This window comes from Cygnus olor, chromosome 4 (genome assembly GCF_009769625.2).
Source record: "Cygnus olor isolate bCygOlo1 chromosome 4, bCygOlo1.pri.v2, whole genome shotgun sequence".
Taxonomy (NCBI): Eukaryota; Metazoa; Chordata; class Aves; order Anseriformes; family Anatidae; genus Cygnus; species Cygnus olor.
Genome location: NC_049172.1, coordinates 73,421,518 through 73,493,606, shown reverse-complemented (window position 1 = coordinate 73,493,606; position 72,089 = coordinate 73,421,518). Strand labels below are relative to the sequence as shown.

Sequence of the window (72,089 nt, the reverse complement as noted above, 5' to 3'; positions counted from 1 at the left end):
GGTTTGAAGATCAGTGTGGAGGTCAGGCAGGCATCCCTGAACGAGAGGCAGTTTTCATTCTAGCCTTGTCTTCCATGCTGTGGTCACTCTTCACATTATTCATATGCCAGCAACTGTTTGTTCTCTGTGAGAAACTAGAAACCCAAATTACAAGAGTGACTTAAATGCTTCTCCCAGGAATGGCTGTATCTTTTGATCTGTAGCCGTGAGGAGAAGGCTAGAGAAAGGGCTTTGGCTTACTTCCCACCTTAAAAAGCTGTGGAAAAAGGGTTAGCAGAATATTTCAGTTTTGTAATTTCCTTCTTCAGCAAGAACTACAGCCAATTTCTGAATTAATAAGTCAGAGAAAACAGAAAGTCTGAGAACTTTTAGATAACTTTCAGAATAATTTTCCTAAGATTATTTTTCCATGGTGGTTTATTTATTAAATTAAGAGTTTAAAAATGAAAAGAGTTGAAATGGTTAAATAGCTTTACATCAATTTGCTACTGAACAAAGTGTAGTAATACAAAGTAGTAGAGGTTTTGGATGGGACAAAGAAATGAAACGTGAGTGTGGTAAAGTAACTCAGTGCATTACTCATAGGTAGCATTTCTTATCCTTAATTCCCAGTGATGTCAATTACATCATTAACCATATACATGAATTTAATTGCTTGGCTGCATATAAATGGCAGTATTCATATGCTTAAAGTTGAACAAATGCTTTGATAATAAGGAAGTAGGGCATAAAGCTCAACACAGATTCACTTTGATCCCATATTTTCTTGCTACTGTGTTATTAGAGTGTGAAATACTGATCAATAGTCCAGCTCTTTTGCATTTTAAAAAGAGATGGAGCAAGGTGTGGAAATGCCATACAGGAAACAATCCATGAACAAAATACTGGGTAGATATTTTATAGATATATATATATATGTAGAATTATTTTACATGTCCACATGAAAGCTGGCCAAAACAAGTTTCCTCTGTCTTTATGAAATATATTTAATAAAGAAGATGTATATTTATAGGCTCAAAATGAGCCTGCATATGAAAATGTATATTTCAATGGGATTGTCAAGCAAAAACCAGAATTGCATTGTTTGTTTGTTTTTTAAACCAGCTCTCCAACATCAATCTAAACCAATGGCTTTTAACTGAAATAAGGCAATGTAATGTATCTCATTTCACTCGATATGCCTTCAGAAAAACTTTCACATCAGACTCTGTTCAATTATTTTTGCAAGACAGAGAAAGAATACTTGTGAAGTCAGGAGACTGGAACAGAGAATGTTTTAAACTTCATCAGTAGTTTGTCTGGAAGAAGAGCGTCACAGCTGAAGCTGTTTCCAAGGATGGACAGTTCATCCTATTGCATCTTAGTGATGATAGCAATGAACTTAAGCATTTATTTGGAACATATTGACCTTGCAGTTGAATTGCACCTGCAGAGATCAGGAATAGTCTCAAGGATTTTTCTGGTTTCTCACTGAATGACCAAGTGCAACCTCAGGCAAGGGTTCACACATTTCTCCTGCTGTAAATATTTTTCTCTTTATGACTCAGTTAACACTAAGCTACGGAGAACATGACAGCTTGATAAAAGCTGTGGGAGGTAGAAATGTATTTTCCTGCTCTAGTTATAGTTTTAAAGGAATAAATATTTAATTACTTATGCAATGTTTCTTTCTTTTATTTATGTCAGGTGGGGTGACATAGGTGAGAAGTTGCTACCTAATATTAGCTTCTCTTGGTAAACTTTCAGAGGTCCAGTGTGGTTTAGTAATTCCTGTGTAATATTGGACTTGAAACAGAATGTGAAATTTTTGTACTTACCTGCTTTGTCCATGCTTGCTAAAATTAAATACACGGAAGAAAGAGAAACAAAGTGATATTTCCAAAACCTCCTGTAATATTCAAAGGTAATTACTTTGCTAGAAGGATGTATTCAATCCATTTTTTTTCTTTCTTTCTTCAGAAACTTCTCATGCAGAAATTATTAAAGAAGGGGTTCTCTGGCCTGCATTTCCAGGAGGTCATATTAAATTGCCTTAATGGCTCCATCTCCCCACTGAACCATAGATTTGGCTGCTAGAAGGAAGATAGATTAAAAACAAACAAACAAAAACAAACAAACAATCTTTTCTCTTATCATATTTGGTTATTTTTCTTTAACTTTCTGTGTTTATGTGTACTTTGTGAGAGTCTATGCATGCACACAGGAGCATTCCCAAGATATATGTACATTTATGTGGCCAAAAATCTAGCAAGTAGCAATCTACTCCTCAAGAAACAGTTGCTGCCTTTATTTAGCTTGAATATCTTTAGGGTTTCACAAGGTCTTCTGTGTGGTCTGTACTGAGTTTTTAAGATCCTAATACCCGCTTTTCACCTCCAATACACATATATGTGTATGTATATAAGAATCATAGAACAGCCCAGGTTGGATGTGACCTTGGAAGATCATCAGTTCCAACCTTTAGTGGGAAATGGGGGCCTAGATGAGATTACCTAGCACCCAGTCCAATCACATCGGGTATTTATGTGTGTGTATATATATATAAATATATATTTGGCTATATGGAAGTCATGCCTGGTTCAGACGAACCACAGGCTCCTCATTTTCATTAACCTGCTGCCCAGCATTAGTCACTGTTATGCATCCAAGTGCAGGGAACCTGCAGGAGCTAAGAGACCCTGTTGTCATATACAAGTTTTATTATCAGTTAGACCCTGGTCTACAACTGCGACCTTAAGGAATATACATTATTTGATCTATAATTGTGGAGTAAATTAAGATCACAGGACTATGTGAAAGACTGCGTAACTTGCTTCATTTTCTCCTGAAGTTAGGTTTTTAAATCTGCAGTATGCACAGCTAGCAGGTCACAGAAGGTCTAGGGTATTTCAGTGAGCCATTTGCTTGCTCTGGGAAGAAAAGCTCTGCAATATTCCCCAGTGCCATGATATAAGGCGATTTGTACACTTGTGTCATTGTGTAGTGTGTCTGTGTGTGTTGGCGGGGGGGCAGGGGGGGATCATAATCTCTTTTCCCTTTACAGACGGTGACTACTAGAAATCACGTTACCTTGATCTCAGACACTACGGAAGACTCCTTTCACTGGAAGCAGTTTAAAATACAGATTTATATTAGCGTGGCTTGGTGGAAACGTTCCCAGCATGAGACCATGGGGAGCGCTACATGTATCTTACACGTCAGCTATATTGCATATTGAGTAGTCAACAGAACTCCATAGGAAGAAAATTTAGCTTTTCCCATTATGAACCTTGAGATGCTTCTGTTGTTCACAGAGCTCATCTTTATTTTTCTTTTAGATACAACAGTGACTTGTTAAATGATTAAGTGAAAATAAAAAAATCACAACTTACATCCTAGCACCTATTCTGCATGCACACGCTATGAAAGAAGTACCTATGGGAAGGGGTGATAGAAACTCACAAATCATAGGCATTTTCTTGACTGACAAAAATTGTATTAGGTAAGACCTTGTTGGCAGCTTTTTCTCTTTCTTTATAGCTTTCTTCCCTGCTCTGATTGATCCATCTTAGCTGTTCTTTCTCTTTTACAGGTACTACCCATTTTTAGATAGAAAGCTTTTATTTCAGCATGAAAAAGCTGTAGTGTAAGTGTTATGGACAGGAGAGCTCATCTCAAAGGCTGAAACAGTGGAAAGTCTCATGATTGAAGTGGACTTGTGTAACTGTTTCACCTGGTAACATTTTAGGGCTGATATTTGAGTTTTAGACAATTGAAGCAAACATTTTCCTCACTACTTTACTTCTAAAAATGCCATGAGAAGAGTTTGTATTCTGTTTCTGAAAAATAGTGTTTGTGCAAAAGACATGCTATTTTGTACTTTAATAATGCTTAAGTGAGTAACTTTGTGAGGAGGAGAGTACAAAACACTACATTTCAGTATCCCTGGTAATATGGTCTGGAATGAAACCTGAACCACATGACAAAATGGCACATTTATTAATGTGGTATAGTCATCTCAAAGCCATCACAGGATCTCGTCAACAATGACTATTGTCTTGGAAATCAATGAAGAAAAAAAGGTTGAAATAACAATAAAAAGTGTTTATTTTGATGTAGCTTACTTGAGGTTAAATTTTGAAAAGAAGTAAAGGTATATGGACATCAGCTGGGCACATCATGCTTTCCCCGGCTGATGCAATATTTCTGATTTCACTTTGTGCTAATACCATGGGTCTACAGAACGGTGTTTGGACAGGTCCAGACATCACTGCTGCAAGAGCAAATGTCACCTATAGCATTTTAGATCTGTGCCAGCCTTGTTCAAAGTAAACATCTACAATCTGGCTCCTATAGCTAGAGGGTGGCTGTGCAGGACAGGACACGGTAGGCAGAGGTCAGAGACCCCTGCGGAGACCTGGGCTGCATCATGCTGCTCAGTCTGCGGTCCATTGCTGGTCCACAAGGCAGCAGACAGAGCAAATGTGGCTTGCTGTGCAATCAAGAAAACAGATGAGAAGAAAATACATAAGTAAATAAATAAACAATAGAATAAAGCCTGCTAAGCTTTCTCATAAATTCTCAGATGAAAAAAAAGTCTTGATCCACTAAAACTGCTGAAGTAATGGAGGCTCCTGTTTAAACACCATCATCAAATAAATGCACGGCACGAAAAACAGTACTGAATGTCAAGTATTAATCCAAGTCTACACACACATACACATGCACAAATACTATCTTAGTTTGTTATTGTACTGTTGTGGGCTGCCTTTTCAGACACACATTTTTATTACATTTTAACCATCATTTTCATCACCCAAATTTTATTTAATCATTGGGATTTATAAGAATCTTAAAAAATAAATAAATACAATTCCCACCGTCACCACCACCTTGAGAGATATTTAGGTGTCTCCTAATTCTTCTAGATGTCAAACCTGCCAATGTTACATACACCTCAAACAAACACACTACACTTGCAAATCATCTCCTCAAAATCCTGCTCTATGTGAGCACTAGCTTTCAAATTCAAAACATCTTATATTTCTCCACCTAAGAATTTTGTGGATTAAAGGAATTTTTCAAGTCTAGGTCTGTGACCTGATCACTCCTTAAACTACTTTTTAATAAATAAATAAATAAATAAATAAATAACTTCTCAAATGCTTTTCAGGCATTAAAAATAAATACATAAATAAAATGCTAGGGCAGTTCCAAAGCCTGTTAATTTATGCTGTTCTTACTAACAAAAATGTCTGGCAGAATATGGTTTGTTAACTGACCTTATAATTGACCTGTAGAGCATCATGTGTTAGGCATACTAAGTTGTCTCATGATAATGCCTTCCACATCAAGGCTTATTGCTTTAGTACAGCTCGTTAGGAAATGAGGACATAAATTAAACCTGAAAAGAGAAATGGAAATGTTGATGTGGGAACATCTCAGAGTATCTTGTGTGTTGCAGAGTGTATGTAGGCCTTTTCTTCCTGATGCTTTGGCTAAGGAATGCATTTATTTAGGAGTTACACCTCCCATTAAATTTAATTGCTTCCCCTGAGGCTCCTGTGGTAGAAGCCTAATTCATTCCATGAAAGGTGGCTCTTATCTGAGAGTATGTTGTAAAGATATGGCTAATGCAAGGGAGAATTCACGTTAACACACTATCTTATGTGGGCTTCCATAATCTAAAGGTGATGGTGGGGGTTTCAAAGGCTCATGCTCAGATTGTCAGACATAGCTGAGCAGCATAGCAGAGTACATCTTTTATGGTATTACAAAGGTTATGCATGGTAGGTAACCTATATTCACAACGCTTCTACAGGAAGCATTGAGCTAACCTGCATGAACTAATTCAAAAATGGATTTCCTTCATTATTGATGAGCTATTTTAGATTGCAGAGAAGTTTTTATTTTTCCTTTCAGAACTGGTGTTTCTTATTCAGGAGTTCTTTTCTACATTATTAATTCTATCACGCAGAGCACCTTGCTGCTTAATTTATTGCTTTCAGATTCTTCTCAGTCCAAAGCCATGGGACTTTAGGTTTGCAGCAAAGCTACTGAAAGCTCTATTCTTACTAAAATAAATACTTTATTATTGCTGATTTTATGGCTTTAAGGCTCTAGCATCATGCCTCAAGTACTGCTGCTTTCACCATTTTTTTTTGTTATTGTTTTGTTTGTTTTTATTTGCTTGTTTGGTGGTGGGTTGTTGTTTTTTTTTGGTGTTTTGTTTTGTTTTCCTTCCAAGCACTTTGTGTTCAGGAGGCATCATTATTTATGATACCCTAATTGTGTGGACATCTTATGATACCTCACCATAGTAGCATTGGGAAGACTTTTCTGTAGCCTACAATTCAAGAAACATCATCTCCTAACATCTCTACCCTTTATCACACATTTCTGCAAGAGGAAGCTTTGACCAAGTGCCTCTATAGCACAGAGGTTTTGATGACAGAATATTTTCGTAGTTCTTTCTCTTCTGCCATTCATATCGGTCCAGACTCTAACTTAATTTGTTCTTACTGTATATGTTATTTTCTGAGACTGTATCAATCTTGTGCCACAGAGCATGACTTGAAGATATCCAGAATGATCATGCCTAAGTTGCATGTGAAACTAGAAGCTGCATAACTGCATCACGGCTGTATTCTGTACAGGTAGAGCCCTGACGAGTACCATTATTGTATGGGTTGAGAAAGCTCAAGTTATTCAGAGTTTCAACACAAAAATGCCATATCTTTTCTCTATAGTAATCTTTCCACGGGAGACCAAAATAACTGTAAAAGTCAAGATTTGTTAGGATATATGCAATAATATTTTTCAATGTAAATAAGATAAAGAGGTGTCTTGAGTAAACAGAATAGTAATTAAAAAAAAAAAAGGCAACGTAAGCAACTTTCCACTTGTCTACTGCATTATTGCAGCTGGTTCCTTATGTTCAGGCTTGGTTTCCATCAATTATTGGCTTCCTGATTGGCAGCAAACACAATCCTCAAATAATCTTTCTTTCCATCTCCTGCAATTCTTGGACTGTTCATCTATTACTTGTGTTGTGCAGATATCCTTCTCTGAGCTCCCTGCTCCCCTGTTTTTCTCCTTTCTTCTCCTGGCCCCATTCTGGACCCTGATTTCCCCTTTCTCCAGTGGAATCTGCTTCTTCCCACCACTTCCCAGCACTTCTCAGTCCACTCAGCTGAGATTCTCAGATGACAGGCTTGAGATTCTCTGCCCTGTTTGCTGAATCATGGCTGTCCAAAGCAGTGCTAACCCAAGCCACCTTCAAAGTATTGTTTGTCAGAAGCAAACTGTTCCCTCTGGGTTATATACTTTGTGTTGATTGCAATGAGAGGAGGGATAATAGCTTTCTCTGTATTATCTTGTTTCAATGCACTCAGCAGTGACCCTAGATTAATCTTTGCTGTCACCTCATTCAGTTTGTTCCTCAGGCACCTGAGAACAGCTTGGTTGGTTGGGATTCCCCAGGAAAACACCTAATGGGTTCTCTGCTGTGGGTCAGCAACATAAATGCTGACACAGCCAGAGGAGAGGAGCCTACTATCTGTCTGAAGCAGTTCCATATACTTCCAGGACACTCTTAATTTCCCAGCTGGTTCAAGCTTGAAACCAGGCTGTTTTCGAACTTTGTAGGGTTTTTTTGTTTGTTTGTTTTTGTTTTATATGGTTGATTTCCTGCCAAGATGCAGTTCCTCCATGTGGCCATTGAAGAGAGAGATTAGTTTCTGTCTTCTGTGACAGGTTTGTGAGTGTGTCCTACTAAACTGGAATTTTCCTTTGCATGGCAGGACTCTGATTGTGTGTACTGTCTATTCAGCATTGGCCCTATTAGCAGGATCTTTTCCCTTTAAACTTCTTTTTCTAGGCTTTTAATCTACCAAAAGTGCAGGTAAACCCTGAAGTGCTTGTACATTTGTTGTGGTTAGCTCTCTTTCTGGGGAAAAGGCCTTAATTTGTGACACTCACAAAACTTGTTGGCAGTCTGCAGTATAGAAAAGTGAGCAATGAATAACAATTTTTTTTTTTTCCTGTAAGTAAGGCATAAAAGAGTATTGAGGCTCTAAAATGATTATTGGTTTGGGTTGGACTTGGAGGTTCAGCTAAGATTTATTAGGCACTCTCCTAAATGTCAGATTTGTTTTTAAGAGATTTTTAAAAAAAGTAGAAATCTGACAGACCTGGGAACTAGTATTGGTGGGAGGTAAAACCAGACACCCCTGAAAGGTAGGTGAGGGAGTTTTTCTGGTCTCTTCAAAATAATCAAGTTTCTAAACTAAGGGAGCTTTGGGTTGCCTTTTTTGATCAAGGTGAGGTTGAAGTTGGTCTTCCTGACTGGTCTCTGTGTTCAGAATAAAACCATGACTGCACAGACTGTTAGGGCTGGTTGAAGAGGTACCAGAAGCAGCCTGTGTACAATAGCATGAATCTTGATAAGGGTTTGTTTAACCTGTTTGCTTTGCTTTTATTCTCACTTCTGTCTGCCTGGTCTCATTAACCTGCATGATCTTACTGGATGTTTGCATGAGGCTCAAGCTCTGAAGCTCTCTGCTGGAGGAAGCTTCAGAAATCAATTTCAATTTGACAATAAGTGATCAAGAAATTGCTGAAGACCTACTTCTGAAGTGATACAAATATATCAAGGTAAAATAATAACAATAATATATTAATAATAATAAATTAAGTAATATGCTATGTAAAATCTATCCACAATTAATTCTATATAAAAATCCATACATTGGCGGATTAGGTCCCAGTAAAGAATGGACAATATTAAAGCAATCACTCATATCACCAATGCTGCAGCTCCTTATGAAGAATTTTATCAGGAAGTCATATTAATCTTATTTGAAATTGGCACAAACATCCTTTATTCTAGTTATCTTTGCCTGAGGTTCTCTTAAGAAACCACGTACCATTTTATAATATAAATGCTTCACAACTGGGTTCTTGTCCTGTGCAGTAACATTAAAGTGACTTTTTCTCACTTATGTATGAAAATTAAACAGAAGAAAATTCAAAATATGCTCTCTTTAGCATAAAATGCTTATTATTTTGTCACAATAACCCTTCAGTCATGTTAGCTTATAATACACTCATACTGAATAAAGATCTGGTTCTTATAAATCACTACTGATAAAGAAAATAGATATGACTCAGATTTAAATTTTCATTATCAAGGATATCTTTTCCATGAGCGTTTATTTTTAAGAAAAAATAAAGAAGTATTTCTTTTATTATTTTAATCAATTTAATATCAGTGAATGGCAGCTCACTACCTTTTTTCAGTCTCGTTGCAGTTTTAGTGGGTTTTTGGGGTGAAATTTAAAATACTCACCCAGATTTTCCTTTAGTACCCCTAACACACAGCATCAGGAATGCCTGACCACTGGGACTTGGCTGCTTGGCCTTACAGGGATGAGAACTAATTGAAGTAACCTGTGACTAATCCATATTATTGAAGAAGCCAAGGAGGCACCAGAGAAAGTAGGTGGGAAGTTGCTGGGTAGTACCCGAAGGACTGTTTCACCTTTTTTGAACTCAGCGAAGGTAAAACAACTTGAGAAGCGATTTATCCTCTTGTTGAGCCCCTCTCCTTTACCAGAGAAAGAGGCTAATTACTGATATTTAGCTAGACTAATGCAGGGTCTATCTATCTATACAGGTTTGTGCTTCTGTGTACAACGCTTAAATTTGTATATCTCAAAAATTTGTGAGATTCTCTTGATGAAAGCAAGAGCAGAGTGTGGTCCTAAGTAGATTTAGAGAGCTTTGGCTTTACCTGAAGGCTGTTTGAATTAGTGCGTTCAGGTGAGCTGAAAACAACTACCTAAATTTTCCAGTGAACTTCTAAGGTATTCAAAATGCAGGAAACAGTATTTATTTGATGAAGTCTCACCAAGAATTCTAAATAATAGGTTCCTATCAAATAACGGTACTCAAGCACAAGAAGAACATTGCATCAGCTGCATGACAGCTGAAGGTTTACTGTTGACTACAGCTGTCCTCATGCATGTACCTTTTTATTATTGCACTGTAACTCCACAACAATTTCTGTTTTTATTCAGAGGTCTTTCTGAAGGTATTTAAACCTACTCACACAAGCATACCATGACTACAAGGCACAGCACCATTTCAGTTTGATCATAAAACTAAAAACAAAATCCGAAAACCTTGTTACTAATGAGTATGTGTCTGTATTAAAGTTGGGGTATTTAAGATTACCTCCTGAAACACAGGGCACCTTGACACCAAGAGACTTAAATGTCAAGTAGGGGAAACATATAGATGGGTAAGAAAATGATCTTGAAGTTTGGAAACAATAGGGTTTCAGAATTTTATAATGTTTCAGAGCAAAGTGAAGAGCCTTTTGCTATGCTTTGTGACCCCAGGACAGTCAGTGAACCCTTGTGATGCTCCACGTGAGAAACTGTCATTGGCAGCTCTTTACTCTAATAAACTGGCCTGTACTGAGCAGTCTGGCTATTCATTTTCCTGGAGGAGGACAAAAAATAAGACATTAATCAAATGATGTGTGGTATCAATAGCTCTGCCATGGAAAGGAAGTATAATTTTGCAGTAAATTTACAAGAGGTCGATGAAGATTTAAACTTATCAAACACATCCAAAGCTTGGAAGACTTCTGTGCTCCACATCTACCTAGTAGGACATTAGCCAATGCTATAACTAATAGAAAAGCTCTATTTGATACTGTATCCTTAAGCAAAATCCTCCTTCCCTCTTGTCAGTTCTTCCTTAAAATAAGTATAGGAAGACTTTAGATATAACAGACTTGGCTAGGAAACTGTCAATATTTACTTAGAGGGGGGAAAAATATTTATTACATTATTTCATTAATATTTTCTGAGCATTTCATTTAGGGAAAAATAAATCCAATAACTATTGTTTCCCAAAACACCAAATGTATTTCCATTCTCAGTAAGAAAAATCTATACTGAGGCACTGAAGGATTACAGTGAGCAACTGATCTTCCTGCTGTCATTTTTTTTTTTTTTATCCATAAAAAGGTTTCTTTGATTTAAAACTTTTTTTTTCCTGTTGAAGAAAAATTTAGGAATATATTTTCAACTAGTTCTGTTTTGAAGTGAATTGGAGTCTTTCCGACAAAGCAGAGTCTGATCTGATTTAAGCCAGAATGGTCACACTGATATCAGAAGTTAATTTCTTTAAGCTGTTGTAAGTTACTAACAACATGATGGTTTACTGCTTTCTTCACCTGAAATACAGGCAGGATTCATCAGTGTCTGCCTACTGGAACAGTTACCCACTACATCCCTTTAAGAGACCCACTTTTTGAATGCTGTACATTTTGTCAAGCTATAGTCTTTAGGACTGACATTTTCTACACAGTGTGTTTACAAACAGCCTGAAAAAAAATCATCTGGACCACTTCCATCCCTTATGAGAATGGGGAGGCGGCGTGTGTGTGTTGGGGAGAAATACTCTGCTTTGTTCTGAGTGAACAATCAATATTGGTTTTACTGGAGAGTGGGTTTTCTTTCCGTTGTCTGCAGCTGAGCCACCATCCTTGGTCCTGCTTTGCCTGAGACCAGCAGGTATTTCTGAGGACCACTGTCCATCACATCTCTTCAACATATCAATGGAACATTGCAATATGTCATTGGTGTCATTAACTCAAATGGCTTCTAGGGTAAACTTGCATAGCACAAATCAGCTTTCATAGAGATGTACACGATGACTTTGAAGAAACAAGAATGGTTAATAGAAATAAGAGATGTTTTTAATCCATCTTTATACATGGTACATTGTCTCAGAACTGATTCTTCATTTACAGTTGCATTTCAGTAGAGAGGTAATCTGTTGGCTAGATAGTTGTCAACATGTTAAATATTCCTCCTGAGAGTTAGGTATTCTGATTTTTAAACCAAATAGTGTATGATCCCATGAAATAATGCCTTGTACGAATCTTGAGTATTTAAAACTGACACCACAAACTTTTGCAATCAACCAAATGTGTAATTGCATGAAAGAATGTATCAAATTAGTTTGATAGGATTCGCTTTCAGAAGAAAATGTGAATTATATTACCTTCCTTTAGGTCTTTATCTGTTATATCCTGTGTCAACCATTATTCTACTCAGAACCACTGTCAGGCTGATGTGCCTGTAATTACTTTGTTTATCTAAATACTAACACAATCTCCAGCTGAAGAATGTGGATGCAGGGCATATGGGATTGCATGTGTTTTCAGATTTATATTTTCAAAGATTGGAAATTGCAGACATTCATCAGACGTGATGTGGATGCATAAATCTTCCAGTCAAAGATGACACTGCTAGGTACAGCTGAGCTCCACTTCATTACATCCTAGCATCCTAACCATGAAAAACGTGAGATTAACTGAGCCCTCCAGAAATGCTTATTTCCCACTATTGGTTATGAAGGGAGTTTAGGATGATGTGGTGGTTTTATCCAGCTGGGCAGCTGAACTCCACCACAGCCACTCTCACTCTCCCTCCTCAAAGGGAAAGGGGGAGAAAATACAATGAAAAGCGCCCAAGGGTTGAGATAAATACAGGGAGATCACTCAAAAATTACCATCATCATCAAAACAGACTCAGCATAGGGAGATTAATATAATTCATTACCTATTACTAACAAGCTAGAGGAGCGAGAAACTAAAAGCAAGCTAAAAACACCTTACCCCCACCCACCCTCTTCCACCTCGACCCTCTGAGCGGTGCAGGGGAACAGGGAATGGGGGCTGCAGTCAGTCCATGACACTTTGTCTCCGCCGCTTCTTCACGGTCACTCTCTGCCCCTGCTTCTGCATGGGGTCTCTCTCATGGGCAGCAGCTCTTCAAGAATTGCCCCCACATAGGTCTGTACCATCCGTCAGAAGCAAACTGCTCCAGCGCAGGTCCCCCATGGGCGGCAGCTCACCCCAGACCCCCTGCTCCTGCGTGGGCTCCTCTCCATGGGCTGCAGCTCTGGCCCAGGGCCTGCTCCTGTGGGGGCTCTCCATGGGCCGCAGCCTCCTCCAGGCCACATCCACCTGCTCCACCAGGGGCTCCTCCACGGGCTGCAGCATGGAGATCTGCTCCATGTGGGACCCATGAGCTGCAGGGGGACAGCCTGCTCCACCAGGGGCCTCTCCACAGGCCGCAGGGGAACTACTGCTGCGTGCCTGGAGCCCCTCCTGCCCTCCTGCTGCACTGGCCTTGGGGGCTGCAGAGCTGCTTCTCACTTCTTGCACTCCCAGCTGCTGTTGCTCAGGAGTTTTTTTCCCCTTTCTTAAATAAGTTCTGACAGAAGTGCAAACGATGTTGCTCACTGACTCAGCTCTGACCAGCAGTAGGTCCCTTTTGGAGCTGGCTCTGGTCTGACATGGGGCAGCTTCTGGATTCTTGTCACAGAGGCCACCCCTGCAGACCCCTGCTATCAAAACCTCGCCACATAAACCCAATACAGATGATTTGCTCATAGGTATCCACACAGCCCACTTCTCAAATTAAACATTGTTCAAAGAAAGTAAATAGGACAATGGAAGGAAACCAAAGCCTGTCAGTTGAGCAATGTTTCTTACAGAAGTAGAATGTGATTAGTGATTGCCAAGGTGGAAATAGCTGTGTTTAGTATACATACATCTATGCATTGATAAGAGGACATCCTTAACATTGTGAAATTTGATACTAAGAGTTAGGAAATCTTGTTGCCTTCTACCTGCATCTCTCTGTTTTTATTCCATGTTGCATCTACACTATGATCCAATATTTAATTACATAAGTACAGACAACTTTTTTTTTTTTTTTTTTTTCCACAAGATGCTCCTCTCTTATTCCACATGTATGATGGACTTTTGGGGATATATCCTGACTGCGTAGGAGAGGAGCCTGTAGTCTCTGACAAACTTCAGTCTCACTTACTGTCAGAAACTGTACTGACAGAGCCAAAGGATTGCAAAAAGAGGAGATAACTTCATGGTAAGGTAGCTGCATGCTGCTCAAGGAAGTTAATTATATTTTAGCCCCTGTCTTCGACATGTGTGATACCCAGAAAGTCACTTAAACCAAACTTTGCACAAATGGTCATTAGTTGAGTGTCCCTCACTTCCTGGTCTCTTACCTTGAGACCCTGTGCGATGACTGGATGCAGTCTGACCTCCTGTAGTAGCAGCCAAATCACTGGGTACTGTGCTTGTACAAAGTTTGATATACAGGGATAAGTACCCTGAAAAAGTTACATTCCAGGTGTTTCAGTCTGGACATTCCCAATTAGTGTATATATGTGTTTTTAATCTCTTTGTGCTTCTGCTCCCTGTTGGTAGAATGGAGATATTGTTTCCTCCCAACAAGGGTATCTTAATTAATATTTATGAAGTACTTGGTTTCTGTAGAGATGAGCATCCTAGAAGATTCAGGAAGAACTGAATAATTATGTTTTTGAAGCTAGAGTTTACTAGGGCAGCGTAGCTAAAATAAGGGCCAATAAACTAAGAGATGAGAGTATCAAGTGGCTGCTGATTAAGTGGGCATTGTCCTTCTTTTTTCCTGAATGAGCTCTGAAACAAAAACAATTAGCTTTCTGTCTGTCATGAGCAGCAAGTTATTAGATAAGTGCAAAATTGGGTGGCTTTTGCTATACAGCAAAAGCGTCATAAGAAAAAAAAATAAAAGCTTTATCATGAAAGCTTTTTAGAACACTTGCTACCCTGCGAAAATAGCTTTTTTCCCATATTAAAATCATTAGAAAATCATTCAGAATTGCCATCATTCAACTGAAAAAGCTTTTAACTCAAGAAACAGGTTTCAAACTTTTGAGACAATGATCAAATTCCAAGTCTTTCTATTTTTTATTGTGTAGACTTCCATGATGTCTCAAAGCAGAAGATACACATAACTTATGTATTAAGAGTGTACATGTAAAGCTGACCACCTGATTTTCTGTCCCTAAGAAACACAAGTTTCTTTGTCACCTTGTTGTTATGATGTGGGAAGAAACCATGTCAATACAAACAAGATTCACTTGTTCAGTCAGTGGTTAAATGAAAGCTAGAGGTAGAACTACTGGAACTTATGTTGGGGGATATTATGAAAGAAGAAGTACTTCAGATGCCTGACATTTCATGCATTCATTGTGCATGTGAAAATAATCCTGCCCTGCAATAACTGCAAATAATCATTGAGAATGCCTTTTTTTAATCAAGATGCAATTGTACTGAAAGTGTCTCAGGGGTACATGCAACCTCTGGTTACTCCGCAGCCACGCTTGTAAATTCATTCAGCAGCTGCATTTGAGATCTGTATTGGTGGAAAACAGCAGAGAGAACAAATGAATAAAATCTTTGATTCTCATATGACACATCTCATCAGTGGAGTTTTATTAAAAGAAAAAGAAAGAAAGAGAGAGAGTGGAAAAAAAAGGAAGAAGAGGAAGGAAAAAAAAAAGGGGGGGGAGAAGCACAACCCTGTTTTACATGCAGAGAGATTGAGGTCAGCTACATTACAGGCAGCAGAAAGTGAAGTATCATAAAATGCCATTTCCACAGTATTGTATATCCTAAAGGTAGAATAAAAAGATGTTCATTGCTGTATTAAATAAACAAAGAATTGTTATAATATACAGCAGATCAGACAATCTTCTTGTGCTAGATAAGTCATCATCCTTCAGTGCATTACCTATCTGCAAGTGAAAAGACTGAATAGCACTCTGCTATCATATCTAATAGAGCAGTTTGAAAATGTTCTATTGAACATTTTTTTTTAAAGTTAGTTTTCAGCAATCTGAAAAAAAGTCTAAGACTTTTTTAAAGTGAGAATTATCAAGTTTTTTTCAGTTTTCAGATGAAAATCTGCATATGGGAACAATCACATCTAAACTAGTTAAAGAAGAAAAGTAATAATTTATCTCTGTTTCCCTGAAAAAAGCCTTTTTTTTTTTTTTTTTTTCTATCCTGGAATCCTGGATATAAATACAAATGTTTGTTTTGTCTATTAAAATTTAGATCCAGATATAATTTTCCAATTGACTATGGAGAGCATCATGTGCAAGAGTCATCTTTTTTTTTTTTTTGATTGATCCTAAGACTAAATGAATGACTTGTGTACTGCAAAATGATGAGGGCAGATTTTACAGTCTTTACCCTGAGAAACATGAGGCATTTTCTGAAGGGGTAAAAACGTTGCTTGGTAGGAGCAAAGGTGGAAGAATCTGCTCACTAGCAGAGATACCCGTGAAATGTCATGACTAATTGGAAAAGCTACTCTGAAATTAGCATTTGCTGAATGGTTTAATAAAATCAGCGTGGTATGGAAAAAATAACAGCAATTACTGTGTTACATAACTCCCAGGAAACATCTATCAGACATCACAGACTAGCTGAAGATGTATAATTTAGCATTCCCCTTCCTCAGAACTGCTTGTTCTTGCTCAAGATGGTCTCTTTCCACCCTATCCCCCATCTGCTCCACCTCCGCTTCCTATCCTGTCTGATTGCTTGTAATTTTTTTTTTTTTTTCTCCTTTTTAATTATTATTACTGGTCTTCATTTCAAGGAATCAATATCAGTTCTGGGGTTGAATCTTCAAACTGCTGAAGGCCTCTGCCGATTAAAAAGTGATTCCAACTCTCATTAGCTTCAACTCACTGGTTTCAATTTAGTCTACCAATTTATCTATCTGGGTTCTGATATTGCTGTCTACCAGTGCTAGTGGTGTTCTGGTTGCAATTGTGTGTTGACAGGAAAATTTCACAGAGGAATCTCTTCTCAGCAGTGCTGCTTTAAGTTTCCTGTGTGTGAGTTCATGGGAGTTCAGAAACACTGAAGAAGATTGTCTGGGAGACACCAGTGTGCTCTCAGGTTAGATTTACCCCAATGCAGATTAATTCTTATATCTTTTTATTTTTATTTTCTTATTATATATATGATATAACTATCTGAATGTGTTTGGTACAACCTGAAGAGAACTTATGAAAACTTAACTGAGGCTTCAACCCACTGGGTCATAACTCCTTACCAGCGTTTAGGAGGGCATTGAAGACCATTCTGAGGTGCGGTTTGTACAGATGGCATTTTTGTCAGGATAAACAATATAAAACTTCCTGATTCAACACTGTCACAGGTTTGTATGGGCAGGTGATGTGAAGAGATGGGTACAATGGTCAAATCCCTGGTTCCCAGCAGTGTGCCCCTTATCATCAGTAGCCCAAATTGCTCTGACTCCCCTTCCATACTGTTCTTCATTGCACAACTCCTGGCTCTACCTCTGCTTTTTGCAGATCATCTGACTACGCAAACTACCCGAAGGCTTAATTTCAATGAATGGTGCTTATAAAGATGTGTAAATCACCTAAGATAGGACAAAAGTTTAGTAACAGCTTTGCTTGAAGATCAAATGTTTTTTGTTGAAGAAATTTTGATGGTATAATCTGATGAATTTACATACTTTTAGATGTACTCAGATGTTTTTCTAATGGCAACTGATGATCTGTGAACACAGAAAAAGAAAGAAAACCCTCCTTGCATAACCTCAGAGGTCTGCTATCAATGTTTCCAATTTGAAAACATCTCTCCCAGACCACACAGCCTCCTCTTTAAATGTCGGCAACATATGAGTTTCCAGCTCTTACAGAGAACACCTTTTACTGTGCATAGATTCAGCAAGTGATAAAACAGACAGAGGCTTAAAAATGCCTGTTTTTATTTTTATTGACTTTTGATATGTAAAATTACTGTAATATAAGGGGAGTTAACAATAGTCTGTAGTTGAGAGTGCTAAAACCATGTCTGAAAATGAATGGCTCTTTAATAATCACAGGCAATTAAATAAAAAGTAAAAGGGTAAGAATCTTGCCTACCTAATAAATAGGTCACTAGAGAAAAAGTGATAAGAGGAAAAAAAGTCAATGATTCTGACATGAGTGGAAAAGTAAAAACCACTGAAGACTAAATTTTCAGACCTACTCTGACAACATCATTTCCCATGATGATGTCATAATTGTGCAATTTTGTGTGACAACAAAATTCTAGTTATGCTGTAAGAAATTTTATGGCATGCTATTACAGCTTTAAGTTTCCATTAAATGGTCACTCCATGAATTCTTCTGCAATTTGTAACTTATACTTTTGACTGCAGAAAGGACTCTTTTTCTTGTTTTCTCATCTTTTTCTACCCACTCATGAAAATTTACACTTGTCAATAGCAATGAAACAGGATTCAACCTTGAGGACAAATGATTGTTCTGCTCAGCTTTTCACTGGATACAAGGAGTACATAGAAAAACCCAAATTGTCCAGGAAAATCATAGAATAGAATCATAAAATATCTTGAGTTGGAAGAGATACACAAAGATCATCGAGTTCAACTCCTGGCTCCACACAGAACCACCCAACAATCAGCCCATGTGTCTGAGAGCGTTGGTCCAAATGCTTCTTGAACTCTGGCAGCTCGGTGCCATGACCACTGCCCTGGGGAGCCTGTCGCAGTGCCTGACCACCCTCTCAGTGCAGAACCTTTCCCTAACACCCAGCCTGACTCTCCCCTGTCCCAGCTCCATGCCGTTCCCTCGGGTCCTGTCGCTGTCCCCAGAGAGCAGAGCTCAGCGCCTGCCCCTCCACTCCCCTTGTGAGGGACCTGCAGGCTGCCATGAGGCCTCCCCTCATCCTTGAAAGAAATTTAAAGAAAAACCCTTACTCTTACAGATGGGTTTTCAGATGAGCCAAGTGAGCACTTGTTTTTGTGGAAGGAAATTAAAAGAGATTACATGTTTATGTAAAACATTTTGGTGAAACTACATCCTATCACAAAGTTGCTATACAATGAGTTGTAGCAAATATCATGCTGGAGAAAAAAAAAAAAAAAAAAAAAGAGGCTCTAAAAAAAGTAGCCTCACTATGCTCTTTTAATAGGCAGCACTATAAAAAAGCTTTTCATTTGTCCTCTTGTGAAAAGTCTTGGCTATTGTTGTGTACTGTGTGAACACAGTGGGTGCTGTTATCTCAGGTTCCATGTGGTGATAAATAATTATTGTCATCACTTGGAATAATTCTACAGAGAGCTTATGTCCTTTCACATAATAAGTCATATAGTATTACCCGGACATTTCTCTACAATTACCTTAAAGGAGGCTATAGCGAGGTGGGGATTGGTCTCTTCTTCCAAGCACCAAGTGATAAGACAAGGAAATGGCCGTAAGTTGCACTGGGGAGGTTTAAGTTGGATACTAGGAAAAATTTCTTCACTGAAAGGGTTGTGAAGTATTGGAACAGCCCATCCAGACAAGTAGCTGAGTCACCATCCCTGGAGGTTTTCCAAAAACATGTAGATGTGGAGTTTAGTGACATGGTTTAATGGTGGAATTGGCAGTGCTAGGTTAAAGGTTGGACCAGATGATCTTAGAGGTCCTTTCCAGCCTAAATGATTCCATGATTCTATGGTTCCATTTCAGCAAAAACAATTGAAATTAAAAAGATTCTGGTATAAAAATTATTGTACAGTATGGATCTGTCTGATTTGTGTCTAACAGAGTAAGACGATGTTCCTAGAGGAAGCCTAAATGATCAGAGATTAGATGTTCAGAGTTTCACTGGCTAAAATTGCATTGTATGAATCTAATATCAATGGTAAGATTTTTCTGAACAGAGATAGATTCTACAGTGCAGCTATTCAAGTTATGGCTATTCACTAAAGACCTTTTAAAATAAAAGAACACAAGCAAGAAATGTTAGGGCTTTGTTAATTGCTTGTTAAAGTACATATCTACCTTTGGTCAAACAAATCACACTCTGAGATATTTATTTTTTTCCTTTGACTAAAAGAGAACCTGAGATGACTTGATTAAGTGTGGAGGTATCAAAAGTCAATCTACATCCTCTAGAAGAGACAGCATTAGTGAGTGTATTGGCAGGTGGGGGACTTGTATTATTTTGTTAATAAAAATGAAGAAAAAATCAAAATGCCTTATCTTAAATAAAAACTATAAAAAATCAAAAATTACTGTGATTCTTACTGACTGTCAAGTTTTCTCTGAGATGGAAATGAATTTTATCTTTCAGTTGGAGAGTTGACAAATTAAGCGTGATGAGGGCATAGATCGGTACAGTATGTGCCATCTTGTGAGAAGAGTTTAGTTTTTTCAAGCCTTTCCACAGCTAAGGATTAACACAACTACTATGTTTTTTAAGGAAGTTCAGCATTTCCTAATGTAATATTTTCTAAATTAAAAAGAAGAGTGCTCTGTGACAGCATTTAAAGGGCTGCTTATTTTACCCCTTGGAAGCAAGTTATGGTTCCTAGCATGTTGCTTTTTTTTATAGGACAAATATGTCTCAGTGTGTAGTCTAAGATTATAATAGTTTTTCTCTTCCTGATTGTATCTATTCTTCTTTAAACATTAGGAAGATCAAAGATTTCATGTCATATATAACAAATATATAAAAAATATTTTCCTGTTCATGACATTATCCATAAGAAGGGTTAGTTGGAAGTCAGATAATACTCGGATGTCTTGTGAAGGTGGGTTGTTACAGTTGTTGTTACTGGAATATTTTTGTGGTCATGTGGAAAAGAAGCAGGTGGTGTGCTAACAAATTATCCTGTATTGGAATATAGATAGGAAGATATTCTAAATGAGAGATAACAGGAGGTACAGAGTTTTGTTTTATTGATATAATATATTGAAGGTTGAAGTTCCACAAGTCACACACACACACACCAAAAAAAAAAAAAAAAAGAGAGAAATTATGTGAAGACAGACTAGATATATACATTTTTCTTTTATTCTTATTATATAATGTATTCTTCATAAGGAGGTGGTGGAGGAATAGTTAACTGGTAAGGGTATTAATGTCAGTCTAGAAAGAAGGGTTCAAATTTGCCAAACACTTCCTATGTAGCCTTAGGCAAGATCCGTCTACCAGTGTTCAATCCGTAAAGGATTCCAGGGCTTTACTATCTGCCACCTAACATCTAACTGTCCAAGCCCTTGCAGGAGACACAAATTCCTTCTCCCACATTGTATGAAGACACAGATGAAATCATCCTGCAATTAGCTCTCTTCATATCTCAAGGTCTAACCAAGTCACAGTAACCACCATTGTTTTCACTGGAGCAGAGAGGATGAGGTGAAATCCTTGCACTTAACTTGGAAGAAGAAAGGGTGTTACCTCCTCTCTGTTCATTTTCATTACTCCATGAACTAAGCATAAGGTTAAAGGCTTATTGAACCTCTTCCATATGTTATAGAGAAAACAATGATTTTTTTGAAGTATAGAGGGCGAAAGAAAGAGGGGAAAAAAATTGTGGATTAGACTATTGTTTATAACTTAGTTTCCTGTTCTTGTCAGTACTGAAACACCAAAGACTGCTTATATTTTCTCAGTGAAACAGTTACTGGATAAAATACTGTAAAAGTCCTTGGAGCAGAAAGCACATACCAGAACTTCACGTGATGAAAACATCAACCAGTAGGATAGAGATTTAAACTCTCTCTCCCTGTCTAAACTAATGAATCTTTAATTGTATTATATGAAACGAATTAGACTCAAAAGAATCATAGAATCATAGAATCATAGAATATCCCAAGTTGGAAGGGACCCATAAGGATCATCTAGTCCAACTCTTGGCACCGCACAGGTCTGCCCAAAGTTTAGACCATGTGACTAAGTGCACAGTCCAATCGCTTTTTAAATTCAGACAGGCTTGGTGCAGTGACTATGTCCCTGGGGAGCCTGTTCCAGTGTGCGACCACCCTCTTGGTGAAGAACCTCTTCCCGATGTCCAGCCTAAACTTCCCCGGATCAGCTTAACACCATTCCCGTGGGTCCTATCACTGGTGTTTACAGTGAATAGGTCACCTGCCTCTCCAAGAGAGGAAAAAAAAGGATAGAGGTCAAGAATTTCCTTCCCTCTTTTCACCCTAGAATAGTTGTTGTCTGGTGGTTAGTGCATTCTCCTAAAAATAAAATAAAATAAAATAAAATTGTTTTGAATCCTCTCAGGGAAAGAGTAAGTCAGGCATGTGTTCCACATCCTGGATGAGTGCACTAACTTCTGAGCTGCTGAGGAAAATGGAGACAACTATCATTTTTTGGGGTAAGCACAAGAGCTGAAGAATAAATCAGAATCCATTTGAGTCATGCAGGCTAGAAGGGACCTCTGGAGGTCAGTGAGACTTCCCTTCTGCTTAGACCAGGCCATTGAAGTTGGATCTAACAGTTAAGTTAGAACAACTGCTCAGGACATCGTCCTGGGATTTCTTCAGGGGCAGAGATTCCACAACTTCTCTGTGCAACTTGTTTCAGTGTTTGAATAGCCTTGTGGTGATTTTTATTATTATTATTTATTATTATTGAACTGAATTTCCCTTGCCATAATTTATGATCATCACCCTACAGTCTGTAGTTTCGAATATGCTTGTACTGATACACAGGATAATTTCTAATTTGCAGGTTTAGAAACAAAATCAGATTCAAGCTTCCCAATCTATTCTCCAAACAAGTCTCCTGGAGGTTGTGAGCTGATGAGGAGATATCCAATTTGTTCCTAAGGAAAAATAAGCAATCATTACCTGAAAATGTCATGTAATGAGGGTGTGCTTACCTATAGACTCTTTCTTGTTCAAGAATACAAGGCGTGCTTGGTTGAACACAGTCTGGATCCACAGTGCCTGTGATTCTTACTTACATGAATTCAGATACCTTTTAATGTTATCTGTATGTCTACCTCCTGGAGAGTCACAGAATTTTTCAGTACTTCCTGATTCTGGGCAGTACTATCATAATGCCAGATTAGAACTGAACATAATATAAACTTGGTTTACACATAATGCACCCTTTATTTTGGGGAGAATCTGGGTCCAGAGGAGACCCTTACAAAGAAAAACAAACAAACAAACCAAAAAAAACAAACAAACATCATAAAACAGAATAGAACAGACTCACCACAAGCCACCTCCTTTGAACATAGTAGAGGTTGAAGACTGCCCTTGAAGTATAAAGTTGTATGAAAGAGCCAGGTAAGACTTCATTTAATTGGATAAGATTAAATAAATGTCCAGGATTTTGAACTTCACCTGTACTATATATAGTCATAAAAACTGGTATAAATTGATATGTTGCTTACCTTTAATCTCACTTGATGAATTTTGAAGAGTCATTATTATTCATACTATCCCCCCAGGATCCACTTTTTTTTAAAACAACATTGTTGAGATTGCTTCAGAAATTCAGCCTTCCAGTGACTTAATCATCAGTGTATTTTTCAGGTCATGCATTATCATGGTATCCAGCATGTCGCTTTTCTAGAACATATTGTAAATACTTTAAGTTTTAGTACATAAAAGAGGAGAGGCAAAAAAACAAACCAAAACCAATCCTTGAACAATGTACTTCAGTACACAGGATAACAAATGAATAAAACTGTATTTTCTGTTGACCGTGCATGATACTGATATAAGAGCTAGATCCAATTATATTTGCTCTTTGACGTGGTTCACTTATTCATTTTCTCATTCACTTTCTCTCCTGTACTAAAGTTCTGTCCTCACAAGATAACGAAAATACTTTGAAATCTGAAGAAACACTGAGTATGTGAATATAACATCTAACACATTTAATATTCTTCTATTCTGAAAAAATAATCTGTGAAGAAAACCTTCAAAATCTTGTTTGTGATTTAAATGCTTTGGACTAGTTTTATAAAGTTAGTTAGAAGAAAGGAGTAAATATTTTCTTATGATATTAAGTCGCCATAGTTATTGAACTTTACAAGCAATGAATTATATTCCTGTGATGACTTCTAAGCATTCAAAACTAGGTTTTACCATCACCAATAAAATCTTGGTCTGTAGAAGACAATTGCAAATCTGCACATATCCAATAGTATAAAAGAAGATATAAACTGAACATGGGCAGGAAATTCAGAAGAGGTAAGACGTTCTTAGAGCTGATGTCTAATCGTAAGAAATGTATTTTGTCCCTCTGCTCCACCTTCTATGCCTTTGTTTATGTATTTAGAAAGCTGTTTGAATAGTAATGGTCTTCACAATCTGTGCAGTACGTATCATCACTGCTTCTCTGGTATTGACTGAGGACTCCAGATGTGACTACAACATAACTAATAACATAAAAACAACATAAGAAGGTGGTACAAGAACAGAAACTGATTATATATTGTCCCCAAGGGCCATGTTTCAGAGTGAAAAGGAAGAGAAAAATAAAAGAAAAAAAGAAAAAGATGCAGCAAAAATGCTTCTTGGAAAGAAATACAATAATCTTGTTTAATCCTGAATCATTGTTGCAATCAATTCAATTTTGTAGGTAGGTTCCCATGACACATCTATTCCAAGAGTTAACAAGAAACAGAACTGAAATACCAACAACTGCAACAGGAGACCAAATTTTCTCTTATGATGAAAATATCTGCTTGGAGAGGTTTCAGATCTGCATGATCAGTGTGAAATTGAAATTACTCCAAGTGATTTTGATGAGTGACTGTCTTCACAGATGAACTGTTTGATGTTAATGCAAGAAAGAAAACAGAGTGATATGAGAGTAAATGAAAGCTTTGGGGGAAAAAAAGCAAGAAAAAGCCTGGTGTGGTTTTTTTTTTGTTTGTTTTTTTTTTTTTTTGTCTAATCATAAATATGTTTGATGGAGTAAAAAAATATTGAAATAGGACTAGAAAGGTGAGCAGGGTTAGACAGATATGTGGGCTTCATTCTATACACAACAAAAGAAGAAATGAACAGCAGCAAAAGATAGTGTTAAACAGCACATAAATAGCTGAAATATGCACATATCAACTGTATACCTCACGTTGAATTAAAGGAGAACTATGTTAAAATAAAAGGGTTCTCATGCAATTTGTGTAACTTAAAATAAAGATTCTGCCCTTAGCAGCAATAAGACCTTTTGATCTTAAGAGGCATTCATAATGGCAAATAAGCCCAACTTGTTCACCTCATTTGTGTTACCAGCAGCTCTGACAGAAATTGGGCCATTCTGAATTCAGAAGCTGGTGCTGTGCAGGGTGACATGTACTACTACTTTCCTTTCACTGTGGATAACACTTATTACTCTGCAATTAACTCTTCAGTCTCTTCCATAAATAATCTGACCTCTCACTAGGGAGACTGATATTTCAACATAAAACCTGATACGTTTGATGTGTAAGGAAACTTTAGTCTCAGTCTCTGAATGTAGGTGCAAGTATATACTAGGTAGTTTTTTAGGGATCAGTCTTGAGCTTCCCCAGAACTGAAGCATTTCAGTTTTCAAAACTATTGTTTATCAACGTAGCACATTGTATTGTCTCTAGCCTTTACAATGTAAGGTCACAAAGTATTGGAAATGTGCAATAAATCTCCTGGTGTTTATGTGTCTTTTTCATTTTGATTTGACAATATAATATATATCCTTTCCCTAAGACAGAATTGCCTGCTGTGTTGTAAAAGTACAAAATACCTTTAAATACTGCTAATCAAACTCTGGGGGCAGCTAATGGAAGTAATCTTAGCCCTTACTAAGGGGCTATGAACAGTTTTGCTGTCTACCAAGCAGAGCTGCATCCAAATTGTGAACTTCAGGAGTTCAAAAACTTGGTCCTTGCTTAATCCTTACTCTGGAGGACAGGAAACTATGCCAACTCTCTATTTGGCATGGCTTAGTTCCTCTTACATGCTCACTCAGGTTGGCTCAGCTCCACTAGCCAATGTACCGGCAAGATGGAATCAACACTTAGTGCTTTTTTTTTTTTTTTTTAAATGAGTTTTTTGTTGTCCATCCTCTGTAAAAGCTATCCTTCCTTAAGCAGAGAATGCTAACATATCTATGCATCTATCTATATCTAAAAGCAGTACAAGGCTACCTAATGCCTTTTTTCCTTTACTATGTGCAAGTGACTTAGAAAAAAAAAAAAAAAAAAAAAAAGAAAAAAGTTTTGTATTCTTATGGGGCCAACAAGATTTAAAATTGTATTTTATTTTTCATTTTTGAAAATGGATGGCTAGGACAAATCTGAAAAAAAAAAAAAAGATATAGTTTTGTTTGCAGGAAAATCTCTAGGTCTAATTCTTAATGTCATGGGTCTTGACTGACTTGTTCAAAAAAAATTTCATTCTTCAACATTGCTTGCATTTAATATGACATATTATACAATTATTAAAAATTATTTCTTTTTCTACTTTGAAGAGATTTTTCTCTTCTCTTTAAACCAGAAGGCTATGTAATTGTCAGTTCTACATCTCAGATTAAGCATGACTGTTTATGTCATGCAATTCATGCCCTGCTTGGTCTGGTTGAACTGAAAATCAAACTGAATAGAAATTAGGTCTGTAGACAATATTGCTATAGTTTCAACATGCAGTGATATCATCTATCATATTATTTTCTAGTTGCAATAGCAAAAGACCTGAATTTTCAGCATGCTTGGGTGCCCAAAGATGCCAATAAAGATCTAGAAAGATGCCCAAAAGCAAGAAGGTACCTATGTTAGTCAAGTACTTCCACGTCTTTCCTTCATTCAAGTCATACAGAAAGATGGAGGTGAAATATCTCTTTAGGTATGTTTGCATCTCATTAGAAAGTTGCTTTTAAAAATCTGGTAAAAGCTCACAACAGTGAGCTTCATGCCTCTCAAAGGTAAACAAATAAAGAATGAAGGGAATATTATGAAACTGGTGGTATGGAACAAGTATAAACTGATGAAGAGCTCTGTGAAGTACATTACAATACAATTAATTTTTAGGTGTGCTCAGCACACACAGCTCTTCTCCAGCCTGAAGATGCTGTTGTTCCTCTTTGCTTTGTGATGTCCTTATGATATTTGTTTGTGTTAAGGCCACAACAGACTGATACTGTTCTCTTCCAGTAAGGCATGTTAGGGACTATAAACATTTTCTAGAGTTTTCTCTAGTACCAGGTTATTTACCAAGTAGATTTTGGATATTAAAGGAATTTAGAAGAGAGCAAACCAAAGGAACAGATGTGTGAAAAGGATGAGTATTTGCACTCTAGACCCTCTGCGTCCTGTGGCTGAATACTGAATAATCCAAGTCTGACTAGTCCTATTATTTATATTTTTTTAGGGAAAAAAAAAGAAAAAAATAGCAGTTTTCTTTAAAAGTTAAGCTTGTCTTTTTTTTTTTTTTTTTTTTTTTAATTTTAATGGATGACAAATTGTTTACCAAATCATCTATGTACAGAAATTATTTACATAAGATTGACACAAAGCATCCAAATGTTAAGATTGCCCCATCCCTGGAAGTGTTTAAGGCCAGCCTGTATAGGGCTTTGAGCAACCTGGTTTAGTGGAAGATATCTCTGCCCATGGCAGGGGGTTGGAGTTAGATGGTCTTTAAGGTCTCTTCCAACCCGAGCCTTTCTATGAGTCTATGAAGATAGGAAACCATCCTGCAGATAAACAGGAAACTGAATATGTTTGTCTCTCTTTTACTACATATGCAAAGAAAACCAGCAGTCATTTGATCTTCCTAAAATACGTTGTGTAAACCAGGAAAAATTTGAATAGGTAAATCTATCTTGAAATATTGCCATTGAATCAAGACTTGTTCAATGTGGAGAAACTTTCAGGGGCATGTTATCCCGGATAGTACCCACAATTACTGGTAGATTTTGGAGGAAGGATGAATGACACATTCTGAATGAACATGTTTAATGAATCCCTGGTTTCTACTTAGTGGCCTCTGTAGTGGCAGTAGAATCAAGAGGTTATTGAAATAAATTACTGAATCAGTACACAATGAATCAGTGGCTGGCTTTTTTTACCCAGGGTAATAACCTTTCTGTCTGCTGCAGGGATCACAGTACTTGGAAAAAATGTCACATTATTTTTTTCTTTCAGTTAGAGGTACTTACAGGGCCACCTAGCTAAACATGTGAATGTCAGTGACAGTCTGGGACAGTTTGGCTGTATGCATCTCACCAGCCTCTGTTGGACAATTAGTTTCATCAGAAGACAGTTCTGTTGCTAAAAGCACAATCCAGACCTTTTTGAAATAACTGAAAAAGCTGCCATAGGTTTTGGATCAGACCCCCTTATGCAAGCTGGATGCAAGAAAAGCTGCTAAATTCAGCTGGTATTCTTTTCATCCAGATAAAAGATAAGCTCTTACTCAAGCTGTGAGCTCCCAGGGGGAGAAAAATGAATAGAAGAGTTGTTCAAACACAACAGGCTTGATTGTGCCTGACCCTGTGTGGGTGTGAGGGAAATGGGAGCCAAGTGCAAATAAGCTTTTCCATCTCTCTCCTGAGAACCTACCCCAGGCTAGACATGGTTGTGCTCCCTGAGATCAGGGAGCCTGGGGGCTAGCCCAGAAAATGATGCCTGTAGCAGGAAAGAAGAAAGGGATGTCAGAAAGTGGAACCATTTAGCCCCATTGGCACATTGTGAATCCTTTAAAGTGGGGCAGCTGCCTCCGCACAGAGGGAGGCACCAGTATCAATAAATCTTTTCAAATAGGCGTGTGCTTGGAGTTGTGCATAAACTAATCTGCTTAAGGATATTTGTTTCTGTGCTCCCAGAAAAACTTGCTGGGATGTTATAACTGTGCTTTCTGCACAAGGTTAGCACAGCAAAGAGATCAATATATATATATATATACTGCTGCTATGTGTGCTGTTGCTCTTTGAGGATGCACCTGGTTCTTCAGTAAAAGACAAAGAGGCTCAAAATACTAAGAAGCGCAGTGTGCAGTTCATATTTACCATAGCAGCAGTTCCCAGCTTGTCGTCCCAGGTAATGGCACACACCAGGACCAATGGGTAAGAGTGGAGATGCAGATGGCAAATCCAGGCAGGAGATGGACACAGGGTGTGAGGACTAAGCATCAGCAACAGACATCTGGACTGGAAACGTGGTGGTTGAAGTGGTGGACAAAATCATGGGATGTATGCAGCTCTGAGGCTGCTTCAAATGCCTGGATGCCAGTGAGTGCTCAGCATCCTCCCAGCTCCAGCGCTGTAGAAAAAAAACATGATCTGTCCCGAAAGTATTCTCTGTTTCTCTTCTAAAGAGGACGATCATTTATGCAAGAAACATGAGACAATCACAGCTGTTCAGAAAGGATTTGGGGAAAATACATGCACACAGTGATAATTTTGGACTGTGCTTTCTGCTGCTGCATTTCTGTACTGATGTATGGAAACAAGTTCTGGATGTTTTCCTGATCCAACAGATCAGATTAAGGCTCTTAAATTTGGAATCATACTTGTAGCAAAAGAGGAGTCAGCATCACTATTGTTACTGTTATGGGGTAAATAAAGCCAAAGAGAAGGTAGCTAGTGACCCTTGCTAAGAGTTGATGTAAACTAAAGCAAAGTATTTAGTGTCAGTGATGGTTCATGGCTCTTTAGCAAAATTTTTGTTTTGCTTTGTTTTGTTACATTTTCTGTATTTTTTGACCTTTATAGTCAACAGGAAAAGGTTGTCAATACTGTCTCCTACTGAAAGAACATTTCCCTTTGTCACTGAAAGAGAGAAGTCAATGGAGCATTTTTTCTGAGCTGTCATAGCTCCACTGACCAATATTTTTCCAGCAAATTCAGGACCAGTGATGACAGACTCACCCATTTAATGACAGAACAGACAAGCACACCAGAGGTGATGGCAGTAAAATCTTATGTGTTCTTCAGGATTGGACCATGATAAAAAGGTTGTTATTTCATTCTCCATTTAAATTCCTTTCTTCTGCTGAGTTTTCCACTCAGTGCCAGCTGAATGTGCAACTCATCTAGAGCTGTGAAAAAAAAAGAAAAAAAAAGTTTTAGACAAAAAATATCTGGTTGGATGTCACCTTTTTAAACTGTTTTATGGTGATTGTGGGTATATTGAAAAGGAGTGTTGTTTCAACAAGCAACATTGAGTAAGTTTGCTTTGACTACATCAAACCAGAATAGTTTGGCCTTCCTGAAATAATTTACCTTATCTTTTTTTTTTTTTTTTTTTTTTTCCTGTTGAAATCATTTGAGAAAAGTGATATAACTTTTCAAACCTTTGGAGTGCAACAAAACCAGCATGTTTTGAATGTCAATACCATTTGACTTTAAAACTTATTTAAGATAAAACATTGAAAAATTCACTGAGCTTACATGAGTTTACACCTATATCTTAATAAGTAGATGAATATTGTTAGTGATTGACACACTGCCTAATACACCATGTTATGAAGTAGTTGCCAATGCAATCAGGTCCTGAACAGGTACTGACATGTTAATCTGGGAATAGTGATATGAAACCTTTATTAGCCCTTTTATCATTTTTTCAGCCTCCTTTTCTCTGCCCTTGCACCTCCCTTTTTCCATAACCTTAAGCCAGGGCTTAGTCAGCAGCGTTAGTCATTTGCCTTCAGTCCTAACATTCAAATACAAGGAAGAAATCTTGGCTCTGTTTAAATACACTGCAGAAGTCCTTCTAACTTCAGCATGGCCAGATTTTCACTCTGAAGTGTTGGATCTTTATAAAAGCAGAAGAGTCAGTGACATTTTGATGCGTCACTAAATCCACGCAAGCAGAAGTTACTTTTGCCAAAGTGAAGAATATGCACAGTTAAGCTTTAAGGGTTATGCCAGAACAATTCCTTGAGTCTTTTTAAATCCAGCTGAAGGTGGCATCAGATTTATTTTCATAAGTCTTATGCAGGAGAAAGAAACTGACATATCAAATCTGTCCCTGAACCAAGTCTCTATTTTGTAACCTATACTTTGGCTATTTATTCAAGGTGTTTATATATATATATGTCAATATATATCAATATATATCACTTAATTGAAGTTAGTGGGAGTTTTGTGATTTATTTCATTGTGTATAGATGCATTATGTGTCACAGATTATTGAATACATTGTTCAGCATACATATTTCATTTCTTATATTTGAATACATAAGCATACATAAAGATTAGGTGTTTGAAATGAATTATTGTATCTTCAGTGGTCACATCTTGACTAATTTAGGCTACAGTGCTATAATTTAATAACAGGAAAACTGTGTTTGCTGCTGTTAATTGTCTATTCTTACAGATAAATACTCTTTTAAAGGTGGTTGGTTTTGTTGTTTTCTTTTTTTTCATCCCCCTTTGGAACATTCTTCCAAAGGAACTTTTAAGCTATTTGAGGCACTCTGGTTGTGTGCTTTATGCCCAATATTTTTACATAAATAGCAAGAGAAATTTGTATTAACTGTATTTCAAAATTTCCACCCATAGCTCTAGTTTTCTGAGTTATTGCACTGTTTGTGTAATCTTTAGAAAACACTTACATGTTTACTTATGCTTAGCTCTCAGTATGCCTTCATTATGTTCACAGTGAATATCATTTTTCTGTGTGGGAATGACATAAAATAGAAGTAGAACAAGTTAACTGAAGCCGTTGCAGAGGAACACAGTCCACTGGGTATTTCTTGTGCTGCACCAGTTGTCTGAGAGAGACACCTTCCTGTTCTTCCCATCCCCTTGAAGCCAAGTCCTATAGATAGTTGCTTGTACTCAGGGTCCTCTGGAAGTGTGCACTCCTCACCTACAAGCCTCCAAGGAATAGTGGCTTTTCATGCGTACTGTAAAAAACCTTTCTGTTCTTTGGCACTGCATAAGACTCAGGAGGTTTTCAATGGTGCCAGATACTGAAATGACCTATCAGCACTACTAAGTACTTAAACAGAGATTCTTTTCAACCCCTCCAAAATGATAGCCTGAATGTGTATTCATATGTGGATAGTGAAGTTATAAAATAACATCCGAGAGGAACAGTTTTCTCGTTCTATTTCCCATTTTCCATGAGGTTAACCTCTAACTGGGTACTCTGAGGACATCCTTGGCTGAAGTAACCACATGGTGAGGGAATTCACTGTCTACGTCAGCTACAATTCGTGCTGTGATTTGTCTTTAGGAGGTACCTACCTCTCCTTGTTGACTGCAGAGAGAGATAACACACCACATTTAATTTAGAAAATTCCCAATTTTTTTATTATTCTTTTTTTTTTTTTTATGAGTATTGCTGACAAGTATTAAGAAACGGAAGTATTTTTGAGTCCAGGCTGAAACTGAGTACTTTAAAACAGAATAAGTTTATAAAAAAAACTGTAAAAATCCCCAGCTACTGGGTTGGTATATGCATTAAAATAAATTGGTAGCAATAAATAATGCTTAATTTTAAGTGGAAGTTTAAAATAAGGTAAGTGGGAGAATTTAATAATTACTAGCTACATGACCACAAGACAATCCTGTCCTATTCGCTCCCAAGTGGTTTAGGCACACTACTAGAGAACTGTTTACCTAGGTCAGGTTAGGTGTCCTTATTTGTTGCATTCCCTTTTCATTCATAATAGATAGCTGTAGTTCTGAGATCTTAAATTTCACTCCATCTTTGCACAATATCTTTTTATGTCAGTTAAGTATTTTTATAGTAGGTAGTTTCCAATTTTGATTAAATTGACATGATTACCATAACTTAATTTGGCAAACTTTGTTTGCCATACGAGATTTGAAAGCTTTTGTTTAGTTCAGGTGGTAGGGGATTCTGGCTGATGTTGTGAAGATGCCAATGCCATTTTTGACTAATTTGTAGTAAATTATTGAGAAGCATGAGGAGTGGTAATATTTAATGAAAAAAAAAATACTGGGAAGATCTCTGAGTCTTTATTGTTCATACATTACTGCTTACTGGTGATTTGTGATCTCCCTTCATCAGATGATGTCAAATGTACACAATCTGGTATGCCATTTTCATCATGGAGGAACAGGTTCTACCTAGTTATACCTCTGGATATCTAAGCTTCTAGTGCTTTAGCAGGGATGGAAATCTAATTCCATAGTTTAATCTCTCACAGAAGTTGTGTGTGTGTTACATGCGACCAAGTAATTAAAATTTGTCACATTTGCTCAGTGGTTTGAAATAGACATTTTCATAAAGTTTACACTTGGGATTGTTTTGCTGGGTTTGACTTATCAATTCCTGATGCAGACTTCTGAATAAATAAAACATGGACTGGTATTACTTAATATCATTTCATACAATTGGTGAAAACTAATTTGATGATCTTGTACAGGGATTTCTTATTTCCCAGAAGAGCCAATAGATGACATCTACCTAATATGCCAGTTAAAATTCGTACATGTAGCTTATACGAGAAAATTGATTGGAACTCATTTGACTATTGAAGATTCACATCAGTAAATATAGGGACTGCATTAGTATTAGCTAACCTTCCGAACCACAAAATACATTTTGTCTCATTTAATTTGTAGAAGAAAGGCACAATTATTTTGTGAATATTTTACTTCTTAATCTCCTCATAATTACATCCTGTTATAATAATTAAAATCACACCCTTTGATTTAGATTATTTGAATGGAATAATGATTTATAAGCTCAAGGTTTAACTAGATCTATTTTTCTCTCCCAGTCTTCAAAAAACAAGATTAGGTAAGATCATCGGTTGGTTGCACACTTCTGTTCAGTCTTCATCTGATTTGACCCACAGTACCAAAATACAGATACTTGAGTACCTGTAATTGAAAGTCAAGAACTGTATTATTTTGGTTGCTTTTGGTGGAGGAGAAATTTTCTTAAGGTTTCCTCCTCATAGGAATATAATTGCCATCAAGCTATGACTGAACTTTAATTTACTTCAGCATCTTGTGCTTTTTGGTGTCTGTCAGATAGTGCAAAATACTGTACAGTATGCAGCTATTTTATGCATGGCATCAAGGAAAGCTTCTTAGAAAACGTGGAGGGTTTATGTATATTCCCTAATCCTTATCTGTATTCACTATTTAAAACTCTTAAGTCTGAAGACTTAAATATTTGCTTTCTGTTTTTAAATGCACTTTAATCCACTTATGACTTTAGATGCCTAACTGCTGTGTTGGTCCTACATCCTACGTTTCAGTAGCAAATGGGGTCTGAGGAATATTTGCTCAGCTGCAGACTTAAGGAAAGATCCTTTCCCTGTGTCCCTAGCCTGAAGGAGGATGGTTTTCCAGGTAATCCCTTTGCTTGATCCACATTTCAGCACCCAAGCAGAGCAAAAGACAGAAACAACATACGCCTTCTCTCTTTCAGTTTTGGTGATTTTCTTCATGAATTGTTTTGCTCTCTGGCAAGCGTCAGAACTGATATTTCACCTAATTATGTTCAAACAAAGAGCAGGCTCCCTGCCAAGCCCAGTCCCTCATAATGCTTTAACAGATCTGACACAGGTGTTGATAGACTTTCTGATGTTTTCTGCCATCACTTTTCACAACAGCAGCAGAACAAGATGATTGCTTCAAACTTCCCAGTTTCGGCTTGCACAACTGTTCAACCAATTACCTACCCCAAAGTAATGTAATGGGTAAACTGATGTTATACAAAGATTTGTTTGGGAATGTTAATGTTTAAGTATATATGAATTAACTTAAAGGGCACATATGAGGTCAGAACCCAACCAAGTCACCTGAATAGTCTCCTATTTGCTTTGGACATAGCTCTGGCTACTGCACAAAGTCCCACATGGGCATAGTCTTACATTACTTGTAACACAGATATGCAGACACTTTGTATAAGAACAAAATATCACTTCAGAAGGGATGAATGCCTACTATTTGGTGAAAGATATATACTGGATTATTTAAACATAAATAGAACTACCTTGAGAATGTTCTGCTTTCTGCATCAGTAATCTCAGTGCCTGTCTAAACACAATCCACAGCTTAGTAATCAGAAAACTGCAGGGTACATTAGCATTCTATGATACTTCAGAGCTCCTTTTTTACATTCATATATATTATATTTCTGCATATATGTTTACACAATTTAAATTATGAAGGCATATTAGGAGAGAAAGAAAATTATCCTTAGCTTTACCAAATGAAACTGTGAGAAGAAGATATAGTAGGTAAGACATTCAATATTCTGAGTTTCTGTATGTCTGGTCATCCATTTTATGAAAGATTTGAAATCTAGCATATAAAGTATCTAAACATCTATACTACATTAAAAGTAGCACCCAGCAGTACTGCATAGTCAATTAGTACTTCATGAAAATGCCTATTGTCTAGCAATTTGTATTTGAAGCACAGCCTTGTGGTTTGAACAGTACTATAGTTTTAATTTTTGACCATGCTTCAAGTTCCGAGTATGATGATAGGCTCAACCCTATCTACTTAATGGGAATAATAATGTAAGTCTGTCTCAAAATGGGGCTTTAAAATGAAGTTATAGAATATACATATAATATCAACACATTTTAAACAATGTCTAACCAGTGTGTTAGCATACATTCAGCTTCCAAGTCATCTCAAAAACTTCCTGTCCTTTTAGAGAAGCTTAGAGTCTCAAGGATGCAAAGCCTCAAGACTGCAGTATTGTTACATATGGAATTCCAGGAAAGCAAACAGGTTTATCTAGACCCTAACTTTCCACAGTAAAAGAACTAGTATTTTTATATGATCATAACTAGTCCAAAAAATAAAAATAATACAGGGTTTTACTTCACACATTTATTGTTGCCACAGATTACATGCTTAATTTCTTTTCAAGAACTAGAAAATCTGAAGGCTTTTCTTCTAGGCCTTTTCTTATTTTCAGTCCTGAAGTAATCTTTTTATGGTTTGCACATTTTGTTATGTTGTGTCATACTTACAACTGCAATTAAAAATATAGCAACCAGTGCTAAATTTTATGCAATCCCAGAGACATTGACTAAACAAGCACTGAAGAGTTAGCACCCTCATAAACAAGATAGGCAGAGAATATTGGACCTAGCACTTTAATGAACAGAGAGAATAGTAAGAGGCAAATCAAAGCTCTGGCCATGGTAAACAGTAAAGGCATAACGTGCAAGAACAATGTTTATGCAAGGGAAATAACTAAGAAAAAGGAAACAACATGGAGTGAACAGGATCCCATGGGGTCTATAAGAAAGACAGGCATGGAGTGACCTTGATGCCAATGTACTGTAAGGCAGCGTAGACAGTCAATTGGTATGACAGACAGAAAATTCAGTCAAGGCTGTAGGTAGAATTCTGCAAAAGAATAAAATTTTGCCTGCTTTTAGCTACTTTTATGCTGATTTTCCTACCAGGTGCAAGCTCTTTTAAGTTCTCTTCAATTTTTTCCCCTGCTGACAATGCAGGAAGAAAAGATGCCATAGATGCTCTGCTGTCAATAACACATGTGTGCCAAGCAGTATAAGGGCCCAGAAGCAGATTTTACTCTATATTTCTCTCCTCCCACTGCAACAATATCTATTTTACTTTGTCCTGCTTCTTAGGCTCTCATCAGAATTTAATTCATCTGCTGGTATTATCACTCAAAACTTTGAGCTTTCCGTCAGCACTTTGAGAAAATATTGATGATCTCATCAGTTTTGAATGCTGTTTCTGCTTCAGTTGCTGAACACTACCAGGTTGTTTGCACAGACATTGCCCATCTGACCTAACTGTATGCTTTATGTGAGGTGTTAAATTTGGTAAAATTGCTCCTCATGTCTCAGTGTGTGGAGGGCTTTGGAAGAGTAATATGGAAGAAAGAGGGTGGTGTTTTTTGTTGTTGTTCATTTCTTTATGTGTTGATTTTGAACTAATAGGATAGCTTCCCTAAATTAAACTTGTTTCTTGAGATGACAGAGAAATAGAGAGTAGATGTATCCCTGCTTGTGAAGAGAAATTCCACACAGGAAAGTCTCCTGATCTCTTAATGCTGAAGCATCATGTGGGAGATGGTGGTGGTTTCTTCATCTTCTTCAGAAGAAATCAGAAAAGTGAAAACTGAACTTGCTGAGAAAGTTAAGAAAGATGTTTGTGAAGTTGATATGTGGGAGAGAACATGTGGTAGGGAATAGGAGTTTCCATTGTGAATATGGGCTTGCTGGGAGATGATGTGGTGACCAGTTTCTGCACCACAGTGGGGCATTGGATAGCAACTTGAAAGCTACTGGAAAGATCTGGAAAGAAAAAGAAAAGAAAATTAATCAGGGAAAAAATAGCTTTGTCTTTTTGTTATAACTGCATATTCAATCTCTCACCAGCATAATTTTGAAAAAAATTATACAAGTGTGGATTTTAGAAGGTAGGCTCCCGAGAACATGATTATTTGGCTATTGTTGTTGCTATAAATAACAAAATTGGAAGTTTGTGATAGTTAATCTCGTGCTGTTTCTGAGGGTTTCCTCCATGATTTGGACTCAGTGGGGCTGATTTGATGAATTAGTTTGCTGCCTGCCAAACGGCTGGAGTTGAGTGGCACTAGGATCCAGCTACCTGCAGAGCATTTTCTAGCTAGAAGGAGCCAGCACAGGATCTTGCTTTATGCAGGGGCTGCTGGATTTGTAACTTTGACTCTAGGCTGAAAGCCTGGCTCTGGCAGGGGTCTGTTAAAGTCCCTGAATGTCTTGGTGTAATCCTGACAGTTTTTATTTCATCTGCGATGTCAGGCAAGACAAAGTTCCTTAGCCACTAAAATTCCACCTCGAGAATCCAAGCTTTAGGCAAAAGCTCATACCCCAAAGCTTCTCTTTTAGCTTTGAGGCTCAGCTGGTACAAAATCCCATCCTAATTTAGAATAGTTGTAAACTAACTGAAGAGCAGATTGCTATGCTGTTACTGTAGCTAAATGCCTGTGAATGAAACTTCTGTCTGTATTGGACCCTAATTTATAGATTCTATATTATAGAGTTTTTTCCTCTTTTTAAAGCTCTTGTGTGTCTTTGGTCTTTTTCTCCTTCACGGTAGCTGAGCGTATGACCTCCACTTCAAATGTGATAGATTGCAATGACAGGTTGAGATTCTGGTGCTCGTATAGTTTGGAAGTAATTGCCACATTTCTTCACCTGGGATCCAAAAGTCTGGGGGGCGGATAGGAGAAGCACAGAAACCTTGTTTTTCTGTAAAACGTATGGTTTTAGCACTGGGTTCCTGTGCTGCAGGCTGAACAAGAAATTTACTTCAATATATAAAGCAAAGACAGAACAGGATAAAAATTGGCTTAGTGAGATGAGTGCATTATAAAACCCTCTTCAAATAAGGTAAATGCATTGTTTGCACCTAAATATGTAACCCACTTACTAATCAAGAAATACAGTTAATAAAAGTAGTATTGAAAAGGTTCAATAATATTGTTTCCTGACTCTTCCTGTCCTAAGGCTGTGTTTTCAGCTGTTAATAACTCTACAAGATTTATCCTTTCTTGGTGACTGCTCTGTGCTGAATATTTTAAGGTAGGATTTTGTGAAGAAAGGACATGTTCAGAAGTCTCAGCCTTTTTTTTTTTTTTTTTTTTTTCCCCTACAGAAAATAGGAAGTGTAGGGGTGCTACTTTAGAGCAGGGAAAAAACTCTCTGATAAAAGCAACTTAATAGGATTATAGCCTGAGGTGTAGGATCAGTAAATGAGGAACAGAATATTGGGAAACAGGAGAGCTGGCAAGAAAAGTAAAAGATCTGGAACTGAACAGGTTTAGGATTGGGGATGGACTACCTGGACTAAGAATGGATATCTGCTGAAGAGTTAAAGCTCTTGGAATCAAGAGTTGGTTGGAGAAAGAGAAGATGACCAGTCAAGGAAGATGAAAACAAAAATGAAAATGGGGAAAATGGGAATGGATGGTCTCATTACTGAATACAGAGTTAAGAAACATGATGGGTTGATACTAAAATTCAATAAAACAGAGATCATAGAAGAAAAACTCAAATCTGGGAATAAAAGTGTGTGTACCCAGGGGCCTCAAGGGCTTGGTTTCAGGTCTCATATGGGAAAAGAGTTCAATGATCAGTAAATATCTAAGAAATGCACTACTTCCTATTCTGCTCTTCTATTTATTCCTGTGAAGGATGATTACCCACTAGGGTTATCAGAAACTTTGTTAGTTTACTTAGCAGAGAACCGTGTGATGGAAATGAGTCACTAAGCCCACTCATGAACCATGTGGTTGTCAGTATATTTTCTTATACTGGGATTGGATGGATTTTTTGTTTACAGTTAGCTGGTCTGAAAAAAACACAACACACACACACATAAAGCTAGAAAAACATAAAAAGTATTTATCATTTTAAATTATATAGCTTGTGTTTGAATTATGTCTTAATTCAAGCACTAAACGTTGAGAAACTGTCAGAACAGAGGTTGCTTCTGCAACTTTCATTTAGTTTCTGTGCATAATATACCACCGTTAAGAGTAAGATACGGTGCACTTCCCTCTACACCTTCTTGGGATTATTATTTTGTTCACTGACTGCATAAAAATATCTTACCTGGAGATGTAAAATTAACCTAAATCTGTTGCTGGACAGATTTACGAAATGAAAAATAGGGCTGACTGTATTGTTTCGTGATTGAAAAAGGTTAGGAACTCCTTGGAGATGGGTTCTCCCCAAGACAATCTTAAGGACTCCTCATGTAAGTTTAGGAAAGTTTACTAGCTGCTGCCACCTCTGTGAGTGCTGGCTTAGCTGTGAGACCCTCAGTTCTTCAGTACTCAAGGAAAAACTGTGTGTCATCTGCAGAAATACTGAACTAAAGATGGTGAGAGCTGTTCTTTAAAGAGAAAAATGCAAATATGCCTAAAATGTTATATTGAGATGTTTTGAAGGGGAGATCCAAAAAGAGTGGTTTTAATCTTCCTCTACCTCAATTCCCTTGTAGCAAAATGAAGGCAATAGTATTTTTCATGCCAGAGAGATGTCTTGAAAATTAATTAGTTTATGGAGCATTTGGTTACTATAGTAATGAGCATCACTGAAGAACTCAGGAGGAAATTGAGCACTATGTACTCTGTGTAACAGTAACAAAAAACAGAATTAGCATGAGATCATGTAATTAGAAAGTATATTAAAATGCACACTGGAGTGCATTGGCTGACTTTTGTAGTTTTGATTGTGTAACCTTACTAACCTTCTGGTCTGTTATTTATTTATATAATGATCTGTTTGTTTGTTTGTTTATTGTATTATAAATGCTATAGTGGTGGTCTGGCCAGCTATTCCTGACTGTAAAATATTTCACTTATTATGTTGGTGCTTAAGGTACCTTCTATTAAGGCTTTGTGAGAATTCTTAGAGTGCCTATGCATAAATAGCAGACATTGATATACTGCTTTCTCTGACATACAATTTGTTATGTGTGTAGCATAAGTATTGGTCAAGTGAATCGATAAACACAGAATACATTAGCTCTTGTATGAAGAAAATGAATCTAGTAACTATTCAAGCCGTATTACTTGTGATTTCAGTCACTTTGACTGATTCCCTTTCTCTTTTGTTTGGCTGTATATTCCCATGACAACAGATGAACTTTGTCCAGAAGATGTGATAGGAAAGTGTTTAAGACCAAAATATACATTGTACCCCACTTTTCTTCGGTTTTCATAGCTTCATGTCAGTCAGTGCAAAAAATTATTCTCTGCTATTTTAACCACGATCTGCGAATGAACATAAGGAAAATAATAACACTTCCTAATCCCCCTTTGTGTTAAAATGAGGACATTAAAACTTGACTTTCTTGCACCTTGTACATTCACACATTGTTCTTGTTTGCTGCTTCTACCCATATATTCTGGATTTTCAGGTGTGGATTTTTACATCCTCACCTCCACTCTATCCCTTTAGGAAACAGATTAGAATTTTGCTTTCTGACCCTGAACTGAGTCCTTTCTCAGCTCTAATGGTTCCTACCTCTAAAAGAGTGTTTTGTCCTTTCTGTCTTGCATTAGACATATATTGGCTTTAGTAGGTCATATAAAGCGTATAAAGGGCATATAAAGTGGTATAGAAGAAAGATTTTTATTTATTTATTTATTTATTTATTTATTTATTTATTTTGTGTGTGTGGCTCATGGGGAACTGAGTGGCAAAGTGGCAATTGCTGGTATGAGAGGAATGACACTTTAATATGTAGGTGACACACTTGATTCCTGTGTGGGAATTTTAAATTTTTTATAGATCAAGAGTATCACTAGATTGCACTTGATGTTGTGACCTCTGTCATTACATCAGGGCAGTGTATTAAGAGGATACATTTTTGTCCCTTTTTAACTAACAGTGTCATGGTAACTAATAGGGTAATGGTTAGTGCAGGTAGATGGTCACTTAAAGGGAATCCCAATTGAGGCAGAAAATTGAAGGTGTTTGGGTTAATTTACAGTCTTTTTCTGGGCACTGAGGCACTCAAAATAGCAGTTGCAGAAACTCAAGGTCACATTTTCTTCATGCAGCTCTACACGCTTTAAGGACCAGAATAATAAATCTCTGTGATACTCTGAAAACTCTGGCTTTAGCTTCCACTCAGCAGCCATCCATCTAGGAGACATACAACTCACATCACCACAATATCTGAATGCCTTGCATCTTTAATGTATTGATCCACACAGAATTCCTGAGAGGCAGAAAAATGCTATTATCCCTATTTTAGAAATGCAGAACTGAGGCATAAGGAGAGATAAGGACTTAAACAAAGTCATAGAACAAGTCTGTTATAAGTTGTGATGTGATGCCCCAACCATCCTTCACCCATCTTAAATGAACTTACAACCTCTAGTATAGAAAAGGCTCTGCTGTACTTTTTAATATTCCCTATTCTTCATGAAGATTTTAGGTCAGAAAAAAAATGAGAATTTAACTTCTAAATCTTTACACCTTTTCCTAGTAGCTGTATAAAGATATACTTCTTTTCCCTGCTGCAAAAACAAATCTGAAAATCTTGCATATTCCTTTTCAGGCTTTTGATTTTTGCTTGTATATATTATTTCGGAGCTACTTCACAAATTAATTTTCACTGATACAGTTTAGCAGTTCACCATTTTCAAAGCAGACAGGATCTTGATAACATAGCATGCAATCAAAAGTTTTTTAATATTAATTTGGTAATCTGCGTTGAGACTGTATTCATTCAAAGCAGTATGTAAGAGTTTTTACGTTGTTCTTGTCTCCCCTTCATTATGCCCCATTATTTGGACACCTGCATAAATTACTGTCAAATTATTGTAGTCTTCGTGTTTAGATTAGCAGTCAGTCAACTGGGTTTATCTTAGAAGGCTTATGATGCAATTCTTCGTGTGACTTGAAGATTGTATGGACTTGCTACAAGTCTTGTTTTATAAGATGGGCCAACCACCCTGTAGAAGGGAGATCCTTCCTGTGGTGATTCTAGTCTGATAATGGTTGACAGTTAATTTGGGGATAAAATTTGATGAATTTTAGAAGAAACACTATTATTTAATAACTAATTTATCTAATAACTAATTAAAACTTGGATTTTTCTTGGGTTATTAGCTTTGCTCTGGATGGCTCAATGCATTTTTTCCAGTGAACTAGTTGAGGTGTTTTAGATTTGAACTGCTGTAAGTGAGAGCTAGATGTAATCTTTTGAAATGAAATATAGAATATACTCTAGACTGTGTAGCCCAGTTTTACTTTTAATGCATAAAAGTTTGTTATAGCTCCAGTGCTTCAATCCGCAGTTTCTAACAACAATCCAAGTTACCAGCTTTGCACCATTATCTTATCTATAAGCTGTTTATTTCTCTGCCTTTTATGTTATGCCTTTTTTTTTTTTTTTTTTGGTAGTCAGATCTGTTCTCAGATATTTGGTGGTAACATTTTTACTTTTGGGGTTACAGCTAATTCAGGCTTTCTTGGAGGAAAGAATACCCTAAACATTAGGTCCAGCTCTAGTTGTGATCATATATGCATACACTTTACAGAGATGAGAACAGAACTTTATTCTCATCAGCATTTTATGGTAGTCCATCTCTCATCTAGCCAATTCATTCATGTCTACACAACACTTAAAGCTTTTAGTTGTGATTTAAGCTGGCCAGCAGCTGAGAACCACATAGCCATTCTCTCACTTCCCCAGCAAGTCGGGGAGAATGGGGGAGAGAAACAGAAAAATGTAAAACTCATGGGTTGAGATAAGGATGAAAATTTCTGTTTAATAGGACAGAGAAGAAAGGGAAAAATATAATAATAAAAACAACAACTATATATATATGTATATATATATATATATATATATATATATAAAGAACGTATAAAGCAAGTGATGCACAATGCAATTGCTCACCACTCACCAACAGATGTCCATCCCAGCCCTGAACAGTGGTTGCCCCTCCCTGGCCAGCTCCCCCTAGTTTTATTGTTCAGCATGACGCCATATGGTATGGGACATCCATTTGGCCAGTTTGGGCCAGCTGTCCTGACTCTGTCTCCTCCCAGCTTCTCAGTTTCTTGTGCACCCCCAGCCTCCTCACTGGCAGGGCAGCATAAGCTGAAAAGTTCTTGGCTCTGTGTAAGCACTGCTCTGCAACAACTAAAACATCAGTATGTTATCAGCATTATTTTTTTCCTTAAATATAAAAGATGGCTTCATACCAGCCATTATGAAGAAAATTAACTCTTTTGAAACAAAATAGGTAACTGGCCTTGTTGCAGTTGAGATAGAGCTAAAGTGTTCAGGACAGTAATTTTCCATTTTTTATCAGTGTTCCTGTGGGCATTTGTACACTGTTCAGTGGAACTCTTCAAGGAATCTTGGGGGGAAAAAAAACAAACAAACCTTCAAGACCAGATGAAATCTGTTTTTTGGATGCCCTGAGTTCTGCTGTATGTCAATAAGATCTTTCAAGACCTGCACTGCTGTATCTGCATGACAGAATACTGCTTAGGGTTAAATTAGTTTGTGTGGTTTTGCATCGTCCAGGATTAAGATGCCTCAGGGATATCCCATGAGGGCCATCAGCCTCCTTGGCCAAGGATGACACTCATCATGTTGAGTCTAATGGGAGAGGCTCTCCAGATCCCCTTACAGACCCAGAGGAGTTACTGCCTATGGGACAAATTATGAGACAGTTTTTATAACTGATGTTCCTAATTAAGAATCTTTATCTTTGACATTGGTTGAGAATTTGGCCATTTTATATAATGGTTCTCTGTTCCTAAGTCCTCTGTAACAGGCACATCAACAGGGTTATTCATGTCAGCTCTTTCTCTCTCTCACCCTCTCTCTTATACCTGAATCATAGGTTACTAAGTCATAAACATATGGTTCTATAATAGGTTAGGTGGGAAGCAGTCAGGCTAAATAGCTTTATATTCTGATCCTTACTCAAAAAGCATTGCTATTCTGGAAAATACTTGGCGCTGGTTAACTTCAGCAGGACTGGCACCAGATAAAAAGCAAACAAATAATGTGCCTTATTGAGTTAGGACCATTATCTGGTTTTCCACTAATGCAATTCCACTGAGTTAAACTGATTTCTGACAAATGAAGGGAGAAGAAAATCAGTGTCAAGGTCCCACACTGCTCTCCACAGCTGGTAATTTATGGGGGAATGTGAGTACTGACATGAAATCTCCAGACACCATTAAGTTCTTTTGAAATCATGTTCTAAAAGTGAAATGGGACTTCCCATGAGTGACTGATGTGTGTAGTTTATGGAATTAAATCTGGTGATGGTGTTAAACTTTGTTCATGAGCAGAAGCTTTTGTTATTTGTTGATTGTCTTTTTAAGATGATTTTTGAAAATGACCTAAGAGCTTAAGCAGCAGTTGTTCCAAAAATAGAGTGAATACAACCTTTTGTTTTTGTGGGAAAGAGGCTAAACCTTTGAGTTCTTTCTATCCTACATCTGTGGGGAAAATGCTGTGAAAGGAGTCCCACAAGGCAAGAAAGAAACCACTAGGCAAGAGAACAGGTGTCTGTCAGCGTATAGAAGGGAGAGCTGGAAGAATTAAGGAGATTTTCTGAAATAAGCTTACACTTACTAAAGGGAAACGATTGGAAAGTAATTTTAGGCAAAGTTTGAACCAGCATATGTGCATATGTGGGTAGCCTGAAGATAATAAGACAGTGACATAATGAAGACTCACAAGTGAAAATATAGTTCCCTGAATATACATATAAAACCTTTGATTTAATTGATTCAGATAAAGAAAAGGTGTTTTGAAGAACAGGAATGGCTAAAGCCCAACGATTTCTCGTCAGTCTTGAAGTGGTTTCTTTTCACTTCCTTTCCCTTAATCAAGTTGAGGAGACTGAACATTTCATGCAATTGGATGGGTTCTGTCCTGGAATTGTTAAAAGGGTCAGCTAAATTTTTTTGAGATTAAAGCAAAGAGTGTAACATGAGGAGCAAAATAGGAGCTGAGATCTCAACTGCTATTCATGACACATCAATTTGAAAATAGCTAATGCCATCACACTGGTCATGATATAAATTACTTTAAAGATTTTTGAAAAAAATATCCTCTTCAACTGTAATACATCCTAAAAATAAAAACAAATTTTAGGTTTTAGGATTTAAGCATTTCTCAAATGTGCTAAAATTGTTTTATATGTTCTTGCCTTGCTGGGTGCTTTCAGCCCTTCTAAATCTGATATATTTCAACTGTATTAAAAAAAAAAAAAAATGCTTTCTTTTTTATTTATTTATTTTTTCTTACTTTGAGATAAAGGAAAAAGAGGGAGAAAATCACACCTATTTTAAAAAAGTTTGCTTAGCCTCTCCCCTTCTGAAATGTGAAAACTTTCTGAGCTCTGTAAGTAGCTAAAAGCAAAACAAGGAAGAAAATTTTACGAAAAATCATCAAATTCTTTCTTGCCTATTGAAAAGACTGATTTTCACAGTGAGGTTTCATTAGTACTTGAAAATCTTAAGTAGCTCTAAGATTCAGGCTAACCCAGGTTGTTAGAGTATTACGTTGAAGGCCAGTGATTCCTTCCTATTTAACATACTCTTCTTATTCTTCTTTTTTTGTCAGCTTACATAGCATGGATATACATGCTAGTATGTAGGTTGTAAACATGAGGTATTAGAACAGACTTTATTTTTGATAAGTCTGATGAGGATGGAAGGTACAAAATACAAAAATATGAATCTGCCACTGTATGTTCATTCAGGGATCATAACTTACCCTTTATTCATTTTTTTATGAATTAAATGTTTCACTAATGATCATTTAGAAAAAAATATAAATAAATTACTCTGAGAGAAGGGAGATTGTAATTATCATTTGTGGCACAGAAGGAGACCAATTGTAGATTTCACTGTGCTAAGTCCTGTGCAAAACCAAAGCAAAAAGATGTTACTTTTTCTGAACTTAAGAGTTAAGTGTAGGAGTCTATAAAATAAACTGTGTTACCAAGTGTTTGAACTCCACTAATTTTGAATGAGAAGACAGCAGTTTCAAGGTAGCTTTTGACAATCAGCCAAGAGCTCTCAAATTTTATTTTTGTTTTGCTTATGTCCTTCTTCAAGAAGCATTTAGAGTAAATTTGTTCTCTGGAGTCTGGTCATTTGTACTGTCTCTGTTACAATGGCTACAATGTGTCACCCTGAAGGTAGGTATTGATGGGAATATAATAAGTTTTTTAAAAGAACTGTCATAGACGTTAAAGAGGGAGAGCCTCGAGACAAATGAGATAAGGACAAAAAGTCACTGCAGAGACTTCATAGGAAAGGAAAAAGAATCCTAAAGTGTTCTGGATAGATTTGCCTTGCTGTAGAAACGGAGAGAAGTAGGTTAAGGATGAGTGTTTGAAGGTGCCTTTTTGCAGACACAGATGTAAGCAAATCAAACTCTATTAGAAGGAGATAGGGAGTGAAGTTACCCCTAACACAGGAAACTAGGAGGAAGCTTAGCTTAGCCCTTGGTGAAACACATACTCTCATCTCTGATTAAAAAACTCTTGGGTTCAGGTTGGAAAATGCTTTATTAAAGTAGTAATTTAAAGATCATTGCCATCAGGGAAAGCTCATTTTGTGCCCCTTGCTTTAGGGCAGCAAAATGGTTGTCTTACCAGTACACAGCCATTGAAGAATTTCTGACTCAGTATTCCTGAGGACCCGACATCTTTTGGTGCTTTCATTTTTGTTGTCTCTTTTATGAGCCTATTGCCCTATAGACAGGAGGCAGAAGAAATTGTGTGAATTTGCCAAAAGGATGGAAATTTGGCTAGGATGTTACAGCAGGTGTGATATATTGCTCATAACTGCAGTATGTAACACCCACTTTGTAGCCAGGAGAAAATGATTACTCAAGCAATCAACATGGACAGAGCTGTAAATAGCCCATTCTGTCTCTTAGTAAAAGGAAGGGGGATGATAAGAAAAATTGGTGGGTGTTATGCTGAGAAAGGCCTATGCAAGGAAAGATAGGAGAGAGGTAGGTTATATTATTCAACTGTTAAATCAAAGATCTAGGCAATTAAGCTTTAATAGTTTTGTTGTTCATTGAACTGCTTGTTGAAATGATGTTCCATGTTTATAGTTAAACTGTAAAATTCACTCCTGTAACCAAGGCTAGAGATGAAACGTTGTATCTCTTAATTTTGAGAAGATGCTTACAGCTTTATTGTCAAAAATAGAATCCTGTATGGTGAGGGGAAAGTCTATTTTCAGAGAAGTCTGAGTTCTTCTTTCCCTTATGTGTCCTTGCATATGGTCAAGTTATTTCTGCTAACTTACTGGATGTGTGCGTTCCTCTGTGGTTGACTCTTTGCACAGGTGCTTCTGTATGCAAAGAACATATATAATATCAAGTATTCTGATTAAAGTCAAATGTCAGATTGGAAAGCTATGTGTGTGACATTGACTTGAAGCAGGGTATGTGATTTCTGAAGTGATGGTTATTAGAGAGTTTTTTTTATCTCAGTGCTGCTCAGTTTGATAGCTCACACTGACACTGCCATGAGCACTTCAATTCTCTGTAATTAGTGTTTTCTGCCTTCGAAGAACACAAAGGGGTATGTGCTGACTGTGTTCCTCTAGCTCTTGTTGACCCAGTGCAGGTGGAAAATATGTAACTTAAATGTATTCTATGAAAGCAAGTGCTTACAAAGTCCTGAAGGTGTTGCTCCCATCAAGACACCACTTACACCATGTGTTTTCGATGTGCACTTTGGCCCTAAAATCCAAATGGAGACTAGTAGCTGAATTTCCTAATTTGAACATTCAGAGTTAAACCTCCCCTAAAGTAAAGGCAAAGGGGACATCCCAATGACCAAGGAATAGTTTAGAAAAGTGTGGGCTTGAATTTGTATCAAGAGTCATGTCGGATCTGGAGAAGGGAGTTGGTGGGATGGATGAGAAAGATGCAGCATTAATATATCACTGTACTGCTTATGATAGAGCCCCATTTCAAAGGCAGTAAGGAAAGCAATATATCATGAGCTGACTCTTGATTTTTTTCTGTGTCTCTTGTGTTATATTGCCTGACCCCCAAAACTGCTGATGTATGCTCTCCTGTGATGCTGTTTTCTTCCCCAGTTGCCCTGCTCTCCACTGGCAGTTTAAAAGTTGAGGAACAGTTCAGCTTTAATCAGAGTTTGAAATTTAAGCACAGAGAGTTTTAGAGGCCTGTGTTAACAGTACTATGGTTTATTCACATTAAGTTTTTTTTTCTGAAGGTCGTTGGGGTACTGATGGCGACAAAGAAAAAAGTCATAAAAGCTGATTTGAATAGACTTGCATTTCAGTCTTAATACTGCAGGTTACAGTTTCCTACTCATCAAGTAAAGCTAAATATAACAATAAATATCGCTATTATTATCTAATTATTAATATATATATATATATATATATATATCCAATGGATTCAAATCCAAAAATGTAATCTTCGAGGGGGGCATTTAAATAAAGAGAATGTAATCATTGTAGTGACACCAAAAGGTAAAAAGAAAAATAATACCAGAAATTAATGGGTAATTTCTAGCAGCAGGACCTGAAATGTTAATGAATATGCCCTTGTATACTAGCCCTTGGAATTTTTGCCATCACCAAATTAAAGGTAGAGAAAGTGAGAGACAGAGACACAGGTCCTGTAACTTTATGCATCTAATATAACCCGGTCATCTAGCTTCTGTCTCTATAGTTCCTGGAGACAGAGCAGTGCTTGCAGTGAGCAATTCAATTTCTTTTAGTTGGCTTTCTGAAGACATTGACAGCTTGACTATAAGTTAGGTTTCGATGAATCTTACTTTAAGTGGTGCTTTCAAGGACATGTAAATCTCCTATGGCCATCTGGGGAATTGAACGCAAATCTTTCTTATGCAACTCAGGAAAGCATATCATTTTTGATAACACTACCACAGATATTAAAAATGACTAGCACCAACTTCTGAGAGCCACTGAGAGCTTTGATGGAAATGAGGTGGAGAGAAACAAAGTGTATGAGTGTCTTTACAGTTTATGGAGGCTCACAAATGCTAGCAGTTGAGTATGGATACTGAAGCTATGTCCACATGGTGAATCAATTTTCCAAAATTGGAAGTAAAAAAAAAAAAAAAAAAGTAATTTTTTTCATCTCAGTGGGGGAGAAGAGTTCCACCTCTGCATTAAAGAAACATATTTAATCTGCTTTATTTTTATTCCAGGGACCAAAACAAAAATCTATTATTTAATTTCTTTAGTTCAGTTCCATCAATTTAAAATATATATATTTTTAAAAATGGCTACTCTTCTAAAATCATGGGCCTGTTTGATCAGAATTAATATTCCTTAGCTTCTACAATCCTGTTAGTGACAGCCTTGTCTCTGGTTTATTGTGGGACTCAAAATGCTGCAAACACTAAACTAAACTACTCATAATCAGTAGCTGTTATTTGACATAGTCATATCTCTGCTTGAAACCTTTACTCTGTATAGTAATTAATCAAAGCTTTCAAAAGTCTAAGTAATTAAGAGCAAGACAGTTCTAATGGAAGAATTGTAAGCTGTCTGTAATACATCTAAATAAGGCAAGCCGTTAGTGTAATTATTTCCTTGGCACAACATAGAGCATCTGACCCTTTCCTTCTCCACCTTGTCTCTAAATTTCGTGTGTGTCCACTTTTTAAATGTTTAGAGAGAAAACGAAATACCGAAGTGCTGAATTGCTGGAGGAAATGACTTTGCTGTAAAGATGAAATCTGAAAACTAACCACCTTGCCACTTGTGAGTGTAGAAAATAAAACCTGCTATTTGCGAACCTCTCAGGATAAGAAGTACTTCAGCAGGAATGCCTTTAGCAGACTGCAGTGTTTCTTAAGAAGAGAGGAGAAATCTGTTCTGTTCTGATCATTTGTTTTTGTGCTGCAGTAGTGTATTCAGCTCAGTGGTCGATCATGCATTAATAAACTTAATGCAAGTGAACTTTTGTGAAGTGTTCTTAAAAGCATGCAAATCCTGTCTGAGGATCAGCAACATGTAGCTGACATAGCTTCCTCTACCTGAAAGCACATCAGTCATTAACCACTTGGTTATCTCTCTTGCTGAATTTGGGGATTGAAGTGAGGAAAAATGAGATATGGAAAAAGAAACCTAATTGAGTAAAAGCTCGTAATTAACCTTCATTGAATTTGGCAGGAAAGCTAGTTAATATGTATGCTTCAAGATGTTTCAATTTCAGTTCTTGATGGTATTTTTGTAATTGGTTTAAATTTCCTTAAGCGTGCTTTAGGTGATCAGCTATACCTTTGATCACTGTCACCTCCGATAAATACCCAGATCCGATTGGGTCTACTTTACCACAGCACAGCACCTATGCACCTGATGACAAGCTCTGTGTTTAAAGGCATGATCCAAAGTTATTAGTCACAGGTAGGATGTGTGATTTTTGTAGGATTCCCCCTATGGTCCTTGACAGTCAGATTAGGTGAGTGCTACAGGGATGCTGTCCAATTTACAGCACTGCACATATTCCATGGCAGGGGGCTCTAGTCAAAGCCAGGTTAGGTAGAGCTGATTCAGCCCAGGGAAATGATGGTGGACTGGGTGGTATTTTATGCCAATCTGAAACATTATTTTTTATATTTCTTTAAATCTGAGCTCTCACAGCAAAGTTAAGCAAAAGAGATCATTCTGAATTGTTCTCAAGTCCAAATGGATTTGGAATCACTTTAAATCAGATCTGTATCTCTTCTGTACTGGAGTTAATTCAATAATCTTCCCATAAGACCATCATAAACTGATTATTTTTTTTTTGGATGCTTTAGTCCTGCTTCTGATTTTGATCTTTTCAACTTGCATAGCTGCACATACTGAAAAGCTGTTCAGTTATATCTTATGTTTCACTATCTTATCAATGCACTCATGCACACAGATGGAAATAATAAAAAACAATCTGAAGTACAAAGTTATATTCTATGCTATAATGGGATCATAGAGATAGGTTTTCAAAGAACAGTACTGGACTATATTTTTAATGCCTTTGGCATTTATTTCCATTATGCTGTATGGTGCAATTCTGATTCAAAACTTCATCAGACATATTCAGGCTTCAAGATATTGCTGTGAAATGTTGGTCTCACTCTGAAATCCAAATGAATCCCACAGTTTTATACTTGTTCTGTATTGGCAATAATAATTAGTAGTAAATATTAATGTGAATGCAGAAGTGTGGGAAACCACTAGATACAATATCAGTGACAGCTTTATGCTCTCTAAAGTTCCAGAACGTGACAATTGTCAGCTGTATATACAGAAATAATTGCAGAGAGATCAGCCTTGATGTGGGTAAGACTTGTATGTTTTTTGGTAGATGAAGATAAATTGCTACCATTTATGTAGCAGTTTTAAAATAAATCTCTTAAGGAGCACGTGACCAACCTGAAACAGGAATAGGATACATTACATCATGCTGTAGTTCAATATTTAATTACTGAATGTTGGAATAACCATGCTGTTTTTTTTTTTTTTTTTTTTTTCCCAATTTTCTTTAAAAATAAACCCAGTAATTATTTATTCATTTAAAATTAAGTGGTTTGGATGCAGAATTTGTTGCCTGGGATTTACTGACGGGTGACATGTAGGACCAGTTATACAATTCTTTTCCCAAACACTACTTGTTCTCCTTTTCCCCACTCTACACTCTCCCCAGCCCCCAAAGCAACCCATGACAGTCTCCATATGCGTGTTGCATGACCCAAAAGATATTAAGAAGCAAAGTTGCTGCTTTTTTAACGATGAAAGTAAAAAAAAAAAAAAAAAAAAAAAAGTCCTAGGCTCTTGGGAAATAAATAAGCAGTGAATGTGGAAGCACACGAAAAATGTGATATTATGGAATCTGTTCTCTTTCTAGCTAACCACTAGAAATAAAGCTTTGATAATAACTATGAATTCCACTTTCTCGGTACAAAGAGACTATTCTAATACCATTGCGGTTATCGGAGAAAAAATTAAAAACTTAAATTTAAAAAGCCAGACCAGAGACCAGTTCTTTTATTCATTAGTACAAGCTCATTAGGTACAGTTCACATTCTCTCTGTTTTCTCTACTTTTCCAGACAATCAGCAGTGACACTCCAATGTTTGAAAGAGAGTATACCTACATGATTAATACTACTGCTGTGCAAACTCTTCACACAACCACACTAGTGATAATTCCTGGTGTCTACCTGCAGTCGCTAAAATATTTTTACTTTTCCCAAGGTAGCTGCAATGGAAGCAGAGGGATTTGCAAACAGCAGTGTGTGAGATGAGGAGGCTGTGCTGACAGCTACGGGTGAGGTTCTGCTCTTTCTGTGTGATCCGAAGGTGCTTATCTGTCAGGGTGGCCATGGATACTGTCAACTGCAAGGTGTGAAACTTCTACAGTCTATAGCTGCAGAGGTAAGTAGATCACAGCATGAAATAATGAGCAATGTGTTGCAAAAGAGGTTTGAAAGTGATCCTGGGAGAAAACTAGGGGGTTCAGAGTAGTACAGGTATATTCTCCAGTAGAGTTCAGTTAGAGAGGGAGCTAGCAGAGAGTTCAGCTAGTGGAGTTCAGCTCTTTAAGAGGGAGAGGTGATTTAAATGGGGAGCAATAATTATTATGGACCCTCTTCTCCATGTAAATTACATAGTCTGCAAGCACAAAGTGTTTGAGGTTATCAGTGAGCACACAGTCAAGATTTCATTTCCATGCAATCTAATTCTGTGTTCCCTAGCTGGAAGACTATTACTTCCAACAATATTGGAATAACTTTGGTAATCTTAATTCCACATTAATGAAGAAGTTTTGTTTGTGTTTTTCACAAGTTGTTGTTTTTCTTAATGGAGAGAGAGGGTGTCTGCTATGCAAGATAAGGGTCAGTTAAACAGCAGTCATTGCCTGGCTACATGGCTGCTAAAGTTAAAGAATATCTCATCTCATACAACACTTGTTAGAAGCAGATCATTTTCCTTTGTAAAGGTGGAGAAGGGAAGGAGTGGGAGGGTGGGAAAGAGGTAAAGTACTTGTCCAAGGCCACTCTGCAGAGCTAAAAAATAAAACTTGAGGCTTTTGAGTCCCAACTCAACAGGCTATTTACTGGCAAAACAGCTATTTTGTGATTGCAGAGTATTATCTTCTTTACCTCTACTGGTCTTATCCAATTACTTATGGCACAGTGTAATCAAAATTTCCACTTTGAAATGCTTGCAGCCTTATTTGACTGCTGGAAGAGACTGAACTTTCAGGAATAGGATAGAGTTCAGTTTGCCTAAATTTAGCCACATATATAGCCAGAAAAATAAATGGAGAAAGTATTATGTCATGGGTACAATAATAATAAGTGCATGAAAGAAGGCATAGTCCCTTTGATATACACACTGGGCTGAGTATCTCCCCAGCAACAACCACTCTTGCAATACTCCTGAGTGCTTTCCCTGTCCTTTTTTTTTTTTTCTCTCCAGTATTTAAATTGCATTGTAGGTTTTAAAATAAAACATTGGTAGCAAATAATTCTCAGAATGTCTGTAAGTCCAAAGCCTACCTTTGGCAGTGTGTCTGACAGATATAATGATTTGAATTTTAAGATTTAATGATTAAAAGCATGCTCCCTTGACACATAGGTCACTGTTCTGGTTAGTCATCTTGATATCTTGACGTGCAATCTGCACTATGCTACCTATATACCAGTCCCTCTTTTTTTTTTTTTTTTAAGAATCTTGTTTCAATATTATTTCTTCATAGAAGCACTGGACATCGTATGCCAGATGAATACTGAGCCACCATAATTCGGAGCATGACCAGTGTCATTATTATATCCTGAAGTGTGAAGGGGAGAAGAAAAAGTAGATCCTCTGTGTAAACTTAATGAAATAGCTTTTGGTTAGGGGCATGCTAGGATGACGTGTAGGAACTAGCTTTTTCCAAATCAAGTTGTCAAGGATGAGCAAGCGGGGACTACATGGTGCTGTCGCTTAACCTGATATAACATGACTGCAGTACTGACAAATTCACTGTTGTATGGACTTTCTCTTGGTTTTGGCTGCTTAGTTTTCACTGTACAGCCTACTCATTTGTACAAAGGCATTTTGCTTCAGGCATAAATCTGAAGCTTTGTGACTCTGTTCAGATCTTGTAGTAACACTGGTTGTTCTTTAAAAGATCATCTGGATTATTTAGGATCATTTGAGGAAAAAGTTCTGTCACTTCCAGAAGACATGGCTCACAGGAAATCAATTCAGGCAGTCATTTAGATCTTCGCATATTTACGGAAGACAACTAAACTGAGATGCTCCTAAACTTTCTGTGGCAGAACTGTTGCTTCTCTCAGTGCTGTTTGCTAGGTGTCAGATATCAGATATTTTTTTAACGTTTGTTCGCAGACCATGAGAGAGGTTTTACATTGTTTCTTGATGCTGTGATGTGGTTAGTTGATTCCTGAGATATAAAATGTTATGCATTAGTTTGTTCTCTTTTAGTAAATGTTGGTGTATCAATTCATGTGATAACATAGCTGAATGTAAATCACTAATCCTTTGTTGATCATCTAGTTCAAATAATCTGAACTTCATCTCTTTTTGTCATGAGGGTTAGAGTCCTGGAATTTTAAATACTAAGTGGTATAGTTTAAAAAATTGAGCACATCAGCTGCCACTAAAATAACCTGACTTCGTATGTTAAAGCTTGGAAAAAAAAAAAAAAAAGGCAAGGAGTAAGACTAATATTTAAGAAATTGAGTAAGGTAATCAATATCCCTCTTGAATTCTTTGAAATTTTAAATAAAGAAAACTTAAGAGTTTGGGTGTCATTTTCTCCTCCATCTCAACACACACAGTTGGAGCATTTTAAAATTGTTTTAATCTGTTGTAACAGCAAAGAAAAAAGTCTCTTGTGTTCAGTCAGTCTTTGAGCCTACAGTCCTTTCTCACTGCAACACAGCTTACAGCTTGCACTCAAATAATTTTTTTTTTTCTCCTCCCTTCTCCTTTTTCTTGCTCCAAAGTGTGAATTGTTTCCTGCCACTCTATATAATTTTTCTCCCTTAATGATATGGAAGGAGGTAACTACTCACAGTACTGACAGAGGTAAGAGTACCAGAACAAGTAATGCTTCAGACACAGGATGATATACTGCTACTGGGAGTAAACTCAACAAAGATTCATATCCCAAAACACTAGTTAGTCTATCAGCACTTCTGCCATTATCTCTTAGACCACAAATCTGAGAGAAAGTTTCAAGGTCAGTTGTAACTATATTGAAAATCTGCAGATCTAAGAAAAGTCCAGTGAATTAGCAACCGCTTCTTTCTTGAATTGTATTTCTAAAGTGAGGACTTGGATGCCTCTGTTTGACTGGATGGGTGTAATAGGATAAGGGTAAATATAAAAGCCTGTACACATAAAAGATATGCTTGGGGAGGGGAAGAAGTAGCATTTGACAGAAGCATTGGGTATTTTAGCCCACAGAAAGTATGAGGTCAGAAAGAGTTTTATGATAAGGTTTAGGTAATTACCTGTGTAAATAAACTTCCGCTAATAACATCGATGGCAGTATGCTAACTTGTCCATCATAACAACGAGGTGAATTGGATGTTTTAAAACTGTCTTTAATTGTTTCAATGACTCTTTAAAAACAAAAATAACAAAAGCCTAAAGTGCAAGTTAAAGTTGCAACTTGTGAGCCACTGACCTCTAAAGGATATTTAGGGTTTTTTGGTTCCTATAAGAATTAATCTGATTTTTTAACTGGAAAAACTGTGTGTTCTACAGTGTTCACTTTTAGTACGTTAATACATTTTTTCACTGACTGATGTGAAAAAAATGTCATTCTAATCCTCAGTGGAAGTCTTTTCCAGCCTTCAGTTTATGACATTGGGCATAAGTATATGCTGCCAAAACAGAGGAAGGACAGATAGCATAGTAGAGTTGAACTTAAAAACAAAAAGCTAAGGAAGAGCTCATATGCATTATTAGGAGGGAAAAAATTAAAAAAAGTGGAAGCTAGTCTTGATTATTCAGGACTGATCATAAGAGTAAATATAGAAAAGTCCAAGACAAAATGAGAGATATCATTTGGTCTTTGGGAATGCTTCCAAGATGATCTTCAGTTTATTACTAGGAAAAGAAAATAAAGTGAAGGTGCTGGTCCACAACATGAAGAAGAGTAAATGTTTCCTACAGATAGGAGACAGGGGAGGAAGGAGAAAGGCTAAAAGCTATAACACTTTTTGCATTAGCTATTCTGGGAACGAAAACTGTACTTAGATCCATTAATATCTGTCACAGACAGTAAGTTCTCTTCCTGCGAGAAGGACATGAAGCAAAAAGTGAAACACATATTTGGATCTACTGGGGTTGATGAACTTAGGCTGCTGAATAACTGTATGTTTCATTGTCAGATATTATTTTCTCTTTTAAAGGAGGTATCAGGAGGAAAAAGAAGCAATATTTCATATAAAAAATTTTCAAAAGCAAGTATGATTCAGGTCACTACCAGAATTGGTGCCAGCCACCACCATTCTTTCTAATAGTACCATTCTCCTCTACTCATATTTGTACCTGGGGGAAATAATAATAATAAAACACCTTGTGAATCCCTGATGAGTATAAAATTATGATTGAGGAGTGCAAAAGATCTGCTTTGGAGAGTATTTAAAATGAGTCACAGACAGAAAAGTAAGCATGAATCAAAGGAGGCTCTTCAGGGACATATCCTAATGTGGTGCTATTAAATATTTTCATTAAGATCCAGATGATGGAATAGAAACTTTACTTATTGAATTTCAGGCTGCACCAAGCTGGGAGAAACTGCAAGTACATGGGAGGACAGGGTGAGAATTCAGAATGATCTTGACAAACTGGAAATATGGCCTCAAAATTGGGTTGAGATTCATCAGGGATAAGTTCAAAATTCTATACTTAGATAGAAATAATCAACTGTAATGTAGACCAACTGAAGACAAAAACAGGAAGAGTGATAAGGAGTCTAGAAATGTTGCCTCTGAGGAAAAATAGAGGAATTTGGGTTATCTCCTTTAGAAAAGAAGAGACAGCATACAATAAAAGTGTTATTACAAAAAAGACAAGGAAAAAGGGGAAGGGACTGGAGGGGAGAACTAAAAGCTTAAACTTCTCCAGCAAAGAACTGGGTTAGACACCGGAAGTAGCAAGTCAGGATATAACAGTTTATTTTCTGAGCTTGTGTTGTACCTGACTTTTAAGTATTGATTACAGAATTATGGTATGTGATACAAGTAAGCCAAGTCATACGGAAGCTAATGGCAAATGCAAGGTTACAGCTACTTTGTTGGCCAGCTATTCATTGTGAGCTTGCTCTTGGACAGTCTTGCAAAGTTAAGGCTTTCACTCCATGGTGTAGACCTGTCTAAAATGAACTTCTCACTGGTATCAAACCTTGAGTCATTCAGGAAAACAGGACATCTTTTGCTCTATTTTGTTATCCTTTATTTTCCTGGAATCTATTAGCATGAGGTTGGAACAAATAATTTAATTTTTTTTCTACACATGAAATCAGGAACAGTAAAGCTGTTGTAGGAGTATTGTAGGAGTTATCTGTTCTCTTCTGTTGTCTGCTTGAAAGAAGAAATATTTGTATCCATCAATGAATTTGAAACTGAAGTGTACATGCTTATAGTAAGCTTTAACCTTCATCTTAACTTTTTGAGTAGCTTTTTACATTAACATTCTGTAGCTCTCTCATAGCCTAATATTGCTATCTGAATTTAAGACTGAAAGTACATCTAACTTCAGCAATTGCTTGTCACTCACCTGTTGAAATCTGCATTTATATTGCTAATTACAGTGAGCAATTTCTTTTCCCTAGCACTATGCCCACTAGACTACCTACCATTTACCTGAATTTTCAGAAACCGTTTTCCATAATAGGTCAAGAGAACTCCAGAATAATATCCACTCTGCTAATGCAAAAAGTATTTTCTTTAACAGCGCAATAGTTTCAGCACTTTCTCCTCTTTGTATTTGTTCATGCTCCCTGGAGCTTAGTTTTAAATGAAACAGAAGCATGTTGGATGGATGCCTTCCTTCTCATGACCTGAAATTGGCTTTAAACAGTCATTTAGGAGCAATTCTTGCTCATCCTTACGAAACTTTAAAGACTGTATGTGATTATGTGGTTGTGTAGCTTCTCAGACTAATCATTTATACCATGTCTTATCGCTTTCCAAAGTGGCTCTTTGAACACAAAATCTTAAACAGCGCTCATGATGTTATATTTTCTTACAGATAATCTGTCAGGTATCTTATAACTGTGATGAAGACAGTATGTTGTCTTTGAAATTAAATAAATTTTGTCCCTGTTCGTGGGATGCTGCTAGGGGAATGTTAAATAACCTTTTAAGCCTTGATATGGTAAGGGGTGCATTAAAGCTACTTTGCTGTGTGAACTATATTATAGGAATATTTTGGCAAGGAATACCTAAACAAAGCATTAAGTATTAAGGGCAATTATAAATCAAAACAAAACAAAACAAAACAAACAAACAAAAAAAACCCCACAAACCACTAAGATTTTATTTTATTTTACTTTCAAGTAGTTTTAAGTAGTCAAAGAACAACTAGGTATGGAGTAGGTTGTCTGTATATTCAATGGGGAAGGATATTGGAACAGTCATAGGATGACTGATCTCAACTTAATTTGGGATTTCAAATACAGGGTCTGAATTATCATCCAGAAGATTACTTCTCTTACAAATATTCCTATTGTGGCACTCAGTATAAGGGTGGAGATATATATATATATTTATTTATTTCCTGTTTTTAACTTTAACACTGCAATTGACAATATACAAGAGCCACATATCTCTTCAAAGAGACTGTTATATTTAGCATTTACATGAAATGGGAGAATCTTGTTCCTAATTTGAATTATTTTAGATGAGTTTTGAATGACTGTAGCAATGCCTGTGAAGGTACGGGAGTGCTGTTGGCTGCAGGGCTGAGGCTGCAGCCTTACAGTGCTCTGACAATCCTTGGAAGCAGTAGAGTGATCTGAGAATTGTGGGTAGAGCTGGACATCATTTAGTTCAATTTGCAAAATCTGGTGTTTTCTCTCTGCACATAAATATCAGAGGCTAGAAAAACAATCATTTTAATTTTCTTTCCTTGTAACTCAAAGTAGTGCATTTTGATAGCAGCTAACATATGGAAAGCCGGAAAAAAAAGCTCTTTGAAATGTAAGTCATGCTTGTCAGAAATAGAAACCATGTAATGATCTGACAATAACTAAAACAGTTTGCGTGGCCCCTTAACTATATTATTTGTTTTGATTTGACTGCAGTAGAAAGCACCCATGCACGTACTCTGCCTGGCTTGTCAGTCACTTAAAATCACAAGCCCTAAATCAATGCCATCACATCCTTCTTTCTGCTAAATAACAACACAATCAAATACTACCACCTGCAGACCCTGGTCTGCATCTCTGTCTACCTTCTTACAGAAGCCAATGAACAACAGTATACAGAGTTAACTAAAGGTCTAAAGAATCTATTCTACGCAGTTGTGAGTTTAATTTGCACTTGCTTAGTCCTGCCTTTAGTTGGCACCCTCAGGTAGTCTGTGTCCTGCGATCATAAAAAATTAGGTTGGGAGGAGTTTTTGGAGATCTGCAGTCCAACCTCCTCAAAGGAGGACTAACTTCAAAGTCAGAGACTTTAACCATCTGAGTCTTCGCAATTCCCAAATATAAAGATTCAAGCCACTCCTTTAGAACACTGTTCTTAACAAGTCCATGGTGAACCCCCTCCCTCCCTTTACAAAAAGCAAAGCTAAGCAGGGTGAAACAAGCCCTGTTTCCTCACCATTCTGTGTACAGCCCTCCAGTTTCTTAATCAGTGTTGTACTGGGGTGGGGGCACAAAACTGCACATTAATGCAGGTACGGTCTTACAAACGCTGGGAAGAAGACATCATTTCCCCACGATTGACTGGTTGTACTCTTTCAAATGCAGTCAACTATGCATTTTAACATCACTGTTGTTAACACACATGATAACTTACATTCAAAATCTCCACCATGATACCAATGTCCTTTTGGACTCTCTGGCTAGCTAGCACACAGCCTGTGCTGTTTGCTTTGTCCAAAGCTTACATCATTTGTCTTTTGTCTGTGTTGCTATTCCTGTCAATGTATTACTTGAATTTGTTAACCTGCCATCTAGCTAATCATCTCTTCCCTAATTTTGATTCAACTCAGAACTTGATGAGAGTTCCTACAATCACTAGGAACGTGAGATGAAGCTTCTTCCCTGATCCTCCATCCATGGGAGAGATGGGAAAGATCTTGAGTGAAAGAATCTAACAAATTTCAATACCTGCAATGGCAACTGGAGGGCACATACTGGGGATTTGGGGTGCAAGTAGAACAAGTTTTGCATTTAAACATCATATCAGTACCAGACTGTTAATGATTGCCACATCAGGGGAAAGGTAGCATTCAAATATATTCCACAGATAACTATGCAGTTAAAAAACTGTCCAGAGGTGATGCCAGTGGAAAAGATAAAAAGAACAGCTGTAAAGGAAAAGGAACTAATTTGGAATGGAAGCTGTACTCAAAATCACCATGTCCCAGTAAGGCTGATCGTGATTCTTTCTGCTTCAGATCTGAGGTTCTACATCTGAGCTACAACAGAAGCTGCATTCACCATGGAGAGAGGAAACATATGTAAAAAAGCAAATATGTTTAATGAGATATATATTTGGAACAAATTTCTCTGTGAAGCTGGGAAGGAAATGGCTTTGCCTGATAGCTCCTCCCGAAGGGACTGTGGCTCAGAGCAGTATCATACTTGCCTTCATCTTTATAGTGAAGCAATCCTGGAAGCAGATAAAGTGGGCTGAATGAACACATAGAAGAAAGGTGTAAGTTTGCCAGTGAAAAACGGCACTCATTCAAAGCCAGAGAGAGTTGTTTCAGTGGGGTTCCTTTGCTTTATTTTGTTAAACTTCAGTCTGATTGCAGCTCAAGCTCAACAGCATTTTAAAAGCTATGACAGCACAAAAACAACCATCCTATTGTCCACCCTACGTCATCTTATTTTGGTACAATACAAATGTGTATGTGCTGTTGTATGCTCAGTGCTGTTGTATGCAGTATGTGGATTTAGTTTAGTGCTCAGCCTTCCTTTACGATTCCCAAAGATGTTAAAGAAAACCATCAAAAAAGAAGTAAAAAAAGCAACAGCTCCTTTTCATTTGCTCTGTGAATTCATATGGATTCATGTGCTTATGATGGTATATTTTGATTTCTCTAGGAAAACATCTCCCTCTTGGATTGATCAGGCAGTGGCAATAAGGCATAGATTTTATTTTTAGATGCAAAGCAAGTGGCTCACAGACACCTTGTTTAATGAGTTTCTGTTATATACTGCAACAGGGGCAAAACCTCAAGTGCAGAACTGTAAATAAAGAGCTCTCCCAGCTGAGGAAGTAACATTGCCACTGCAGTCCTCATGTAGGTTAATTCCTTAACCCAAATCACTGAGGCATCTTCAAAAGTGACATATCCTCAGCAGGGCAGGCTTTAGAAAGGTGCTTAAGTATTGGAAGCTGCAAGTAACTCCCTCTTCTCTTTCCAGCATACTAAAGCAGGTTTTCTAATGGTTGTAGATTTCAGTAGCCATCACCTTCCTCGCCTTTGCTACCTCCAGGACCCAGAACATAGGTTACATCCACATGGTGGATTGAACTCAGACCCTAACACACTAATGAGCTTGTTGTGAAGAAAGTCAGAGCATGATTTAGGAGTCAGGACACTGCTGAGGTCATTCCCAACAGTCTACAATCAGCTATTTTTTTTTTTTTTTTCAGACCCTAGAGCTGCACATTCTTTCCCCTGTAGTTAGCTTTGGAGGCTGTGTTAGCAGAAGTACTGAATCTAGTATGTAGCTATAACCAACACCTCTTTGACTAGGTGGTTCAGGAGTAAGGTCACTAGAAGTCCATAATTATTACTTATAGTCTGAATCCTGGTCAATAAGACTACCTCAATGGGTTTCTGCAAATTTCAGCTTGCTGCACATTTGGCAGCTCAGCCTCTTAAAACATTGGTACATCAGATGGATGATTGTGAAGTCTAAGAAATATGATAGTACCTGGTTGTTTGAAGTCACAGAGCAGTGAAGAGACTTCTGAAAGAAACAGAAGGTCACAAAACGCTGGTGTTTTATACATGCAAAACTGTTGGTATAACAGAATTAATTTCTCTGGGCAAAAATGTAAGGAAAGAAAAAGAGCAACTTAAAGAAGTGAAGGATGTTTTGAATCAATAAAGCTGCCTTTTTTTTTTTTTTTTAAGGCAATGAGGCAAGTGTAGTGGGAACGCCATTAAAACTGACGATTTAAAAAATGCATTTAAAAAAATACACACAATAGACAGGTTTTTAAGACAGTCCATACTGCTATGGGTATAAGAATACTAAAATGTATTTCTGTTTAAAGACTGACTCTTTGCAAGGCTAAAATCCAGCAATTTTTCAAAAAATGATGCATTTCATTTAGTTGGGCTTTGGAAATTACACAGGCATTGGTCAACAAAAAGTTACATGAATGGTTACCTAAAGAAACTTAATCTTTCCCCCTGCACATGCCTTGTAATGGAAACTTAACTGACATTTCCTGGTGATCCCTGGTTATATGAATATTTCTCACTTTTTATGGAATAAGAAAGAGCTGCATTTTCAGTAGGGAGCAGAAGACTATATATGAATCCTGTATAATGTTCTCCTCTATTTGACTGAACCTTAAATTCCATAGGTACTAAATCAAAGGAAGAAAATAAAGACTGCGCATTCTTGGCTGTTTGAATCCATGATTGGGATATCTCATATCAAATTCAGCAGCACACTGTTAATCAGGGTCAGAGTTGTTTTTTTTTTTTTATTATTATTATTATTTTTTTACGGATTAAGGCTTATCTCAGAGAAGACATATTTCCTTGATTGTTTTTTATTCATATCTGATAGGGATTGAGATGCCTCATGACCAGATAAATGCTCCAGCCTGAGGCAATTTGAATGGGTACTGTGATTTCAGCAATGGAGTTCAACTGCTGCAGTTTGCTGCACTTACTTATTGTATGGGATATTCTGTGAGAAACACTGTAGCTGTAAGGATTGGACATTGCCAATGGGCACATTATCTTGATTTAGTTGTAGAATGGTTTCAGTTGGAAGAGACCTTAAAAATCTTCTAGTTCCAACACCCCTGCCATGGGCAGGGCCCCCTGACCCAGCCCAGGCTGCCCCCAACCCCATCCAACCTTGCCTTGGGCACTGCCAGGGATGGGGCAGCCACAGCTTCTATGGGCAACCTGTGCCAGTGCCTCACCACCTTCATAGTAAAGAATTTCTTCCTCATATCTAACCTAAATCTACCCTTTTTTAGTTTAAAGCCATTACCCCTTTCCTGCAGCCCCCTTTACATACAAGCAGGCCACTGTAAGGTCTCCCTGGAGCCTTCTCTTCTCCAGGCTGAACAATCCCAACTTCCTCAGCCTGTCTTCATAGGAGAGGAATTCCAGCCCTCTGATCATCCTCGTGGCCCTCCTATGGATTCACTCTAATATGTCTATGTCTTTCATGATGAGAGACCTGGTGCTAAACGCATTGCTTCAGGTGGGGTCATTGTCTGTTTTGAACTTCTCTGTCTGAAATACATCAAAGTCACTTTGAGGGCAAGAAACATTCAGAGTTTTCCAGGTGCTCTTCTCTCTACTTGGATTTTAAGGAAGTTCTCTGTTAAAAGATGGGGTTGGTAACTGTATAAGAAGCATATCATTCAAACCTTACAGCTTATTGGCGGTAGCATAACAATGTATGGTAGCATATTTTAACAGCTACCTTAGAAAATGGAAAACCTTAGAGAGTCTCTTCACTCTGAGAAAGTGGACAAGTCTAGCAGAGAGGATTTGGGGTTGGAGCACAGGACATACATGGGATGATGATACTGTATAGGATGGGATGAGAGAGCTGGGAGAAGGGAAGGTGCAAAGGGAATTATAGCAGCCTTCCACTACCTATGGGGGGATACAAAGAAGACAGCAGCAGACTCTTATGAACGTTGCACAATAAAAAGTCAAGAGACACAGGCCCCAGGTTTCAGCAACTGAAGCTCTAATTTGATATTAGGAATCCCTTATTCCCCCCTAGCGGTGTTTACAAATAGAGATAGAGGTGCAGCAAGGTGGTGGAACCTTGGTCCCTTGTGGTTTTTCCAATCTCAGCTGAACTATTTCCCAGGGAACCTGATTTATTTTTGAGGTTTCTCCTGCTCTGAGCAAGAGTTTGTGGAACAAACCTCTGGAGGTCCCTCACGAAAAAAAACTGTTGCCTTATTCTGTGCTTCTAATAGTACGTAATCACTCTTGGGGAAAACGAGACCCCCTCTGCAATAAACACTGGAGAAGCAGTGATTGCAGTGCTTTTTAATTATGAGCATGAGCTCAAAGGGGTTATGTCAGCTTAGTTCAGAGCAGCTATATATGGCATAGTACAAAAGTCAAGAAAACCAAAGTTGCAGGGATCTATAAATACTTCAGAGGTCTCAAAGGGCTGTCCAAATTGTGTATATCTTCTGTTAATAAACCAGGCATTTCTAATTAGTGTAAGTGACTGCAAAACTCAAACCAAAGAGCACAAATTAGAGAGAGCATAGCCTAATTTAATGACTCTAGAAGTTATTTCCTGTCTACATGAAGTCTGACATAAGGCAAGTATTGACTGAATTATGTGGATTGGATGAGAGTTCTGGTGGTTTTGTTCCAAGAGGAAGCAGGGAGGGGGTGAGGGGTGGAAGAGAGGGGAAGTTTTGGCTTCTGATGGAGAAGCTCATTTACCCCAGATATGAAATCCATATGCTTGTTAACTAGGAACTGGCTACATCCCAACATGAAAAATGAAGTTTACATTGTGTGTGCGAACCAGCAATTTGCATTGATTTGCACATGATTTCTGTCTAATTTGCTAATCGTTAAACTCCATGTGATATGTAAATAGGTAGGAAGTTAAAACTGAGGTTTTAAATTCATTCACTTTGACAATTTAATCTTGTTGGCAAGAACTGCCTTCTCTCACACAATCTGACTCCGCTGAAGTTCACCCTATGCAAAAGGCAGGCAAAAAGATCTTTCACTCATACTGTTTCCTTCCATTGCTAGTGTCCAAAGGTTGATTAAACTTTTTTTTAGCAGTGACCAGTTGTTTAAGATTTTTGAGATATTTGAATTATTCTACAGCTATTTATATGCCTTGTGGTCCATCTACAGGTGAGTCTGACCAGCACAGCTAATTATCATTTTCAGATACCTGAAATATAGATGGAATGCAAGGCAGAAAATGTAGAAGGGGCAGAAGTGAAAATAACTGCCTGCAAGATGCTGAAAGGCTGGTTTTAATGAGAACAGAATCACACCCCAAAACTGCAAACAGATATTTTATTTCAGATAAATATATTATTTTATTTTTAAATGAGTATAAATGCAAAAAGACCACCACTGCAACATGTGAAAAAATAATAATAATAAAAAAAAACTTGTTCTTTTTTGATTGAAATAGTAATTATGTGGCTAAAACAGGATGTCTGATACTATCAGTGCCTCAGTTATCTCGAGTGGTTTCACAATCGTAAGAGAAGTGTCATTAACAAAGCTGTAACAAATAAAATGAAAATGAGTGTGCCAAAGACCAAGTATCTTCTCTTTTTTTTCTAAAACATTGCTTTAATAAGACAGAAGGATTTTAGTCTTCTTACCACCAATGGGGTACCTTCTTCTCCCAGACATGATCATCACAAGTGTAATTGCAGAATGATTATTACTGGTAAAAAGATTTGTCCAGACTAGTAGGAAAGCTAAGATCCAATAATGAAAAAATAAAAAAGGAACAAAACAAAACAAATAAACAAAACCCAACAGTTATCTGTGAAGTTGCCCAGCATTATCATCATTTTTCCTGGCTATAATAACAAATCATCAATGTAACTTCACACTTCAGTTGTTACCCAAGAGCATTTCTTTACCCAGGTAAAGAGATGTGAATAACGAACATTGCCTTGGTTGCTGAGTTTTTTTTTTGTTTGTTTGTTTGATTATTATTTTATTATTATTAATGAAATCCAAATGTATTATGAGCTAAACCTTAACTTGTGTAAATATACTCTAATATTATTTCAAATATTTTTCCAATCTGTGTATTTGGACCACCTATAATAAGCAGTGCTGAGGTCATCTGAAATGCAGACTCAGTAGTATCTGTTTGTACGTGAACAGAAGGAAAATGGGTCTTCTGGTTCAATGTCTGTACATAGGAAAAAAAAAATAAATGTGATTTCTTCAAAGACAAAGGGAAAACAGTTACCTATTTGTATATATGTTGGTGCCGTGTGACATGGAAACTTCTGGACGAGGATGGAAAAGACAGAACTACCCACAGCATGTTGTTCTGAACAGTTTTCAGGGTAGAGGATCTGGCAGCTGATTTGAAGAGGTGAAAAAAAACACAGTACAAATAACACCCCCCACAGCACCCCCCAACAATTCTAGGTCAGATTGGTGGTACAGGAATTTTGTTCAACTAGCTGGAACTTTAGTACAAAATTTGTCCTTGGGGTGCCAAACTCTACAGCTAAAGTGAGTTTAGGATTTGTTTTAAAAGGAGTGAACACATCTTACATTGACCTATTTATAAACGCTATTGCAACCATGAACAGCAAGAGTTGAAAAATTGATGTTTAGAAGTACATAACAGATGAACATCAGACAATAGGTAACATCAGTGGACCAAATCCTGCACCAGTAAAGTCAGTGGAAGCATTTGTCTTTACGAGGGTACAACACCACACTTTTGAGTTTGAGGTCAGCCTGGATCATTCCAGCAATCCCTTATGAGTCCTATGAGTGCCCTTCCATTTCACTGTCTTGTGCCTTGCAGCCATTAAATATTGGAGTATTCAATTGATTTAACACTATTTTGATAGTCTTACAATGCTAATGTTGACCTTGATAAGGGAAATCTTTTACTTTTTGACATTGTTTTTTTTTTTTTTTGCAGTTGTCAGCATAGCAATTAATACATACTTAATAGAATCCAAAATTAGTCTCTCCTGAAAGTAATTATGTGTTAATTATGCAATTATTTTATTTTATATAGGCAGAAAAAAAAGTACTTCAATTATAGTTTTTTTATATGAAAAATCAAGTCAACTACTACTTGACTTATATGTTCATTTATGAAATAATTTGTCACTTGACATTTTAATTCTTCAGGTATTTTTACAGCACTGCTATTGTGTATATAACAAAACTACTTTATCTGAGACTTTTTTCTAGTGTTAGAAATTTGACATAGATTTATCTTCTATTTCTGCTTGAAATTATGACTCTGGGCAGTTTGGGCTGAGTTTGAAATTACTCTTTTAAAATTAAACTTGAGGTGGGGAGTGGGATTGGATTAATTTCTTGTGTAAACAAGGCTGATCAGTTCAAAGTCTTTGTATATCTCTTGCTTTATTTCCTTTTTATACTTTTAAAATCTGTTGGCCATTGTTGCTACATTTGTCAGAAGTGGCATCATCTTGAGATGAAAAAATTCTATTTTGAGAAAATTCAGTGAGTACCCAAACTAATGCTTACAATCAGAGAGAACAATATAGGCTCAGTCTGTTCTGTTTGGCCAGCCAGCTTGTCAATCAGCGTATAGTGATGCTGATCAGCCTTCTGGTCATGAAATTTCTAATTTTATAGGTAGACTGAAACCAGTTTCAGAGTGAGCAGCTCCCTGGGGAATAGCCCGGATCCATGATGAGGCAGATGGAGAATTGCAGTGGCTTGCCCTGGACAGAGCATTGCAAAGAAGAAAAGATTTTGGAAAGAGATGATGAGGGAAAGCAGAAAGAGATAAGACTCAAATCCACAGGAAAGCAAGCTGCTTTGGTTCAGATGCCTATGAGTTATTTTAATTCTCCTCTAAAGGATGTCTCTACAGTGCTTTATCTCCATAACAATATTGTTCAAGACAGTATCTGCTGTGCTTAGAGGGAAACTCTCATTTGTGTACAGGAAACAAATAGCGTCAATCAAATAACACTTATGACCCTTTCTGCATAATACTACAATAATATGGTTCTGATTTACGATTACTCTGACTACACTGGTAATTAGGAACTCAAATGAATTTGAAGCCTTATTATTGTAAACAATATAGGAAGACATTCATAGAAGATTTACAAAATAATATTATGCTGTTTGATAGTTGGGAGTCTAAGGAGGAGAAGGGTAAATTATAAACCTGAGATTAAGTCCTTACTGACTCTAGTACTTAATAAGCCTTTGTTGATACTAAGTGAACTTTATCAAAAATCAAGCAATGTAAAGGAGTTCACATTTACTAACAAAGATTTTGGCAAAACATTTGTAGGTCCTGTATAGAAAAGCAGGATTAATTCTGCAACCCATTTTTCCAAGAATGCTGGCTGTCCTTTGATGCATGGGTATTTTTACCATCCTACTGGCATGCAGCTAGTCACAGTCTGCTGTTTCTTCTGGATGTGGCCATACTGTTGTTTTTTCAGAAATTTTAACATGGAAAGGATAATGCCAATTTTATATTTAAGTATATTGCTGGGATGAAAAGGGACGTTTTCCAGGAGTCCCTGATCCTCCCACCCAGCAAAATACGCCTAGATAGTTTTCCCTGAGGGTCTGTCTCCTATAACCCAACAATACTTCTTGCTCTTTCCTAAAGGAGGGAGATTGTGGGGGGTCTCATCTGAGCTTTATGTTGAAATAAGTAAGCTGTATGGATTGGATCTTTATCAGCTGCTGCATAAGGAATCACATTGTAGGGAGTCTGATGATACTGCTAAATACAGAAATATTCTCTGCCATCTATCTTTTCCTTCAGTGCATTCTGTAATCAGCTCTCTTATTCTGTTTTTACCTCACTAACTCATACTGCTGTGATTGACTGGCAGATAGAGACCACAGTGTTGCCAATTTGCATTTGCAATCAATAGAGCACTTAGATTTCCAACGACATTATTAACATACATTTAATAAACAACAAAGTTAACTTTCAGCTGACATTTATGACTATGTATTGAAGCAGAAACACTTAACGCAGAACTCTTCATGCATTCAACTGCCACACATACCTCTGCTTTCCATTTTCCTTCTCACACACCACTCAGAGAACTCCTGCTGAAAAGCTACAAAATATTTTGCCTTCTGGCATCAGCAAATAAATGTACATCATTTTTATTGAGAGCTAGGTAACAAAGAAACACAGATACACAGACTTCAGACTATGGCACAATTTCCTTATTTTGTATTTTCTGGGAGCTTTATAACGTTTATTTTATTCTAGGCTGTGTTTGCTTTGCAAAGTCACTTTAAGTAATCACGGCCCAGATTTGAGCAGGAAGGTTAAGCTAGACCACCACAAAGCACCCACACTGTGAAGTTGACTTACTGGGTTACATGTAAGGAATTTGCCCTTCTTATATTAAGCTGTAATGACAGGGTAAGCTTTCTTCTTCAATTTTTTGGGTCAAAGAGAAGCTATTACACAAATCTATGTTAAGACAGTGCATCATTTTCTGTGACTCCTTGGGGTGTATCGCTGTGATGGATCAGGAGACAATGCATCTGGTCTTGAGTGCACATGGGTGAAATGGAAGGAAAACTGGAGAGCTGTCAGTGCAAGGGCCTTATTTCCCCTCATTTTCAGAGTGGGTATTTTATTACTTTGAACTTTAACAAGCTGTCCCAAATCCAAGCCTCTAGCTAGGCCAAGTCTATGAAACCATAAATGCAGGATGAAGGCTGTGCTTGATCAAGGGAGGCGAAGACTTGTGAATGGGTGAGAGCAAGACTCAAAAGTACACACAGGAAATGCTCCAGGAAACTGCAGTGAGAATATAACTTTACTTTAACATTGGGGGAATGGATGTTGGGAAAGAACAAAAGAAAAGCCAACAGGCAAAAGATCAGAGGATGAATGTCTCCTTTGTTATAAGGTGCAGCAGCTCTGAGAAACAACTCGACTGTGCAGTCAACTTAGGAGTTTGCCGAAGTCTAGCAGTAAATTGGATAGTAGCTATTGTGGTTTTGTAGCTGTGCACACCTCTTTCATCTTCAGGTTCATAATCTGCCACTATACTGCTTGTGCTAGAAAGTCAGTAGAAATGTCATTTAAGTATCTGAAAGCTGAGTGGATATACATAAGTTGAATTGGCACTAAGTTGAATTGGCACTAAGTTGAATTGGCCTTGCTTTGTTTATATATATATATATATTATTTTTTTTTTTTTGATGAGGAAGCAAGAGTTTCCAGCAACATTACTTTAAAAAGGTAAAACCTTTTTAAGCTGGCAGGCCAGCACGAGGAACTGAAAAGTCCTTGGCTCTGTGTGAGCACTGCTCTGCAACAACTAAAAACATTGGTGTGTTATCACCACTATTTTCATCAAAAATCCAAAACACAGCATCATACCAGCCTCTATGAAGATAATTATCTCAGCCAAAGCCATGACATACCCTGGCCTCTTTTCCATTCACTGATGACCACTGAGAAGCATTTGGCTCTCTTCTCTTCTTTGTCTCCATCAGGTGATTATACATGTTAAGAGCCTTTTCTTCTCCAGGCTGAAAAAATCCAGCTGTCTGTCTCTTCTTGTACGAGAGATGCTCTAATCCCTTAATCATATTTGTGGTCCTTTGCTGGATTCACTCCAGACTATCCATGGGTCTCACCAGTGCTGAGAGGAGGGGAAGGGTAATATGTCTGATCATTGCTGTCTACCAGCTGTGTTTCCAGGCTTTTTGCAGTTTTAGGAAGACAACTTTCCTCTAGTTATCTTTTATTTCACGTTTTGCAGTTTTTCTTTTTTCTTTTGAAAGCATAAGGAAAAAATAGTCTATATGTAAGCGGCAGTGGAAGGAAGGATGTGGTGGGAGAAGAAGCTTCACCCTAGTATAACAGATTTAAATCCTGGTCCTGGGGAGGAAAAATAATCTTTTTTGTTTTATTTATTTATTTATTTATTTTGTAACAGAAGATGGATGTTAAGGATGTCAAGTTTGGGGAGCTCTTCTTGTGAGTTTAAATATTTAAACTTATTCTAAAGGTAAAGAAAAGCATAGTGAATAAAAAAATAAAAAAAATAAAGAATGTGAAACTTTTTTTTTTTGACTGAAAATGTCAGGAGAAGAAGTTTTAAATCAGAAAATAAAATCTAGAGGACAAGAAAAGCAAGATATTTTAGTGGCATATGTTTAAAAAAGACTGTTTCTTTTTACAGCTGTAAACATATAGAGCTGGATTAAGTATCTGAGTTTATTTTGAAGTTTGTTATTCTGGGGTTCTCAGTTACTCCCTGCCAAATAAGGACTCAAAAAATTATAGATGTAGGTTGGAAATGTTGAAAAAATGTTCTATACTAAGCATGCTTTAATGAAGAGAAAAATAGATATATATGTTAATCTTTGATGGTGTTGTTTTGCCTGGGTAAAATTTAAAATATGGGCTATACCAACATTTGAATGACTGTGCCACAGCAGAAATAAGTAACTATGTTGTCCACTAAAATAGATTTATTTTACTTGCTGGTACTAATCATTCAGACATGAAATCAAACATGCCACCTGCAATTCCTATTAAGATATTTGATCTTTCTCTACTCTTAAGCTTTTCTATAAATACATCCCTAAAATCCTTTGGGTCTTCTGTCTTCTTATCCTAATACTAGTAATTAGAAGATTAAGGAAGTGCATTCCTAGGTTTCACAGATAGAAAACAAAAATATGAATTGATTTTGTTAACATATAACAAAGAAAAGGGAAAGGAAGAAAAAATTATGAGTTGACAAAGTAAGAGCCTAAAATTAAGTTTACTGATAGAGAAATCGGAGAATACCATTGCAATTCATGTTG

The 72,089-nt window shown here is 37.2% G+C and overlaps 1 long non-coding RNA gene across 1 annotated transcript; it reads left to right on the top strand.

Annotated features, from left to right (window-relative positions):
- The first annotated feature begins 47,074 nt into the window (after window positions 1-47,074).
- LOC121069198 lies at window positions 47,075-54,826 on the top strand. The gene is made up of 3 exons (XR_005819330.1): window positions 47,075-47,122; window positions 52,220-52,544; window positions 53,872-54,826. It is a non-coding gene; the product is annotated as an uncharacterized LOC121069198 (long non-coding RNA).
- Window positions 54,827-72,089: the final 17,263 nt, after the last annotated feature.